We start from the raw sequence: 59,176 nt of genomic DNA, 5'->3' as shown, positions 1-59,176 counted from the left end.
AGAGGGAGGGGCGCTAGGGCTCTAGGCTATGTTAACGCAGACTCTTCAAAGATAGGAAGTTTTGATGAAGACTTTGTTTAATCATGTTAGGATCATTCATCGTGTGAGCCTCCTGGCTGAGAAAGAGAGGTTAAAAGGCAATAAAGTAAAGAAGAGAAAGAGGTAGTCTTAAAAAGAAAGCTAGCAAATTGTATTATGAAAATTTAGATTTCTAAAGGAAAAGAAAATATAAATAGACAATAAAAATAATAATAGAAGACTAGTCTATCCTTATATAGTAATAATTTATCATATACTAACATCCCCTTCAAACTTAAGATGCACCAACAGAAAACATTGAGAGTTTGTTAACCAAAAATTGAAACCATGAAATGGAATGCACTTTGGTGAGTAAGTCTTCAATTTGTATGGAAGATGAGACAAATGGTAAAGTGATGGTGCCATTCTAATAGTGATGACGAGTGAAATGACAATCAATCTCGATATGTTTAGTGTGCTTATGAAAGACAAAATTGTGAATAATTTGAATGGCACTAGAGTTGTCACAATGCATAGGGGTAGGGTGCAAGAGGAAAACACTCATATCAGCAAGTAGCCAACGTAATCAAATAATTTTAGTAGTAGTAGAGGTCATAGCATGATATTATGCTTCGGTAGAAGAATAAGAGACAATATCTTGCTTTACTCTTTCAAGAAATAAGAGAATCTCCCAAGAAAACACAATATCCCTGTGGTAGACTTACGATCTGTAGAATCACCACCCCAATCTGCATTTGAATATGCCCACAACACTAAGGTAGAAGTAGAAGAATAAAGAATACTATGAAACTGGATACCTCGAAGATATTGAAGGATGCGAAGCATAGCTCCCTAATGTACTAAAGTGGGAGAAGCAACAAACTGACTGACAATATGTACAGCATAAGCAATGTCAGGTCTAGTAATGGTGAGATACAATGTCAGGTCTAGTAATGGTGAGATATACTAGACTAACAACTAGAGTACGATATAAAGATAGATCTGGCAAGGGAACACCATCAGTAGAAGAGTACCGAGCATTAACCTCAAGAGGAGTATCAACAATGCGTGTCGGATAGATGAGCTTGCTCTAGAATATCACCAATATATTTGGATTGTGAGAGAAGATAGTCATGAGGAGAATAAGCTACTTCAAGTCCCAAAAAATAACGCAAAGGACCCAAATCTTTCATATCAAACTCACGAGCCAAATGTAATTTCAACTCTTCTATTCCACTTAAATCATCCCTTGTAATAATCATGTCATCAACATAAAGAAAGAGTAATGTGGGACCTGACAAAGTACAATGAACAAAAAGAGCAGAGTCATGCTGGCTAGGAAGAAAGCCAAGAGATCAAATCACAATGGAGAACTTGTCAAACCAAGCTCAAGGAGTTTGTTTAAGGCTATAAAGAACCTTCTTTAGTCTGCAAACTTTACCAGGGTTATGAGTGACACTTGGTGAAGGCACCATGTAGACTTCTTCTTGAAGATTTCTATTTAAAAAGGTATTTTTAACATCCATCTAGAAAATAGACTGCTAACAAACTGATGCAACTACAATGAGAGTATGGATAGTAATAAGCTTGGAAATTGGAGCAAAGATTTCCTCATAATCCATACTATATTATTGGAAAAATCCTTTAGTAACCAAACGAACTTTATACTGCTTAACTGACCCATCAGATTTAGTTTTGATCTTATACACCCATCGAGAACCAATCGCACGCTTCCCTAAAGGAAGAGAAACAAGATCCCAAGTATTTGTTTGATACAAAGTAAAAAAGTTCTTCCGCCATAGCCTAGGGGCTCAGACAATTGGTGAATAGAAGCCAAAAAAAAAAAAAAAATCAGAATATGTAGAATACACAAAATCAGATAATTGAGTAGACTTACGAGATCGTTGAGGATAACGAGAAGGAGGATCCACTATCATAGGAGTATCATGGGAAGCAGTAGGAGAAGAGGGATTATCGGGGAGCTGAAGACCATAATCTGCATGAGTGTTAGTCTTATAATTAACATCATTAAAAGAAGAGGTGTTAGGATGGTATAATTGTGGGGATCAATACGAGTGAGATCAGATTTTTGAAAATTAGGAGTCTCAGAGGGAATGGAATAGAATGGGATGTGCTCAAGAAAAATAATATGACGTGAGACATAGAGTTTTTGACTAACTGGATCATAATATGTATATCCCTTTTGACTCTCACTGTAGCCAAGAAAAACATAAAGAGTGGACTGAGAACTAAGCTTACTACGTTCAGCATGAGGACGAAGGACAAAACATGTGGATCCAAAAACTCTTAAGAAAAATAATTAGAAACATAACCATATAGTTTTTCAAAAGGAGACAAACCAGATGTAATAGAAGATGAAATTCTATTGATAGAATGGACTGCAGTAAGAATAGCTTTGCCCCAGAACTCACTAGAAACATATGCAGATAATAGGAGAGAACATGAAATTTCAACAATATGTTTATGTTTTCTTTTAGCAACACTGTTTTATTCAGGAGTGTCAGTACAAGAACTTTGACGAAGTGTACCATCTAAGGCAAGTAGTTCAGAAAAAAGATTGGATATATATTCACCACCTAAATCACATCGAAAGCATTTAATAACAACATTATATTGAGTTTTCACCATAGCAGAAAATATTTGATAGATACCAAGGAAATCATAACGATGTTTTATAAGATAAACCCAAGTGTAACGAGTATAATCATCAATAAAGGAAACATAGTAACGGGATCTATCAAATGTACGAACAGGAGATGGACCTCACACATCAGAATGAATTAACTCAAATGGTGCAAGAGAAATAGAGATATTTCTATAAAAAGGTAAAGCAGAAAATTTTACCAATTTATAGTCACAACAATCTGAAATATCATGAGTTTGTAATTTTCCTAAATTTCCATTAGAAGCTAAGTATTTCAAATGACAAGAAGAAATATGTCTAAGACAAGAATGTCACAAATAAAAATCAAAAGAAGTAGAGCTTAATCGAAAGAATGACAAATCAACACTAGAAGCTGCAACATCTGGAACTTTCAGCTCTTCTAATACATATAGTCCCCCTGCCTACAACCTATCCTAATTAACTTCTGGGATGACAGATCCTGCACATAACAAGAAGATGAACTAAAAGAAACTAAGAAACCAGAGTCACATAATTAACCAACCGAGACAAGATTCAAAGTAAGAATAAGAATATGATATACATTAGACATATATAAATTAGACATACAAATAGAGCCAACACCAACTAATAACATGGGAGAACCATTAGCGGTCATGACCGACACAGAGGGTGATGAATTTATAGATATAAAAGAATTGGCATTAGGTGACATATGATGTGAAGCTTCAGAATCAAGGATCCAGATAGGGGAATGTATACATGAGGTACCACTAGAGGGCAAACCTATGTGAGAAGAGACAGACATGGCATGTGCCTAAGATGCAAGGAACTTCTGAAACTGTTTGGTAAGAGTAGCACCAAAATAATCACCATAACCACCTCCAAAAGCACCACCCCTGCCACCATAGCCACCACTACCATAGCTACCTCCATCATAACCACCACCACCACCACCACGAAATTCATACATTCGATCAGTAGCATAATTAACTCTAACCATCCGGCCATAAACATCCTTTCCATCCATGCCACTAATGGCAGTAGAGACTTCTTCGCTAGAAGTAAATGTCACAAATCCAAACCCCTTGGACCGTCCAGTTTCCCTATCCATGATAAGAACCACTTCACCGAAACTAATAAATACTTCTCTCAGACTTTGATCATTTGTGTCATATGAAAGTCCTCCAACAAAAACTTTTGAGGATGGCATCCACCTTGTTGTTTGAAATAATGGATTGGAAGTTACAGATTTCTTTAAGATATTACCAATTCTATTTACAAAAGTCATTCTTACGCCGAGGATTCATAGAGGTCGACAGCTCTCCGCAGCCACGACTCAACAGTCATATTTTTTGGTCATCAAGTAGACTTAAATAATTCAAAATCTGATCCCCACCATTCAAAATGTAGCCCTGGATGTGAGGAACATTCTCTCAAAGTTTTAAGGTGATCCAACAATTGAAACTCAAGAAAATACAATTCATCTACAACCGCCTCAAAGAATTCTGAAAATAAAACTATTCCACGATTCACTAATAGAGGAGATGAGGAGATGGATTGGCTTTGATACCATGAGAACCAAGCAAAGAATGCATATAGAGTGTAAAAGGCAACAAAGCGAAGGAGAGAAAGAGGTAGCCGTAAAAAGGAGGCTAGCAAATTGTATTGCGAAAACTAAGATTTACAAAGGAAAAGGAAATATAAATAGACAATAAAAATAATAATAAAAGACTAGTCTACCCTTATATAATAATAATTTATCATATACTAACACTGGCAATGTGTTATGGCAGGGTATGCACCCATTTTTGAGTTGTACAAGCCCAAACCATGTACTTATAGGAGCATGCCTTGTTATGACCTACTATCAAGGTCATACTTACAGGGGACTAGGGTCTATAGTCCTTAGGGGATTAGACTTATCATGTAGAGGTAGATAAAGATCCACGTTATTTTGAGGGGTGATCTGAATGTGCTAAGCTCGGACGTAGAGTAGATCGAATCATTTTAATGCCTAAAGGTGTCGAGGTGAGACACTTTGCCATCTAAAATATATTAGTGCCATGAAAGGTTGAGAGGGAGATCACTGAAATCTCAAGTAGTATGTACTATGATTTTGATGTGTTATCAAATAGGTTTAAGTTAGGTTTTGTTGTATATATATATATATATATATATATAAGTGTTTAGAGACTTATAAAAATATATAGGTATACCTGATGGCTCAGGATCTAATGGAGTACAATGAAGGATGGTATGAGATATCCGAGGGATCAGAAAGGACGAGGAGTATTGGAAACATCTAAACTTGAAGTAGAAGATGTAAGCATATAAGAGGATGACACGGGGCGATGCATCCAAGAAATAAGAGACTTGGCAGAAGAGTAATATAGTGGAGCAGTAAGGATGCACAAAGAGTGAACCAAGATACTCGGTACATCTGAGAGACGAGAAGTTGAAAGGAAGAATACTTAGGTGAACTAGTGAGTTGAGTTGATTAAATTGTACTCAAGACGAGAGTAGAAGCTCAACTTAGGTGAACTTAGTCATAGTTGACTTATGTCAAAGTTCCGAGCAATGAAAAATGAATCCAGTTGATCTATGCACTATGTACTTATATGTTGAATAGGTCTAAGATTCGAGTAGTTTGGGTGGTTCGGGCAACTGGAGAGACCTCCAAACAACTAGAAGCACATGTGAAGCACATATCTAGATGAGTCAGTCAGAGATCTATATTGACCGAGTGTTTGGGCGACTGGAGATAATCCCAATGATTGAAAGTGTGTCAAGTTAGCTAAATAAAATAAAGGGTGACTTATTCATGGATGAGGTCAAGGCACATCTGGGCAACCTAAGATGGTTCAAGCGACCTGAAGGGTGCCAAGTCATCGAGATCAAATGGTGGCTTATTCGTGAATAAGAGAATGACAACTGACTCATAAGATCCAAGCAACTAGAGCTTCTGGGCCACCTGAGTAGTGCCATGCCAGCAAGTTGACAATTGGAAACCAAAGGCTATAATAAAAGTCTTAAGGCTTGAAGAACATATATCACACTTTGAATACTTCTGTTATAAGCCTCTTTCTTTTATCCTATTGTACCAAATTGTGTATAAGAAGTTTCTCCACCTTTGACATTTTACCATAGAGGAGAAAGTTAGTTGATGACATCATGCATAGGCCTTAGAGTAGCAAATCCTCAGGAGTTGTTAACCAAATAAAAAACTGTCTCCTCTTTCTGCTTTATGTATTATCCTTACTAAATGATTAGTAAGAGAAAGATAGAATATTTTATATGCAGGTTTTCTATTCACCCCTCCCCTTCTATCAATCTAAAGTGTCCACTGCACTATCAATTAGTATCAAAATAGGTTCTCTCTAAAGGACTAATCACCGACTGAGCATTAGTTCGAGAGGATCGAGTAGTATTTGAAGAAGATGTTCAAATTGTGTATTCAACCACCTAAATTTGAAGGTAAATTTGTGCCATAGAAAAGGAGAATAGAAGTGTGGTTCAAGACTGATTTTGATGTTTTTTAGCAATTGCATACGGATGGAAAATTTTAAAAGATGGGAAGGGAAGAACCCTATAAAAGAAGAAATGGACAAAACAATAATAGAAATTAGGAAATGTAACAAGAAAGGTATATAATTTACTATTTAAATTTTACCTAATAATATTTTGAGTCATATAGGTGATTATAAATATGCCTAGGAATTATGGCATAAAGTTATCAAGTTTCATGAAAAAAAAAAGACGAAGAACTAGAAGTTCCACAAGAATAAGAAGAAAAGGAAGCACCATAATCATTTAAAGAGGATGCGAGATCATATTCAATAGATGAGTCATGTGAAAAACCTTTTGTTTCTCCAAGATGTGAAGAGGAACAAATTTCAATAACGGAGGAGATCTCAAAAACTCAAACATAAATTTCTTCGATTAACGTCAAGAACAAAGATCATATTGTGTGCTTCAGATGTGGACATAGAGGTCATTGCAAAAATCGATGTGAAATCAAGTAGAAAAAGGAAAATCATAAGGTAGCCTCTAAACCTAGTGATTTACAATTTTTCCATAATCAAAATTGTAGAGAAATGAAGCAAAATGGTACAAAGATCACATAAGTTGTTTCACATACACAGAAAGGGATCACTATCACACTAAGTGTCCAAATGGAAAGGTTGTAATGAAAAAATTAAATACCGAAAAAAGGGGGAGTTCTAACAGTAAAGAAGAAGGTATCATCACCCTATCTATGCTTAAAAACGAAATTTATTTCTTCCAAGCATGGTTCATATGAGTCCGTGTTTATTGTTGGTGCATTTGACACCATGCATTTGACACTAATGATCAAACCTGAGTTTTGATTAATGACAAATAGATTCAAGTTAGATGTGTTGTTGATCTAACATTCTTACTAAGTGTGCAAGGTTGACTAATTTGATGGGTCAAGAGAACCTGACAATAGGTAGGAAGTCCAAATGTGGGATTCTGGCAAGAGGTCGAGATCCTTGATTCTTGATGGGAGGAAGTCTAGATGTGTGATTCCGGTAGGAGATCGGGATGTTCGATTCCGGTTGGCAAAGTCTGAATGTGAGATTTCAGCAGGAAGGCCTAGTGGGTCAGATTGGACATCTAGGAGCTAACTCGACATTTGGTAAGTGAAGGTAAGTCACTGGAGAAGAGTGACTAAGTAGGACCCGTCCCGGTTGAGGGGACAGTAGATGTCGGTCCAATTTAGGTCCATTTAAAAAATCTAAATTGAGACCTTGATTAAATCTTAGTATGGAGGACATGGTCTAAGTCATAAATTAATTAAAATTATTATTGTGTTAATCTTGTTTTGCAGGTTAAATATCTTTGGATTGGACTAACACTTGTTACAGGGAAAAGGGAGCATAAAAAGCCTTAGGTGAACAGTACTCGAAACGTCTTCCAAGCGACGAAAGGCGTCTTTAGTATTGTTCATGGAAGGCGCCTTCGGGAGCTTGGAAGGCGCCTTCCAACAGATAAAATCAGACTTCATTGATGATAAGGAGTAACTCTTTGCTAGATAAGATTTTACCTATAAAAGGCACCTTCAGGGCTATGGAAGGTGTCTTCCACACTCTATAAAATAGATGCTCAACCAAGGCTTTCAAATCATCAATTCTACAAGCTTCTACGCGTTCGATTGGGGTTCCGACTTCTCTGGCTTCCTGCTGTTACCTTGCTATAAATTTGTTAAGCCCAACTGAGGAGCCCTCCAACACTGAGCTCGAGCCAACTATCTACAAAAGAGTGTTGGGTAATGAAGTTTAAATTCTATACTTAATTATTGTAAAAGGGAAATTATAGTGTGTTGCACTTGTTCTTATTCTTTTGTACTCGATCTTCTCTTCTGACGGTTCTAGGAGAGGTTATTAGTGGATTACCCATCGATAGGTCTGCAGGACCTGAGTCTTAGAGTAGGAGTCGTCAAATGCTCTGAACCAAGTAAAATCGAACAATTGTCCTTTTACTTGCCTTTTGATTTCATGTTTTTCTGTTGTGTACTTTAATTTTAAAACAAAAAGAAAATATTTTTCAAAATCACGTGATTCACTTCCCCTCTCACATGCATCTCGATCCAACAAGTGGTATCAAAGTCCTGTTAACTCTAAATTGGTGCAACCAACAATCAAGTTAGGGGAATTATTTTTTTTGGATTTCAGTTTTTCATATTTTATTTGAATTGATAACATTTACCTTTTCAAATAAATCTTTCTCATTCGGTTTTAACTCAAAGTTGGTGCAACACCACTTATGTTCTCGATATTTATTTTCACCTCAAACTCTACTAATCCAAGACCTAGTCTTGCGATATTTTTTTTTTATTTTTTTGCAAGATATTTCAAATGTCCCAACTTGAGGGATATAGCACATCTCATCCTCCTCTCTTCAATGGAAATGACTTCCTGTATTGGAAGAAGAGAATGGAGGTCTACTTGAAGACGGGCATCGAGCAATGGTTTACCATCTGACGAGGGTACCAGACGCCTGTAGATGAAGTAACTAAAGTACCACTCGATCCAGAAAGATAGAACCCAGATGATAAAAAGAAGACCCGGATCAACTCAAAGGCATTGAACACGATCTAGTGCAGACTCACAAAAAAAAGAACTCAACCGAGTCAGCCCGTAAGAAAACACAAAGGAGCTATGGGACAAGCTCATTGAATTACACGAAGGAACCAATGATGCCAAGGTAACTAAACGAGACCTCCTTCTAAATGCTTTATTTAATATTAAAATGCAAGACGGAGAACCAGCAAGAGAACTACACACAAGGATCAATGATATTCTCAATGGCTTGCACATGATCGAACATCAACTTGAGAGTCGTGACGTTATAAGGTACACTTTGTACTTGTTTCTCGAACCTCACTATAGCCATCAATCGTAGATGCCTATAAAGTTTTAAGGAATCTATTAAAGTTAAAATTAGATGAACTAATTTGTGAATTAGAGTTGCACGAACAAACTAACTCCACAATGGTCAAGAAAGGAATTACACTTCTTACAGCTATTTCAAAGGGAGCTAAACCCGAAATGGAAACTGAGTCCAACTCAGAATCAGATGAAGAAGAGCAGCTAGTGAACATGGTAAGGAAGATGTTCACTAAACGCAAGAAAAACTTCACCAAATGTGACATGAAGAAGATGTCCAAGTCTGCATCCAACAACTCAAAGGTGAACATCATATGCTATGACTGCAACAAGAAGGGGCACTTCAAACATGAATGCCCAAACGAAGACAAGATCAAGAAGACAAAGTAAGAGAAAGCACTTAAGGCGACTTGGAATGAGTCTTCCTCGGATGGATCGGAAGCTGACAAACCAAAGCAAACTAGCTACCTTATGCTGATGACAATCAGAGGCAAATCGAATTAAGAAGAAGAGTCTGAATACGAGTCGAGCAACGGATCTGTATCCTATTTAGATGAACCAACTTGGGGAATATTTAATTATACCATAAATTTTTTTAAAAATTATTTCTTGCTTAAATAAAAAATTAAAAAAACTGAGGAATATGCTAAACTCCTCCTTAAAGAAAATAACTGTTGGTTGCTACTCGGAAAGCCTAGAGGTTCCACTGTACAAAAATTTTGTACAAAGGTCTGAACCTTTTCCTAGCTACCATGTGTTCTTTTAAATTAAATTTTGGATCGCCTACGGAACTTAACACGTTTGATCCAAAATTTAATCTATTTGTTCTTTTAGGTTTTGACTTGGGTCTCCTGCGGAACTTAACACGTTCGACCCAAATCACCTTAAGTTATTAATTCCATTAAATATTAATTTCCATAATCGGTTCCCAGTACTGACGTGGCGAGGCACATGGCCTTCTTGGATATGGGAGCAACCACCACCGACTAGACAAAACCTTTTATAGAAAGCTAATATTTAATTTCCTAAAATAACTTTAGGTTAACCGAAAAGAACAATCAAATCACAAGGAAAAGAAAAACAAAAGAACACAACATCGAAAAAATATATTCGAAATTCTAGAATCGTAAGCCTCTTGTATTTGGTATTATTTCCATAAATAATTAGTATGATGCGGAAAGAAAAATTACTAGTTATACCTTGTAGAAAAACCTCTTGATCTTCTACTGTATTCCTCTTCTAATCTCGGACGTTGTGTGGGCAACGATCTTCCAAGATGAGAAACCACCAACCACCTTCTTCTCCTCCTAGCTAGGTTCGGCCACAAAAAATAAAGCTTCACCAAGGAAGAAGAAAAAACACCAACCAAGCTCCAAGAGATGCAAGCTTTCTCTCCTTCTTCTTCTTCTTCTCCAAGTAGTATCCGGCCTCCACAAGAGCTCCAAGCAATAGAGAATTTCGGCCACCACAAAGAGGAAGAAAGGGAGAAGATGTTGGCCGACCACACCAAAGAATAGGAGAGGGAGAATAATAGAGATCGTTCACCATGAAGTCTTCTCTACCCCCTCTTTTATAATCCTTGGTCTTGGCAAATAAGGAAATTTAATTAAAAACTTCCTTAATTCTTTTGCCATGAAAAGGAAAAATTTATTTAATTAAAATAATTTTCCTTTTCTTAATTTACATGGCCGGCCACCCCAAAGCTACAAACAAGGAGAGTTTTAATTAATTAAAACTTCCTAATTTGTCTCCAGAAATTTATAAAATTTCTTCAATAATTTAATACCTTCATGATTGGTTTATAAAAAGGAAATTTAATAAATTAAAATTTTTCTTTTAAACATGTGGATAAAAAGAAAGTTATCTCTAAAAATTAAAATCTCTTTTAATCTACAAATAAGGAAAGATATCAAATCTTTTCTCAATCTTTTATAGAAACTAATAAAAGAGAATTATTAATTTTTAAACTTTCTTTTAAATCATGAACATGGTTAAAAAGGAAAGTTTTCTTAAAATTTAAAATCCTCCTTTAACCAACAAATAAGGAAAGATTTCAAATTTTAAACTCTCTTTTAAACATGTAGATGATTTACAAATAAGGAAAGTTTTTACCAAAAATTAAAACCATCCTTTTAATCTACAAATAAGGAAAGAGATTAATCTCTTCTCTTAATCTTTTGTAGAAAGTTATAAAAGGAAATTTTTAATTTTTAAACTCTCTTTTAAAATCATGATATCCACATAAGAAATAATTTTAATAAAAATCCTTTTAATATTCTAGTGGCCGGCCACCTAAGCTTGGGACCCAAGCTTTGGCCGGCCACCTACTTGACTCATCCACTTGGTCTTGGCCGGCCCTAGCTTGGGTTCCAAGCTAGCTTGGCCGGCCCCATTGGATGGGTAAGAAGGTGGGTATGCGGTGGATATAAATCTCTATATATTAGAGGCTACGATAGGGACCGAGAGGAGGAATTGGTTTTTGTCTCCCGATGAAATTAAGCATCCCGTGTTCGCCCCGAACACACAACTTAATTTCATCAATAATAATTCATTCCACTAAAGAACTATTATTGAACTACCGCACCAATCCCAAATTACATTTTGGGCTCCTTCTTATTATGAGTGTGTTAGTCTCCCTGTGTTTAAGATAACAAATGTCCACTAATTAAGTGAGTTACTGACAACTCATTTAATTAATATCTTAGTCCAAGAGTAGTACCACTCAACCTTATCATTATGTCGGACTAGGTCCACCTGCAGGGTTTAACATGACAATCCTTATGAGCTCCTCTTGAGGACATTATCAACCTAGTATCTCTAGGACACAGTTTCCTTCTATAATCAACAACACACACTATAAGTGATATCATTTCCCAACTTATCGGGTTTATTGATTCATCGAACTAAATCTCACCCATTGATAAATTAAAGAAATAAATATCAAATATATGTGTTTGTTATTATATTAGGATTAAGAGCACACACTTCCATAATACCGAGGTCTTTGTTTCTTTATAAAATCAGTATAAAAGAAACGACCTCAAATGGTCCTACTCAATACACTCTAAATGTACTAGTGTAATTATACAGTCAAGATAAACTGATACCTAATTACACTACGACCTTCTAATGGTTTGTTCCTTTCCATTTTGGTCGTGAGCTACTGTTTATAATTTATAAGGTACTGATAACATGATCCTCTGTGTGTGACACCACACACCATGTTATCTACAATATAAATTAATTGAACAACTACATTTATCATAAATGTAGACATTTGACCAATGTGATTCTTATTACTAGATAAATGTTTATACCAAAAGCTAGGCTTTTAGTATACACCCTAATAATCTCCCACTTATACTAAAAGACTAAGCTTCCATATCTGCTGCCATACATCTGATTCCTAACCCTTCAACATGTCCATCAAAAGCTCTTGCCTTAAGGACCTCGGTGGAAGGATCTATAGGTCATCACCTGATGCAATCTAGGCAGTAACAACTTCTCCTCATTTATACGTTTTCTCGTATTGGGTGGTACTTGCGCTCTATTGTGTTTACTTGCCTTTATAGACTTATGGTTTCTTCGAGTTTGCTACTGCACCAACATTATTACAATAAATTGTAATAATCTTTGGACAAACCAGAAATCATATCTAAGTCTATCTTGAGATTATTGAGTCATTCAGCTTTTATAGCTACCTCAGAGGCTTGCCATATACTAAGCTTCTATGGTGGAGTCCAGAAAAACACCTATGCTTATCACTCTTCCATAGTTATGACTTTACCTCCTAAAGTAAACACAAAACCCCGAGGTTGACTTATTATTGTCCCTATCCGATTGGAAGTCAAAATCCATGCAACCCACAAGGACCAAAATAACTGTCTTGTAAGCTAGCATATAATCTCTAGTGCCTCTAAGGTACTACAATATATGCTTTACTGCAGTCCACTGTCCTTGTCCAGGGTTACTTTGATATCTGCTAACTATGCCTTTGGCAAAACAGATTTCTGATCTCGTACATAGCATACATTAGGCTTCTAATAGCCGAAAGAACCGCTTTATTTCCTTTATCTCCTTTGATGTCTACAGAGACATATCTTTAGATAAAGTTACTCCATCCTTAAAAAGTAAGAAACCTTTCGAGGAGTTTTGCATGCTTAAACGAGCAAGGATTTTCCGATGTATCAAGCTTGGGATAAGTAAAATATATTTTTCTTTCGATCCCTTATTATTTTGATCTCAAAAATATATACATTCTCCCAAGTCCTTTATATCGAATTATTTGGACAACCATACCCTTACTTCTGACAACATTTTGATATTGTTTCCAACTACCAAAAATGTTATCTACGTATAGTACAAGAAATACCACCACGCTTCCATCACACCTTTTGTATACACAAGACTTATCCAGTTACTAAATAAATCCATAGATCTGGATTACTTTGATAAACCGGATGTTCCAAGACCTTGAAGCTTTGCCTCAGTCCATAGACTGATTGAGCTTACACAAGATGCTCTTAGCCCTTTGCAATGAACCCTTCTGGTTGCTTTATATGGATGCTTTCTTCAAAACTTCCATTAAGGAATGCTGTCTTGACATCCTCTTGCCAAATAGATAAAAGAATCCGGATAAACTTAAGCATGACTACCAGTGAAAAAGTTTCCTTTTTCATCAAGCCTTGCTTTGAAAGTTACTACCTTCCTGTCTATCCCTCTTTTCCTATTATAGACCTTTTTATACCCAACGGCTTTTACACCATTTGGTGATTCTACAAGCTTCCAGATTTTATTAGAATACATATATTCTAATTCTTTTATTCATTACTCTTTGCCAAGATGCTGCATCTTTATCTTGGAGTGCTTCATCATATGACCGGAGATCAGGTTCATGCCCTCCAGGGATCGAGTCCAAAAAACTCTCCCAAAACATGAACCTATTTAGGTTGCATAACAACCCTCCCACTACAATAAGACACTTTCTATAATTATGTATCAATTTGTGATACGTGTTGCAGTTTTCTTGTGGTATCTCATCTTGTACAGTTGGTACTAGGTTAGACATGTCCTTTATTATTTCCTTAAGAACAAATTTACTTATGAGCACGTGGTTCATTATATAGTCCTTTTCTAAAAATCAGTCATTGATGCTAACAATGACCTTCTGATTTTTAAGACTATAAACTTACTTTTGTTTATCTAGGATAACTTACAAACAAGTGAACTCCTATCCAACTTATCATTGTCTCTCTTTAACATATGTGCTGGATTACCCGAATCCGAATATGCTTCAAAATAGGTTTTCACCTATTCAGTAATTCTATATGAGTAGAGAGTTCTAACTTGGAAGGTACTATGTTCACTTTCGTTATCAGAGTTTATCCTTAAAACAAATTTGGTAATTTTCTAAATAACTCATCATCTATCTAATTATTTCATAAGAGTCCTTTACCTTCTTTCTACTACACCATTCTGTTGGGGTGTTAGTTGGGATTGAATCCCTACTTTTGATAAGTGACTCCTAAATTCTCCCAAGAGGTACTTGCCACTACGATCTTACCATAGTGACATTTACTTTAACATTTCTCCGCATCAGCCTTGTACTCTTTGAACTAATCAAAGTACTTAGTCTTGCAGTACATTAAGTAAATTTATTTGTATCTTGAATAGTTGTCTATAAAATAGATGAAATATTCAATACTACCTCTTGTCTGGATAGTCATAGGATCACACAAATCAGAATGAACCGATTTCAACATATCTTTGACTCCATACCCCTTGGACTTAAAAGCTTCTTGGTTATTTTCCTTCCAAGTAAGACTCGCAGGTTGGAAAGATTTCCACTACTAATGAACCCAAAAGTTCATCAGCTTCCAATGAATCCTACTTAAGTTAATATAACCTAGCCTTAGATGTCAAAGATATAATTGGTTCATTTTCGAAGGTTGCTTTCTCTTAAGTTAGAAGATGTGTTATTAATTTCCATTTGTTGCATCATGGGAGTTATTGGATTATAAATTGTCAACCAATCATACCAGAATAGATAACTTGCCTATTTTTCTTGATAACAACTTTGTTATCAAAATAGACACAATATCTATTCTATAATAGTTTAGAAACTGAAATCAGGTTCTTTCTAAACTTAGTATGTAAAGACAATTCCTAATAATCCAAATTTTATTCCTATTAGAGAATAAACCTCTCCCACTGCAACAGCTGCTACTTTTGCAATAGTGCCCATGTGGACTGTGTTTTTTATTTTCATTTAGTTGACGGGTATCCTGGAACCCTGCAATGAATTGCAGACATGATCAGTGGCTCCCATATCTACACACCAGGTACCGGTAGATAACTCCTCTAAACATGTATCAACTAATGAATAAAATACACCTATATTGTTCTTAGTTCTAAGAGGACAGTCTACCTTAATGTCCAAATTCTATTTCCAATCAATTATAATTGGGATCACTAAGTCTATCCTAAAGTATATCAGCTAGGGATTGACCATCTTCCTAAGAATCACAAAAATATTTGGTTAAGACCAACTCCTTAAAAATCCCCATGAATTTTGTATGCCACGTTAGTGTGGACGTATACAAATTCAAAGAGAAAATTTTATTTAATTTTATTATCTCGTCAACCTTACTTTATGACGAATAAAATTAATAGTTGGTCTATCTTTAATCAAATATTTGGTCAAGACTCTAAATTTAAAATAATATTGATTCCTCTAACAATACTATTTAAATTTACCAACACCTCAAAACACCGTGAATTTTGCATGCCACGTTAGTGTGGACGTATACAAAATCAACATTTGTAAGAGGAGGGTTTTACCCATTAACTATCTTGTCAACGTAACTTTATGACAAATAAAATTATCTCAACACCGTTAATTTTGTATGCCACGTTAGTGTGGACGATACAAAATCAATCATTTGTAAGAGGGTTTTAACCCTTTAATTTTATTATCTTGTCAACCTAGTTTTATGACAAATTAATAGTTGGTTTCATTTGGTCACACAAATAATAGTAGTGACTCGATGGGAGGATACTATTAGATGTGTCTAAGTGTATACCATTACTTGACACTAAGTCCATTAATAAGATTATGCCCTTCCGTTGGGGAAGATCACACGCCTTAATTAACTTCCTATAGTTATCCAAAATGGAAGTCTGCTCTAGTGATCCGAACAAGCTCATCCGTTATGGAGGAAGGCACTCGAGCCAACGCCAAGCTTGTTTACATCACTTACAAACCAAGAATGGAGACCATGGGATTTACTTAAAAATCCCTCTCCCACTTAGTTATTTATAAATGAGGAATTTTAACTATGCTAGCCTACTAAATATGTAAACCAACATGCACACACAGCACAATATAAAAGCAATAAATAGAAAATCTAATTTTCAACTATTATGGTTTTTATCTCTAGTTGTCCTCCGTGTGTTGTCATCCCAAGCTGCTGCCATATTTGGCCACCGGGTCTAGCTGTCGCATCCATCTTGCTCCTAGTTCCGCTGCGCCTCTGGTCCTTAAAAGGTTCCACGCTTTGCAAGATTCGATCCGCGACATAAATAGAATTTTACATTTTTGATCCTATATTCCATAAAAGGAATGCACATGTATCTAGATCAAAAATAAAATCCTAATCAAACTAAATACAGCTCCTGCTGTATTTTATAATACAATCATGCACACACATATAAATGCCCTTGACATGTCCAAGGGTCCAATCACACACATAATAATTAAAAGCCATAATAGTTGGATCCTGCATCCACAAAGTTAGCACATCCTACTATTAACCTGCCTAAATTATGTATGACATGTGCATAATTAAACTAATACTAAATACACAGAGGCAAAACCCTAGCTCTGATACCAATTGTTGGTTGCTACTCGGAAAGCCTAGAGGTTCCACTGTACAAAAATTTTGTACAAAGGTCTGAACCTTTTCCTAGCTACCATGTGTTCTTTTAAATTAAATTTTGGATCGCCTGCGGAACTTAACACGTTTGATCCAAAACTTAATCTATTTGTTCTTTTAGGTTTTGACTTGGGTCTCCTGCGGAACTTAACACGTTCGACCCAAATCACCTTAAGTTATTAATTCCATTAAATATTAATTTCCATAATCGGTTCCCAGTACTGACGTGGCAAGGCACATGACCTTCTTGGATATGGGAGAAACCACCACCGACTAGACAAAACCTTTTATAGAAAGCTAATATTTAATTTCCTAAAATAACTTTAGGTTAACCGAAAAGAACAATCAAATCACAAGGAAAGAAAAACAAAAGAACACAACATCGAAAAAATATATTCGAAATTCTAGAATCGTAAGCCTCTTGTATTTGGTATTATTTCCATAAATAACTAGTATGATGCGGAAAGAAAAATTACTAGTTATACCTTGTAGAAAAACCTCTTGATCTTCTACCGTATTCCTCTTCTAATCTCGGACGTTGTGTGGGCAACGATCTTCCAAGATGAGAAACCACCAACCACCTTCTTCTCCTCCTAGCTAGGTTCGGCCACAAAAAATAAAGCTTCACCAAGGAAGAAGAAAAAACACCAACCAAGCTCCAAGAGATGCAAGCTTTCTCTCCTCCTTCTTCTTCTTCTCCAAGTAGTATCCGGCCTCCACAAGAGCTCCAAGCAATAGAGAATTTCGGTCACCACAAAGAGGAAGAAAGGGAGAAGATGTTGGTCGGCCACACCAAAGAATAGGAGAGGGAGAATAATAGAGATTGTTCACCATGAAGTCTTCTCTACCCCCTCTTTTATAATCCTTGGTCTTGGCAAATAAGGAAATTTAATTAAAAACTTCCTTAATTCTTTTGCCATGAAAAGGAAAAATTTATTTAATTAAAATAATTTTCCTTTTCTTAATTTACATGGCCGGCCACCCCAAAGCTACAAACAAGGAGAGTTTTAATTAATTAAAACTTCCTAATTTGTCTCCAGAAATTTATAAAATTTCTTCAATAATTTAATCCCTTCATGATTGGTTTATAAAAAGGAAATTTAATAAATTAAAATCTTTCTTTTAAACATGTGGATAAAAAGAAAGTTATCTCTAAAAATTAAAATCTCTTTTAATCTACAAATAAGGAAAGATATCAAATCTTTTCTCAATCTTTTGTAGAAACTAATAAAAGAGAATTATTAATTTTAAACTTTCTTTAAATCATGAACATGGTTAAAAGGAAAGTTTTCTTAAAATTTAAAATCCTCCTTTAATCAACAAATAAGGAAAGATTTCAAATTTTAAACTCTCTTTTAAACATGTAGATGATTTACAAATAAGGAAAGTTTTTACAAAAAATTAAAACCATCCTTTAATCTACAAATAAGGAAAGAGATTAATCTCTTCTCTTAATCTTTTGTAGAAAGTTATAAAAGGAAATTTTTAATTTTTAAACTCTCTTTTAAAATCATGATATCCACATAAGAAATAATTTTAATAAAAATCCTTTTAATATTCTAGTGGTCGGCCACCTAAGCTTGGGACCCAAGCTTTGGCCGGCCACCTACATGGCTCATCCACTTGGTCTTGGCCGGCCCTAGCTTGGGTTCCAAGCTAGCTTGGCCGGCCCCATTGGATGGGTAAGAAGGTGGGTATGCGGTGGGTATAAATCTCTATATACTAGAGGCTACGATAGGGACCGAGAGGAGGAATTGGTTTTGGTCTCCCGATGAAATTAAGCATCCCGTGTTCGCCCCGAACACACAACTTAATTTCATCAATAATAATTCATTCCACTAAAGAACTATTATTGAACTACCGCACCAATCCCAAATTACATTTTGGGCTCCTTCTTATTATGAGTGTGTTAGTCTCCCTGTGTTTAAGATAACAAATGTCCACTAATTAAGTGAGTTACTGACAACTCATTTAATTAATATCTTAGTCCAAGAGTAGTACCACTCAACCTTATCATCATGTCGGACTAGGTCCACTGCAGGTTTAACATGACAATCCTTATGAGCTCCTCTTGAGGACATTATCAACCTAGTATCTCTAGGACACGCTTCCTTCTATAATCAACAACACACACTATAAGTGATACCATTTCCCAACTTATCGGGCTTATTGATTCATCGAACTAAATCTCACCCATTGATAAATTAAAGAAATAAATATCAAATATATGTGTTTGTTATTATATTAGGATTAAGAGCACACACTTCCATATTAACCGAGGTCTTTGTTTCTTTATAAAATCAGTATAAAAGAAACGACCTCAAATGGTCCTACTCAATACACTCTAAGTGTACTAGTGTAATTATACAGTCAAGATAAACTGATACCTAATTACACTACGACCTTCTAATGGTTTGTTCCTTTCCATTTTGGTCATGAGCTACTGTTTATAATTTATAAGGTACTGATAACATGATCCTCTGTGTGTGACACCACACACCATGTTATCTACAATATAAATTAATTGAACAACTACATTTATCATAAATGTAGACATTTGACCAATGTGATTCTTATTACTAGATAAATGTTTATACCAAAAGCTAGGCTTTTAGTATACACCCTAACAATAACATCCTTAAGGAACAACTGAGCTTGATCTCCTTAACTGAGCAAGTTCAAGATAGAAATTTAACTCAAGCTGTAAATCTTGAGGAAAATAATTCTGTCTTGAAAAGTTAATTAAGTTAAAGAGTTAAAAGAATAATTAAAAAGTTTACCTTAGGATCCAATTATCTAAACATTATGCTTAGATTCCAAAGAGTTGTGTACAATAAATCCGGATTTGGATACAAGTCTAAATATACCTTTAAATTATTTTTAACTCTAACTCAAAATAAAAAACTAACTAAAGCTTGGGTTCCAAATGTCACGCCCCAGAGGAGTCCCCGCCAGATAAAAATCCGGCAGCATCTCCCCTGTACGGTGACAATTGAAGCAATACATACATACATCACAACATATAAACATAAACATCTATATAACCATCAGCCCACACGGCTGGAATATATACACAAAATAGAAACAACATAACACGCAATTTATATTACACAGCCTACTCAGCTAGACATAAATTAATAAAACAACCACGCAGTATAATAAGCCCACAAGTCTAAAAGTAAATACACAACCACACAGTATGATAATAACCTACACAGCTGAACGTAAACGCAGCGGAAAATCATAAAATAATACGAATGTAAAACCAACAAAGTCACTAACCAAAAATACTTGCGACTACCACACTAGACTCCAAAATCCACATCGACTTATTGAAAAGCAAAATGCGCAAAGTCACTATGTAACCAAATAGCAATAAAATCAAAAAGTAACTGTCCTCGAGTGTGATGTGGGACTGGCAGCCGGGACTCTCCAAGCAACTTCTCAACCATCTGCCTGTTACCTGGTGAAGGCAAACCAATTTACGAGGTGGTGAATATTGGAACTCAGCGGGTAAAGATAAGATAGTGCATGAACAAAATGAACCAATAGAGAATGCCAAAAGGAATACAGTCTCATAAGAAGAATAGTAGATACTAAAATAGAATCATAATAAATACTCATACCTGAAATCATATCCTAGGTTAGTAAAAGAAGGTCAGAAGTAGTACTAATCTGCTACAGTACTGCTCATAACTACAGAGGTAATAAGCAAGGTATATATAAATTTCCAATGAATAAACCAATGTCTAAACATCTACAATGAGAGTATATCTCAACATAAGTAAGCATATCAGCATAAGTGAACAACAGCAGTAAGTAAGCAATAACAACATATGTAAACAGCAGCAGCCAAAGCAAGTATAACAACAAACAGCGTATGCACTGTAACACCCACGAAATTTTAAGATAAGTATATGGATAGTATTTTCTTTAGAGCATGAAAGTAAGAGGAATCAAAAAGAAATAATAGAAATAAAAAGAGGTGAGGTCAAAGATTGAACCTTGAACCTCCCACAAATAATGAAGATAAATTGATGTATGATAACCACTAGGATAATGAATAATACATGGATAGGAAGGAATGGAAAATTTATTTAAAGGAGAGGAGAAAATAAAAGAAAACTAAGAAAAGAGCAAGAGAAAACCAAGTGAATTACCTCCTCTTCCTCTTGGTTAAGAGAAGAAGCAAGCAAAAGGTGAATTGCCTTCCTCTCCTCTCTCCCTTCTCATTTTCGTGGGAATTAAAGTGAAGTAAAGGGGGGGAATGAATGGGGACAAGAATCCTTCCCATGTTGAATAAAAGGGATTTGAGGAGAAAAGAGAAAGAGAAATTCTAAAATTTTCTTCTTCCTCATCCTCCTTCCTTTCTCCACCGAGAACTAGAGCCCTCCTCCCTCATCTCTCCAAAAGCCAAGTTTAGGTTTTCTCTCTAAGGGAAAACAAATACTAGCAAGGAGTCTCAAGGTCTACCTCATACAAGAAGAAGAAAAACAAAAAGGGAGATAAGGAAGAGAAACTTCTCCTCCCTCCTCACAAGGGTACCACTTCCTTAAGGATCAACAAGCGAAAACTAGGTAAGCTTCCCTCACCTGTGGTACAATAGCTCATGTGGTTTTCATGAAGATAGATTGCTTAAAAACCTAGGGTTGCTTCATGGAGATTTCGGCCAAGACAAAAAGAAGGATCTAAGGAATTTTTAAGACCTAACTAGATATCCTCATCATATTTCTTGTGACATGTATCTTATGGTAGGAGGTTAACCTAATGTTTCTATGCTAGAATGTTTAGTTAGAACTTAAATTCATGATCCTAGACTTTCGGCCAAACATGAACAAAAGAACTAGGTAAGCTTAAGACTCAAACTAAACATGTTCCCCTTTGTTCTTATGATATGTACCCTATGTTAATGGTGTTGTTAACATTTTCTCCTACTTGTATGTTGATTAGAACTTATTTTCATGCTCATGAACATTCGGCCATGGTAGATCTACGGGCCTAAAAGAGTTTTAAACCTAAAACTAAGCATGTCATGATTTCCCTAAGATAGGATATGAAGCTAATATGATATGCCCATGTTTATATGTTGATTTGAACTCTATTCCATGCTTATGAAGATTCGGCCATGTTAAGATTTGAGGCCTAGGAAAGTTTAAAACAAGTCTAAGATGCTCATGACCTTCTTGATGAAATGATATGGAACTAACTTGATGTTCTTATGCTTGTTGGTTGCATAGAAATTTGGTTACATGCTCTATAACTTTCGGCCACACAAGGTTTTAAGACCTAGGATGCTTAGAACTTAAACTAAGTTTGCTCATGTTGTTCCTTGTAATAAATTCCATGCAATTTGTGTAGGGTTTCCATGCTTTTTATGTCACATGAAAACTAGTCTATGTCTTACATGTTTCGGCCACCATTAGTTTAAGGGCTTAGAGAACTTAGAACCCAACTTAGATATGCTCATGATGGTTCTTGTAATAAATGCTATGAAAGTTGTTGATGGTTTCCATGCTCTTATGCCACTAGAAACCTAGTTTCCATGCTTAACAAGTTTCGGCCACCTTAGATTTAAGGGCTTAGGAAGTTTGGAACTTAAACTAAATGTGCTTATGATATTCCTCATGATATGTGTTATGATATTGATTTAAGGTTCAACACTTTCATGCTACTTGTAACCTAGAATCATGCTTGCTAGGGTTCGGCCATGATAAGGTTAAAAGCTTAGAGAACTTAGAACCCAAACTAAACATGCTTAAATTGTTCCTTATGATATATGATATGACATTAGTTTAGGGTTTACATGTTTGCATGTTGCTTATAACCTAATTTGATGCTTGATGAGTTTCGGCCATGACATAAGTAAAAGACCTAGGAAGCTTAGAACCCAAACTAAACATGCTCAAGGTGTTCCTTATGATATTTGATAAGATAATGGTTTAGGGTTCACATGCTTTTATGTTGCTTGCTAACCTATGCTACAACTACATGTTTCGGCCACTACATGATATTAGGGTTAGAGACCTAATTATGATTTCCCATGTGCCTCTCATGCAATGTTTTATGATATGATAAGAATATGCCATGCTGTTATACTCATTTATGTATGCTTATGACCTATGCATGATGATGTGCTATGTGCCCAAATTTATGATATGCTATGTGCCCAAATTTATGATATGCTATATGCCCAATTTATGATATGCTATGTGCCCAAATTTATGATATGCTATGTGCCCAAGTTTATGATATGCTATGTGCCCAAGTTCATGATGTGCTGTGTGCCCAATTATGCATGTGATCATGATGTGCTGTGTGCCCAAATTCATGATGTGCTGTGTGCCCAATTACACATGCTTTATGTTATGCCTAAGAGTTGCTTCCCTATCAGTTGGGACTAGGAGCACTCTTCATGATATGAATATGACATGAATGATAGGTTAAGAATTATGATATGTATGACATGCTACTTTACTTTTAAGGCTTGTACCAAGAGTGGGCTCCATAAGCGCCCCGGGGTCGATGGACTAAGAAACGTTCCTCGTTAGGGATGGGCTCCTAAGTGCCCCTAGGTCGATGGACTAAGAAAAGGGCCTAGTGTTGGGTTTCTCGGGCCGCGAAAACCGCCTTTTCGCGTCGCGGAAACCCCGAAACCCCCTAGCCGTTGGATCCGTGCGAAGAAAAATTTCGGAAAGTACGAGTACGTGTTTCAAACTTCAATCTATAGTAGATCTACAAAGGAAAAACATTTTTATACCTTCAATGCGTGCCCTTCGCAATCCCGCAAGTCCAAGGTACGCCGGATCTCGAAGTTGTCAACGTAGACAACTCTCTAGTGATATCCACACGAACAAGAAGTGTTCTCTAACACTCAAGGATGGAGAAGAGAGCACCCCAAGTGTGCTAGCACTTTCTAGGGCTCTCGGGTAGGATTTGAAAAGAAGAAAAAGAGAGGATGCAAAAAAAATCTCATACACTCAAGAAGTAGTATCCTCCTTTGTGACCTTCAACCTTCCTTATTCTTTTGGACTCACTCAACCACCTTCTCCTTTGATGAAAGCTCACAGCAACCATAGCAAGGAGGAAGAAAGGCCAAGGAAGAAGATGATAGAATGAATGCACACATCAATACACAAAAACAAAAACTTCAACTTCCACACTACATTAGTGTGGTCGGCCACACCATGTAACCTCCCTCATTAATGTGGCCGGCCACATTAAATGGCATGAGATGTGTAACCTCCATTAGGTGGCATACCTCATGAGGTGGAGATGATGTGGCAATGTTAGTCATGCCATGTAGGATGAGTCAACCTTCATGATGTGGCAATGCATCAAGTCAAACTTGATGTTTCAACTTCCATTTGGTCAAGTCAAAATTGACCAATTTTCTTCCTTATTGAGTTAAATCCAACCTTTGATTCAAGTCAATTTTAATTTAATGAATCTCAATTCATTAATATAAATTGACTCAATGAATCAAATTTAAATTAGACTCATTCAACAATTGAATCTAATTGAGTCTAACTCAATAAGTCTAATTTGAATCCAATCTTTGGTGCATCATATGAACCTAATCCAATTGGTTAATCATATGAACCCAATCTTTATCCACTTGTTCTTTGTGTGTGACCCAATAGGTTCTTGTAACGTTGGCAATATTTCTAAACTCCTTTAGAAAGATAAGCAATGAGCGGCATCTAACAATACATCATTGCTACCCAAGTTACAAGAAATGTTGAGATCCAACATCACCTTGTGACTACTAATTGTGACTCCTCACAATATATGACAAGTGTCCTTCTATCCTAGACATCTAGATTGATCAATATGAGGCATAGACCGTGTCATCCTCTAATCAATCTAAATCTTGAACTCCAAGTAGACACACTAAATCAAATGAGCTTAATATCCTATATTGACTCATTTGGGCATGGACATGCACTTCGTGGTCTCACTCTATCAAAAATACCGATGTCACTCCCGTCATATAGGAGGGATAGATCCCATCTACATCACTCACATCCCTCCGCATAATTCGTTATATACCCAGTAATCGCCTTTATAGTCCACCCAGTTACGGGTGACGTTTGACGAAACTAAAGTACATAACTCCTTATGTAGGGAACCATGGTGACTTCAGGTCTAAGGACTAGTAGTTATACTAATAGCCACATGAGAAAGTATATGACACTCATATAACGATCCATGATACTTTCTCATGGCGGGTCATTCAGTATACATTCTCTAATGCATACCCATGTGTCAACTTGATATCTCTATATCCATGACATGTGAGATCAAGTCATCGAGTTGGCCTACATGCTAGTCTTATTACATTAACATTGTCCCTGAATGTTAATACTCGACTAGGAATAATTTAGAGTAGTGTTCCCTATATCATCTCACTATCGATTCAACCAATCGATTGATATAGGTAAGAACTTTCTACTCTAGGACGTTATTATACTTAGTTTATTTGGCACCAATACAAGTAAGTATAATAACAAAAAAACCAAATACCTTTATTTATATAGAATATGATACAACAAGTCCAAAATACAATCATCAAATGATTGGCTCTAGGGCTCTAGCTAACAATCTCCCACTAGCACTAGTGCCAATCAGTGCAGGCTCTAAGCTCCAATGACCTAGTGTGACCATCATGCTTCCTCTGTGCCAAAGCCTTGGTCAAGGGATCTGCGATGTTAGCCTCTGTAGGTACTCTGCAAATCTTCACATCTCCTCTCTCGATAATCTCTCGAATGAGATGGAAGCGCCGTAGTATGTGTTTGGTCCGCTGGTGTGAGCGAGGTTCCCGTGCTATAGCTCCATTGTTGTCACAATAGAGCTCAATGGGTCAGAATGCTAGGAACCACCCCAAGTTCGGTGTGCGGATCCAAACGCCTCCTTTGCCTCCGATGCAAGAATGTACTCGGTTTTTTGTAGAATCACCATCGTGTCTCGTCAACTCTTCCACTCACACCACCATTAATGCAAAACACGAACCCCGATCGCGATCTATAGTCATCCCGGTTTGCCCGAAGCTAGCATCAACCCTTTACGCCTAGCTCATCATTGCCTCCATATATCAAGAAATATTCTTTAGTCCTTCTTAAGTACTTAAGAATATTCTTGACCGCTATCCATGACTTTCACCGATCGACTGGTATCTGCTCGTCATGCTCAAAGCATACGAGACATCAGGTCGAGTACATAGCATGGCGTACATGATCGATCCTATGGCTGAGGCATAAGGGATCTGATCCATGCGGTCTCTCTCCTCTTTAGAAGAGGGACCTTGAGCTTTCGAAAGACTCATGCCATGTGACATCGGCAGAAATCCCTTCTTGGAGTTCTGCATGGCAAACCGAAGGAGTACTTTGACTTAGGCTAAGCAATCTCTTAGATCTATCTCTATAGATCTGTATCCCTAGAATACGGGATGTCTCACCTAAGTCCTTTATTGAGAAGCAACTCCCTAGCCATGTCTTGACAGACTGAAGCATAGGGATGTCCTTCCCAATGAGCAGTATGTCATCCACATACAATATGAGGAAGACAACTATGTCCCCTACAACCTTCTTGTAGACACAAGGTTCATCTTCATTCTTGATGAAACCAAACTGTTTGATTGCATCATCGAATCGAAGATTCCAGCTCCGAGAAGCTTGCTTTAGTCCATAAATGGACCTATGCAACTTGCATACTCTGCTAGTATGCTGTGGATCTACAAAACCCTCAGGTTGTGTCATGTACACATCCTTAAGTAGGTTTCCATTCAAAAACGTGGTTTTGACATCCATCTGCCATATCTCATAGTCATGGTAGGCTGCAATAGCAAGCATGATCCGAATGGACTTAAACATCTCTACTGGAGAAAAGGTTTCATCATAGTCAATACCATGAATCTGCTTGAAACCTTTAGCTACCAAGCGACCCTTATAGATAAGTCCATCCATGTCAGTCTTTCTCTTAAAGACCCACTTACACCCAATGAGTTTTACCCCTTCAGGTGGATCAACCAAAGTCCATACTTGGTTGGTGTACATGGATTCCATCTCGGATCTCATGGCTTCTAGCCATTTCTCGGAATCTGGTCTCATCACAGCTTCCTGATAGGTGGTAGGCTCATCCTCTATGAGCATAACGTCATCATGGTCAGACAAGAGAAATGAGTATCTCTCAGGATGACGACGTACCCTATCAGACCTGCGAGGAGGTATGTCTACTTGAACTGGTTGTTGTTCCTCAACTCTTTGTGGAACAACATCATCCACAACACTTTGTGGTTCTAGTTCAACTTCCATCGAGGCATCAGTGCTATTATTCGCATCTTGAACTTCTTCAAGATCGAACGCGCTCCCACTAGTCTTTCTAGAAACAAAGTCCCTTTTCCACAACTACCTTGTGCTGACTGGGAATGTAGAAGTAATATCCCTTAGTTTCCTTGGGATATCCAATAAAATAGCACTTATCGGATTCGGGTCCTAACTTGTCTGAGACTTGACGTCGAACGTAAGCCTCACAACCCCAAATCCTCATGAAAGACACCTGGCTCCCATATCCTATATGGTGTCTTTATCACGGCCTTGGATGGAACTCGGTTGAGTATAAAAGCTGCCGTGTCTAGAGCATAGCCCCAAAGGTATGTCGGAAGATCTGTGTGACTCATCATAGATCGTACCATATCTAATAGGGTACGATTCCTCCTTTCGGATATACCATTCCACAGTGGTGTTCTAGGAGGAGTGAGTTGGGATAGAATCCCACACTCAGCTAGATAGTCACGGAACTCATGGCTAAGATATTCTCCACCTCGATCGGATCGAAGTATCTTAATACTCTTGCCAAGTCGGTTTCATGCTTCATTCTTGAATTCTTTGAACTTTTCAAAGGATTCTGACTTATGTGTCATCAAGTACACATAACCATATCTACTGAAGTCATCAGTAAATGTGATGAAGTACCTATAACCGCCTCTAGCAGCGACATTGAAAGGGCCACATACATCACTATGTATGAGTCCTAACAAATCAGTCACTCTTTCACTGTGCCCACTAAAGGGAGTCTTGGTCATCTTGCCTCGTAGGCATGACTCGCATATCTCATATGATTCTAAATCAAATGAGTCCAGCAAACCATCATTATGGTGTCATTTATATGACCTAAGCGACAGTGCCAGAGGTAGGTTTGGTTCATGTCATTTGACTTGAACCTCTTGGTATTTATGTTATAGATAGGGCTCTCAAGGTCTAGAATATAGAGTCCGTTTATCAGAGGTGCACTATAATAGAACATATCGTTTAAATAGACGGAACAACATTTGCTCTTTATTATAAACGAAAATCCTTTCTTGTCCAAACAAGAAACTGATATAATGTTCTTAGTTAAAGCAGACACATAACAACAATCATCTAATTCTAGTACAAGCCCAGAGGGCAGAGATAGATGGTAGCAATAGTAGCAACCGTGCTCCATTGCCTACTCGTTCTATCTCACCTTCGTCAATGCCCTGCTATTTCTTGTACATTAGTACAAATGTGCAAAGCACATCCGGTATCTAATACCCACGATGAAGAAATAGAGGTTGACTTCTATAACATGTATACCAAGTAGAAATCTTATTTTTCTTCTTCGTAAGATTTTCAGTATTCTTTGGAGTTCCTCTTCCAATGGCCTTGCTTGTCCTTGATATAGGTGACAAAGATGTTCAACCATATCGTAGCGCCCATCAACTCATGTTGCTCCAGCTCAGAGTTCATGGTCGCGAGCATAAGACAGAACACATCTAATCGTCATCTTGATGCTTCTTGTAAGCATCTCTTTCCGCTCTAGTGGCAGAGAACGTACAGTTTACGTTCTTGGGTGAGAACTATTCTCGTGTTCCTGTATCAGTCCAGAAATTTGCTCCATTGAGCTTGTCCTTCTTGAGGACAGATTTAATTAGGACGTCATGGAAATTCTACAACAAAAATAAATGCAGAAATAAGTATCATATTCTTAATCATTTAATTAGGTCTTTAACTAAATGATGCTCCCACTGAATTCTATAATTCATGTGGGACAAAATCCACATCATACTAACCCTTGAGTTAGCTTTGGCTAATACGCCCAAGACTTAGTATGATCGGTAGGTAACGATTACCAATTACATCTCTATGCAACTTTTGTTTATAGGATCAATATCCGCATTTATATTAAAACTCGAGTTAGCTTTGGCTAATACGCCCGAGAGTTAATATATATGTGATTTTGACCTATCTTTCCAATTGTTGGAAGAATGCCTATAGTTATACTCGATCCAACCGAGTTAACTAGGAATACTCAATCTAATTGAGTTGTACTCACCCATTCGTTGATAGGCGGGACCAAGATTGTCTCTCCGTACCCTACCAAGATAGTATGTGTTGCTCTGCTTTGGCAGATTCAACAACTACATGCGATCGAGGTAGTGGTAGGTATCACGGCATGATAGACATTACGAGTTGACGTGATTTAGATCTAATCTAAATGATGATGCGTATCATATACTCGATAGATCTAATCTAATCGAAGAGTGCATCATGTGCACGACTTAGATCTAATCTAATCGTAAGGCACTAATTAATTACTTAATTAACTAGCATGCATCACATACACACAAAACAATTAACTAAATAATTAATCAAATATTTTTGTGATTTTGTCATGGCCCTACTACGATCTTCTCAAGCCAATGAGAAGATCGGATGGTCAACCTAAGGTCAACAGCTTCTCAAGCTTCTTCGTTTGACCACCTTGTGTTGCTCGCACCCTCCTCGTAACTCTGTCTCGAGTAGACCTTCCACAGCTCCAATTTTGTACATTATAATTTTGAAACTCGAGTTACATTCGAGTCTAAATCTAATTTACAACCAGAATATAAGAGAAAGGCATAATGCGTAGGTCGCGAATAAAATAAAAATAAAAAGATACAGCACGCACATCATATAACGGCATGCAGGCCGTATTATGAATTACAACACATTTCCAAATCCAATTTAGGTCGTTTGGGCCATGACTATCACAAAATTAATATATAATTCAAAATTATATATTTCTATAATTTTTTTTTTATAATTTTACAGATTTTATGAGTAAATTTTTCCCGGCGGTCCCGATTATCGATTTCGGGCGCAATCGCGGAGCAAATCCCCTTGCGGAGTTAGGGGCAGTAGCCCTACCCGCGATCTAACCATCGCGAGTTGCTCCTAAGCAATCCAAGAGCGCCTTAGCCCGTTGTCCCAAAAGATTTTGGGTCGAAACATTACCGTTTTGGAAAATTCTTCTCGATAGTCGAAGCCTACAAGTGCCAGAACACTTGTGCTTCGCTTCTACGAGAAAAATACTCATAAAATCATAAAAATTAGGAAATTCACAGAATGTTACAGTATGCAGTACCCCTACCCGCGATCTAACTATCACGAGTTGCTCCTAAGCGATCCAAGAGCGCCTTAGCCCGCTGTCCCAAAAGATTTTGGGTCGAAACATTACCGTTTTGGAAAATTCTTCTCGGTAGTCGAAGCCTACAAGTGCCGGAACACTTGTGCTTCGCTTCTACGAGAAAAATACTCATAAAATCATAAAAATTAGGAAATTCACAGAATGTTATAGTATACATATTTTTCATAAAAATACGAATCTAAACTCGTACTCGCTTAGCACGTGGCTCTGATACCACTGTTGAGTTTTTCGGGCCGCGAAAATCGCTTTTTCACGTCGCGGAAACCCCGAAACCCCCTAGCCGTTGGATCCGTGCGAAGAAAAATTTCAGAAAGTACGAGTACATGTTTCAAACTTCGATCTACAGTAGATCTACAAAGGAAAAACATTTTTATACCTTCGATGCGTGCCCTTCGCAATCCCGCAAGTCCAAGGTACGCCGGATCTCGAAGTTGTCAACGTAGACAACTCTCTAGTGATATCCACACGAACAAGAAGTGTTCTCTAGCACTCAAGGATGGAGAAGAGAGCACCCCAAGTGTGCTAGCACTTTCTAGGGCTCTCGGGTAGGATTTGAAAGAAAGAAAAAGAGAGGATGCAAAAAAAATCTCATACACTCAAGAAGTAGTATCCTCCTTTGTGACCTTCACCCTTCCTTATTCTTTTGGACTCACTCAACCACCTTCTCCTTTGATGAAAGCTCACAGCAACCACAGCAAGGAGGAAGAAAGGCCAAGGAAGAAGATGATAGAATGAATGCACACATCAATACACAAAAACAAAAACTTCCACACTACATTAGTGTGGCCGGCCACACCATGTAACCTCCCTCATTAATGTGGTCGGCCACATTAAATGGCATGAGATGTGTAACCTCCATTAGGTGGCATACCTCATGAGGTGGAGATGATGTGGCAATGTTAGTCATACCATGTAGGATGAGTCAACCTTCATGATGTGGCAATGCATCAAGTCAAACTTGATGTTTCAACTTCCATTTGGTCAAGTCAAAATTGACCAATTTTCTTCCTTGTTGAGTTAAATCCAACCTTTAATTCAAGTCAATTTTAATTTAATGAATCTCAATTCATTAATATAAATTGACTCAATGAATCAAATTTAAATTAGACTCATTCAACAATTGAATCTAATTGAGTCTAACTCAATAAGTCTAATTTGAATCCAATCTTTGGTGCATCATATGAACCTAATCCAATTGGTTCATCATATGAACCCAATCTTTATCCACTTGTTCTTTGTGTGTGACCCAATAGGTTCTTGTAACGTTGGCAATGTTTCTAAACTCCTTTAGAAACATAAGCAATGAGCGGCATCTAGCAATACATCATTGCTAACCAAGTTACAAGAAATGTTGAGATCCAACATCACCTTGTGACTACTAATTGTGACTCCTCACAATATATGACAAGTGTCCTTCTATCCTAGACATCTAGATTGATCAATATGAGGCATAGACCGTGTCATCCTCTAATCAATCTAAATCTTAAATTCCAAGTAGACACACTAAATCAAATGAGCTCAATATCCTATATTGACTTATTTGGGCATGGTCATGCACTTCGTGGTCTCACTCTATCAAGAATACCGATGTCACTCCCGTCATATAGGAGGGATAGATCCCATCTACATCACTCACATCCCTCCGCATAATTCATTACATACCCAGTAATCACCTTTATAGTCCACCCAGTTACGGGTGACGTTTGACGAAACTAAAGTACATAACTCCTTATGTAGGGAACCATGGTGACTTCAAGTCTAAAGACTAGTAGTCATACTAATAGCCACATGAGAAAGTATATGACACTCATATAATGATCCATGATACTTTCTCATGGCGGGTCATTCAGTATACATTCTCTAATGCATACCCATGTGTCAATTTGATATCTCTATATCCATGACTTGTGAGATCAAGTCATCCAGTTGACCTACATGCTAGTCTTATTGCATTAACATTGTCCCTGAATGTTAATATTCGACTATGAATGATTTAGAGTAGTGTTCCCTATATCATCTCACTATCGATTCAACCAATCGATTGATATAGGTAAGAACCTTCTACTCTAGGACGTTATTATACTTAGTTTATTTGGCACCAATACAAGTAAGTATAATAACCAAAAAACCAAATGCCTTTATTTATATAGAATATGATACAACAAGTCCAAAATACAATCATCAAATGATTGGCTCTAGGGCTCTAGCTAACACCTAGTATGTATGCCTTGTAGGGTTCAAGACTTGCTACCTTGGACCTACATAGGACGCGCGCATTTATGTATGTGGTACAAGCCGGGGCCCCCCTTATGTTGAGATTATGTTTAAGTATGTATATTATAAGTTTTCAAAAGACATGTTGCATATGTTTTCATGATACATGTTTAGAAATTTACCTTGCATATACCTTATAATTGTGCCATGATATTTATGATGATGATATGATATGTCAGGGTGTATTTGATGATCATGTTATGTTATGTCATGATACTTTACGATTATGTTACGATATGCCATGATATGCTGCATGATATGATGAATTTGCCTCCATGCGTTATGTCTTGTAATTTTGATATGCTATACGGTTTCTGTGAGTAGGAAAGGAACTTACTGAGCCATGAGTGCTCACAGCTTACTTTCTTGTACCACAGATAAAGGCAAGGAATGGATGGACTAGGGGAGCAGCAGGAGGGGCTAGAAGGATGTGTGTGGTAGTGGCTTGGCTAAAGGAGAAAGACCTGCTTTTAGTTTGATAAGAACCATGCCTAGTTTATGTTACTGCTTTATGACTCCATGACATTTAAATTATGTGTTTGGGTATTATGACTTAAAAATCATGTTAGGTATGCTATGTGGTTTTATATGTCCAGGTGATTAGTCATGGTGATTTTAAAGAAAAGAAAAGTTTTAAATTTCTATAAATAAGACTTCCGCTGTAGTAAGTAGTTATGTATGTTAAAGTAACCCCCGTCGCCTTAGCAGGAGGGGCGGGGCGTTACATGCACAGATGGTCACTCCCGCCCACCTCTCTGCACTATGACCCCTTATGGTCGAGAGGTCGGGTTAGTGACAGACTGTACACCACTCCAGCTACCACTCTCTCAAGTGGCCGAGGGGACAGTTGCATAGTAGCTAACTAGCTACATCTGCGACGGGGTCCCTGCTACTCGTAACTCCAGCTACCACTCTCCATGAGTGGCCGAGTGCGGCACGATAGGACAAGCGGTATCAACTCCAGCTACCATTTTCTCGAGTGGCCGAGGATGCGGCCCTGGTCAACGACTCTCTCGACCACAAGGGAGAATTGGTCGTTGACATGCATGCCATGACATGATGTGTCAAATGCAACAATCATCATACAAATATAAGTAAAAATTAGGTATGCTACATGAAGCCAGCATGCTCAATATAGTACATAAATTAAACAATATTCAAAGCATACAAACATGGTATCTAGTATCTGCTACTGATCATGGATAACAACAAGAGACTGTATAGATATGGAAACGGGTTTCTCAAAGATCATGTGGAAGTATCAAGCGTAGGAAAATAAGAGTGGAGTCAAGGTAAAAACAGTTTCTTATCCAAAATAGTTCATGCACCAAGGTCAAAGTACTAAAAGAAACAAAGCATAAAGTACCCACCTTCAATATGAAATCTGAACCGGACCACACCTTGTCACGTCAACTGTCTCAATCAATGTCCTGCACCAGCGCACACAAATTAACTATCTTCATTTGAATCAAATAGCTAATACTAATTCTCAGTCCATATCTAACCCAATCCTAGAACAAGTGGCAATCTACCCAATCGGTTGCTAGAAAGTCAAAAGAAAAATTACAAGGGAGAAGTGCTTCATCAGGAATCAATCGAGTCTCCTTAGAACTCGCTGCAGGAACCAATGCCAACACTACAAGAAAATTGAGATTTTACAACACTTAAAAGACAACACTTTTTATAAAAAAGTGTTGTCTATTGTTTTTTTTTACAACGCTTTTCACTAAAAGTGTTGTCTTTGAACAGTTTGTTTTAACTAAAGACAACATTTTATAAAAAATTGTTGTCTATGAGTAGTTTTTTTAGGGCTACAACAATACTTTTTTGAAAAGTGTTGTCTTTGAACCTTTTTGTCAAAATAACATGGTTTTTTTCCCTTAGACACATTTTTTCCTCTTTGTTAGGTTTTTCGGGACGCAAAAACCGCTTTTTGCGTTGCGGAAACCCAGAAACCCCGCCACCGGATCCGTGCGAAGAAATAAAATTTCATAAACACTTTCACGTACGAGTTTTCTAAGCCTAGATCTACTTTAGATCTACAAGATAAGAATTTACCCTTGATGCGAAGCCCTTCGCTTAATCCCGCTCATCCAAGGTTCGCCGGATTTCGAGAGTATCAAAGTAGATACTCCTCTATGTGTATCCACACAAGCAAGAGATGGAGAAACCAAACAAAAAGGTGTGCTAGCACCTTTGAATGGTTCGGCCAAAGAGGAGGAGAGGGAGAGAAGAAAGAGCTTGAGGAAGAAGATGAGAGTTACACAAAAGAAAATGAAACTCACCAATGAATTAGTGCGGCCGACCACATTAAGAGGGAGTTTTACCTCCATGGGATACCAAGAATCACAACTCTTGGTAACTCCCATGAGGTGGCATCCCACTTAAGCAATCATGATGATGTGGAGCATCATCATTGGCCCACTCTTTGCCAACTCACCAATGAGGTGGCAAATGGTCAAGTCAAACTTGACCCTTCATCTTCCTCTCAAGTCAAGTCAAACTTGACCACTTCTCTCCCATGGTTGATCTAATCTAACCATTGGTTCAAGTCAATTTTAATTTAATGAATCTCTATTCATTGAATTAAATTAATTAAATGAGTCTAAGTCCAAATTAGACTCACTTAACACATAAACCAAATTGAGTCCAACTCAATTAGCTTAATTTGGATTACTCTTAATCCAATTTGGTTCATCACATGAACCTAATCCTTTAGGTTCATCAAATGAACCTAATCTCCATCTAATTGCCCTTTGTGTGTGACCCTATAGGTTCTTGTAACGTTGACAATGCTCCTAAACTCATTTAGAAACATAAGTAATGAGCGGTATCTAGCAACACATCATTACTACCCAAGTTACAAGAATGTTGAGATCCAACATCACCTTGTGACTACTAATTGTGACTCCTCACAATATATGACAAGTGTCCCTTCTATCCTTGACATCCAGATTGATCAATGTGAGGCATAGATCGTGTCATCGTCTAATCAATCTAAATCTTGAATCCCAAGTAGACTCACTCAATCAAATGAGCTCAACATCTCATATTGACTCATTTGGGCATGGCTATGCGCTTAGTGGTCTCACTCTATCAAGAATATCGATGTCTCTCCCGTAATATAGGAGGGATAGATCACATCTACATCACTCACATCCCTCCGTATAATTTGTTACATATCCAGTAATCACCTTTATAGTCCACCCAGTTACAGGTGACGTTTGACAAAGCTAAAGTATGCAACTCCTTATGTAGGGAATCATGGTGACTTCAGGTCCAAGGACTAATAGTCATACTAATAGTCACATGAGAAAGTATATGACACTCATATAATGATCCATGATACTTTCTCATGGCGGGTCATTCAGTATACATTCTCCAATGCATACCCATGTGTCAACTTGATATCTCCATATCCATGACTTGTGAGATCCAGTCATCAAGTTTACCTACATGCTAGTCTCGTCGCATTAACATTGTCCTTGAATGCTAATACTTGACTAGGAATGATTAAGAGTAGTGTTCCCTATATCATCTCACTATCGATTCAACTAACTGATTGATATAGGTAAGAACCTTTCTACTCAAGGACGCTATTATACTTAGTTATTTGGCACCAATACAAGTAATCATAATAACCAAAAAACAAATGCCTTTATATATATAAGAATATGATACAATGAGTCCATACAACAATCATCAAATGATTGGCTCTAGGGCTTTAACTAACAATCTCCCACTAGCACTAGTGCCAATCAGTATAGGCTCTAAGGCCCAATGACCTAGTGTGACCATCATGCTTTCTCTATGCCAAAGCCTTGGTCAAGGGATCTGTGATGTTAGCCTCAGTGGGTACTATGCAAATCTTCACATCTCCTCTATCTATAATCTCTTGAATGAGATGGAAGCGCCGTAGTATGTGTTTGGTCCGTTGGTATGAGCGAGGTTCCTTGGCCTGCGCTATTGCTCCATTGTTGTCACAATAGAGCTCTATGGGATCAACTATGCTAGGAACTACCCCAAGCTCAGTAATGAACTTGCGGATCCAAACTGCCTCCTTTGCTGCTTCTGATGCAGCAATATACTCGGCCTCTGTCGTAGAATCAGCTACTGTGTACTGCTTTGAACTCTTCCAGCTCACAGTACCACCATTTATGCAAAACACGAACCCTGACTGCGATCGATAATCATCCTGATCAGTTTGGAAGCTAGCATCACTGTAACCCTTTATAGCTAGCTCATCATCACCTCCATATATCAAGAAATATTCTTTAGTCCTTCTCAAATACTTAAGAATATTCTTGACCGCTATCCAGTGACTTTCACCTGGATCTGACTGTATTTGCTCGTCATCCTCAAAGCATACGAGACATCAGGACGAGTACATAGCATGGCGTACATGATAGATCCTATGGCTGAAGCATAAGGGATCTGATCCATGCAGTCTCTCTCCTCTCTAGAAGAGGGACCTTGAGTCTTCGAAAGACTCACACCATGTGACATCGGTAGAAATCCCTTCTTGGAGTTCTGCATGGCAAACCGAAGTAATACCTTGTCAATGTATGTACTCTGACTTAGGTCAAGCAATCTCTTAGATCTATCTCTATAGATCTGTATGCCTAGAATGCGGGATGCTTCACCTAAGCCCTTCATTGAGAAACAAGTCCCTAGCAAAGTCTTGACAGACTGCAGCAAAGGGATGTCTTTCCCAATAAGTAGTATGTCATCCACATACAATATACGGAAGACAACTGTGTTCCCTACAACCTTCTTGTAGACACAAGGTTCATCTTCATTCTTGATGAAACTAAAATGTTTGATTGCATCATCGAATCGAAGATTCCAGCTCCGAGAAGCTTGCTTTAGTCCATAAATGGACCTATGCAGCTTGCATACTCTGCCAATATGCTGTGGATCTACAAAACCCTCAGGTTGTGTCATGTACACATCCTCGAGCAGGTTTCCATTCAGAAACGTAGTTTTGACATCCATCTGTCAGATCTCATAATCGTGGTACGCTGTAATAACAAGCATGATCCGAATGGATTTAAACATCGCTACTGGAGAAAATGTTTCATCATAGTCAATACCATGAATATGCTTGAAACCTTTAGCTACCAAGCGACCCTTATAAATAAGTTCATCCATGTCAGTCTTTCTCTTAAAGACCCAGTTACACCCAATGGGTTTGACCCCTTCAGGTGGATCAACCAAAGTCCATACTTGGTTAGTGTACATGGATTCCATCTCGGATCTCATGGCCTCTAGCCATTTCTCGGAATCTGGTCTCATCACAGCTTCCTGATAGGAGGTAGGCTCATCCTCAATGAGCACAACGTCATCATGGTCAGACAAGAGAAATGAGTATCTCTCAGGCTGACGACGTACCCTATCAGATATGCGAAGAGGTAGGTTTACTTAAACTGGTTGTGGTTCCTCAACTCCTTGTGGAACAACATCATCAACACTTTGTGGTTCCAGTTCAACTTCCATCGAGACTTTAGTACTATGGTCCACATCTTGAACTTCTTCAAGATCGAACGTACTCCCACTAGTCTTTCTAGAAACAAAGTCTCTTTCTAGAAATACCCCAGTCTTAGCCACAACAATCTTGTGTTGACTAGGAATGTAGAAGTAATATCCCTTCGTTTCTTTGGGATATCTAATAAAATAGCACTTATCGGATTTGGGTCCCAATTTGTCTGAGACTTGATGTCGAACGTAAGCCTCACAACCCCAAATCCTCATAAAAGACACCTGGACATCTCTCACAGTCCATATCCTATATGGTGTCTTTATTACAGCCTTAGATGGAACTCGGTTGAGAATGAAGACTACTGTGTCTAGAGCATAGCCCCAAAGATACATGGGAAAATCTGTGTGACTCATCATAGATCGTATCATATCTAATAAGGTACGATTCCTCCTTTCAAATACACCATTCCACTGTAGTGTTCCAGGAGGAGTGAGTTGAGATAGGATCCCACACTCAGCTAGATAGTCACGAAACTCATGCCTAAGGTATTCACTACCTTGATCTGATCGAAGTATCTTAATACTCTTGCCAAGTTGATTTTGTACTTCATTCTTGAATTCTTTGAACTTTTCAAAGGATTCTGACTTATGTGTCATCAAGTACACATAACCATATCTACTGAAGTCATCAGTAAATGTAATGAAGTACCTATAACCACCTCTGGCAGCGACATTGAAAGGGCCACATACATCACTATGTATAAGTCCTAACAAGTCAGTCGCTCTCTCGCTGTGTCCACTTAAGGGAGTCTTGGTCATCTTGCCCAGTAGGCATGACTCGCATGTCTCATAAGATTCAAGATCAAATGAGTCCAGCAAACCATCCTTATGGAGCTGGGATAAGCATTTGTCATTTATATGACCTAAGCGACAATGTCAGATATAGGTTTGGTTCATGTCATTTGACTTGAACCTCTTGGTACTTATGTTATAGATAGGGTTTTCAAGGTCTAGAATGTAGAGTCCATTCATCAGAGGTGCACTACAATAGAACATATCATTTGAATAAACTGAACAACATTTGTTCTTTATTATAAATGAAAAACCTTTGTTGTCCAAACAAGAAACTGAAATTATGTTCTTAGTTAAAGCAGGCACATAACAACATTCATCTAATTCTAATACAAGCCCAGAAGACAGAGATAGATGATAAGTTCCTACAGCAACAACAGCAACCCGTGCTCCATTACCTACGCGTAGGTCCACCTCGCCCTTCGTCAATGCCCTACTATTTCTCAGCGCCTGCACATTAGTACAAATGTGAGAAGCACATCCGGTATCTATTACTCATGATCAAGAAATAGATAGATTGACTTCTATAACATAGATACTTGAAGTGGAAGTCTCACTTCTCTTCTTCTTAAGATCTTCCAGGTACACTTTGCAGTTCCTCTTCCAGTGCCCGGTCCGACCGTAGTGGAAGCAGGTAGCATCCTTGGCGACCCCTCCTTTAGGTTTCAGTGCCTTGCCTTTGCCCTTGTCTTGGGACTTTCCCTTGCCTTTGGGCTTACCCTTGCCCTTGTGTTTCTGAACCATCATAATAGAGTTGGGCTTAACCTTCTTAAGGTTGAGCTCAGCAGTTCTTAACATGCTAAGCAGCTCGGGCAGTGGCTTGTCAATTTCGTTCATGTTGTATTTTAGAACAAATTGACTATAGCTATCTGGGGAATCCCAACCTCTGTAGGTTTTCTATGTACCCAATCATCTTGAGTACATATGGGCCTACGGGAGTCCCATCTTGCATCTTACACTGAAACAGTGCCTTAGAGATCTCGAATCTCTCGTGCCTCGCTTGTCCTTGATATAGTTGACGTAGATGTTCAACCATATCATAAGCAGCCATCAACTTATGTTGCTTCTGAAGCTCAGAGTTCATGGTCACGAGCATAAGACATGACACATCTAATGCGTTATCTTAATGCTTTTTGTAAGCATCACGGTCAGCTCGTGTGGTAGTGGCAGGAGGTGCCTCTGGAATGGGCTGCTCCAGAACGTACAGTTTACGTTCTTGTATGAGAACTATTCTCAGGTTCCTGTACTAGTCTAGGAAATTAGCTCCGTTGAGCTTGTCCTTCTCAAGGACAGAACGCAGGTAGAAAGAGTTCGTATTTGAAGTCATGGTTATCTACAACAAAAAATGCAGAAAAATAAATATCATATTCTATTAATCATCTAATTAGGCCTTTAATTAAATGATACTTCCATTGAATTCTATAATTCATGTGGGACAAGATCTACATCATACTATGACCTGAGTTAGCTTTGGCTAAATCGCCCAAGACTTAGTATGATCGGTAGGTAACTAATTACCAATTACATCTCTATGCAACTCTTGTTTATAGGATCAAGATCCACATTTATATTAAAACTCGAGTTAGCTTTGGCTAATACACCCAAGAGTTAATATAAACGTGATTTTGACCTATCTACCAACCATTGGAAAAAGCCTATAGTTAAACTCGATCCAATTGAGTTAACTAGTTACTCAATCTAATTGAGTTGTACTCACCCATGCGTTGATAGGAGAGACTAAGATTGTCCCTCCGTACCCTACCAAGATAATATGTGTTGCTCTGCTTTGGCAGATTCAACAACAACATGTGATCGAGGTAGTGATAGGTATCACGACATGGTAGGCATTTTTTGTTAGAGTGTATACTGAAAGCCTAAGCTTTTGTAGACATTTATTTTGAATAAAGAATCACATTTGGTCAAATTATCTACATTTATTTGTAGTTGTTTAATTAATTTATATTGTAGATAACATAGTATGTGGTGTCACATACAGAAGATAATGTTATTAGTACCTTATAAATTATAAACAGTAGCTCACGACCAAGATGGAAAGGAACAAACCATTGGAAGGTCGTAGTGTAATTAGGAATTAGTTTATCTTAACTATATAATTACACTAGTACACTAAGAGTGTATTGAGTAGGACCATTAGAGGTCGTTTCTTTTATACTGACTTTATAAAGGAACAAAGACCTCAGTTATTATGGAAGTGTGTGCTCTTAATCATAATATAATAACAAGCACATATATTTGATATTTATTTCTTTAATTTATCAATGGGTGAGATTTAATTCGATAAATCAATAAGCCCGATAAGTTGGGAAATGATATCACTTATAGTGTGTATTATTGATTATAGAAGGAAACTGTGTCCTAGTGATCTAGGTTGATAATGTCCCCAAGAGGAGATCATAAGGATTGTCATGTTAAACCCTGCAGGTGGACTTAGTCCGACATGACGATAAGGTTGAGTGGTACTACTCTTGGACTAAGATATTAATTAAATGAGTTGTCAGTAACTCACATAATTAGTGGACATTCGACATCTTAAACACAGGGAGACTAACACACTCATAATAAGAAGGAGCCCAAAAATGTAATTTGAGATTGGTGCGGTAGTTCAATAATAGTTCTCTAGTTGAATGAATTATCATTGATAAAATTAAGTTGTGTGTTCGGGGCGAACACGGGATGCTTAATTTCCTCCTCTCGGTCCCTATCGTAGCCTCTTATTTATAGAGTACTATACCCACCTATACCCACCTTCATACCTATATTGTAGGGGCCGGCCAAGCTAGCTTGAGGACTAATCTAGGGTCGGCCAAGCCTTGATCCATGGGTGGCCGGCCCTAGCTTGAACCCAAGCTTAGGTGGTCGGCCCTATTAAATTAGAAAATAATTTTAATTTTAAAATTTTCTTATGTGGAAGATATAATTTATTGGAGAGATTAAAAATTAAAATATTTATTTTATAAGTTTCTACAAAAGATTAAGAAAAGAGATTAAATCTCTTTCCTTATTTGTAGATTGAAAGGATATTTTTATTTTTCTTCTTTATAAATTATTCACATGTTGAAAAATTAAAATTATAGAAATTTCTTTTTATCAACCATGAAGGGATTTTAAAGGGAAATTTTATTTTTTAAAAAATTCCTGGAGACAAATAAGGAATTTTAATTGGTTAATTGAAAATTGTCTTATTTGTTCTTCCATGAGGTGGCCGGCCATGACATGGGTAATTAGGAAATTTTATTTATTTTTTCTTAATTAATTCATGTCAAGGAAAGTTAAGAAAATTTTATTGTAATTAAATTTCCTTATTTGCCAAAGCTAAGAATTATAAAAGAGGGGGTTTTGGGTGCCTTCAAGGTGAACAACCTCTATTATTTTTCTCCCTCTTTTCTTCCTTGGTGTGGCCGGCTCTTCCTTTTCTCTTCTCTCCATCCTTGTGGCCGAAACTCTCTTCTCTCTTGGAGATCAAGTGGTGGCCGGATTTTAGCTTGGAGAAGAAGAAGAGAAAGCTTGCATTCCTTGGAGCTTGGTTGGTGGAAAAAGATCTTCATCCTTTGGAAGCTTTGTGCTTGGCCGAATCTTGAAGGAAGGAGAAGAAGGTGCTAGGTGGTCCTCGTCTCGGAAGATCGTTGCCCACACAACGTCCGAGATTAGAAGAGGAATACGGTAGAAGATCTAGAGGTCATTATTCACTAAGAAAGGTATAACTAATATTGTTTTCCGCATCATGTTAGTTTTATCTCCATGTAAAAATACCAAATACAAGAGACATGTGATTCTAGTTTTTTTTAATTAGTTTTCGAAATTGTGTTCTTTTATTTTTTTTTCTTTTCCTTGTGATTTGATTGTTCTTAGAGGTTAACCTAGGGTTACTATGGGAAGGCTAAATATTTAATTTCCTTAAAAGGCTTTGTCTAGTCGGTGGTGGTTGCTCTCATATCCAAGAATGTCATGTGCCTCGTCATGCAGTACTAGAAGCCGATTTTGGAAATAGATATTTAATTGTCTTCGTGACCTATGTGATTTGGATCGAGCGTGTTAAGTTCCGCAGGAGATCCAAGTCTAAACCTAAAAGAACAAATAAATTAAACTTAAGATCAAACGTGTTAAGTTTCGCAGGCGATCCAAGTTTAATTTAAAAGAACACATTGTAGCTAGGAAAATGTTCAGACCTTTGTACAAAATTTTTGTGCAGTGGAACCGTTAGGTTTTCCGAGTAGCAACCAACATTTTTGAGTTGACGCGATTGATATCTAATCTAATCGGCGATATATATCATATACTCGATTTAGATCTAATCTAATCGTGGAGGTGCATCATGTGCGCGACTTAGATCTAATCTAATCGTTAATGCACTAATTAATTACTAATCAAGCATGCATCACATATACACACACAAGCAATTAATTAAATATTTTGTGATTAGTCATGGCCCTACTACAATCTTCTCAAGCCAATGAGAAGATCGGATGGTCAACCTAAGGTCAACAGCTTCTCAAGCTCCTTCCTTTGACCACCTTGTGTTGCTCGCGCCCTCCTCGTAACTCCGTCTCGAGTGGACCTTCCACCGCTCCATTTTGTACATTACAAAAGTGAAACTCGAGTTACATTCGAGTCTAAACTATTTACAATAGGAATAAATAAATAGAAAGGCACGACGCGCAGGTCGCGTATCAAATATACAACACGCACAATCACATGACGGCACGCAGGCCGTATTATAAATTACAACACACAATATCAAATCAAATTGGGTCTTTTGGGCCATGACCATCACAAAATAATACATAATTCTAAATTATATAATTTCTATAAATTTCTGTAATTTTTCTTACAATTTTAATGAGTAAAAATTTCTAACGGTCCCGTTTAGCGATTTTCGGGCGCAATCGCAGAACGAAGCCCCTTGCGGGGTCAGGGGCAGCACCCCTACCCACGATATAACCATCGCAAGTGTTCCTAAGTGATCCTACAATGCCTTAGTCCGCTGTCCCAAAACTATTTGGGGCAAAACCTTGCCGCTTCGGAAATATTTTTTCGGTAGTCGAAGCCTACAAGTGTCTAAACACTTGTGCTTCGCTTCTACGAGAAAATTACCCATAAAATCTAAAAAAATCATAAAAACACAGAAACTTACAGATCTGTAGAATTTCATAAAATTTAAAATAAAACTCGTACACGCTTCGCACGTGTCTCTGATACCACTGTTGGATTTTTCGGGCCGCAAAAACCGCTTTTTGCGTTGCGGAAACCCCGAAACCCCGCCACCGGATCCGTGCGAAGAAATAAAATTTCATAAAAACTTTCACGTACGAGTTTTCTAAGCCTAGATCTACTTTAGATCTACAAGATAAGAATTTACCCTTGATGCGAAGCCCTTCGCTTAATCCCGCTCGTCCAAGGTTCGCCGGATCTCGAGAGTATCAAAGTAGATACTCCTCTATGTGTATCCACACAAGCAAGAGATGGAGAAACCAAACAAAAAGGTGTGCTAGCACCTTTGAATGGTTTAGCCAAAGAGGAGGAGAGGGAGAGAAGAAAGAGCTTGAGGAAGAAGATGAGAGTTACACAAAAGAAAATGAAACTCACCAATGAATTAGTGTGGCCGGTCACATTAAGAGGGAGTTTTATCTCCATGGGATACCAAGAGTCACAACTCTTGGTAACTCCCATGAGGTGGAATCCCACTTAAGCAATCATGATGATGTGGAGCATCATCATTGGCCCACTCTTTGCCAACTCACCAATGAGGTGGCAAAAGGTCAAGTCAAACTTGACCCTTCATCTTCCTCTCAAGTCAAGTCAAACTTGACCACTTCTCTCCCATGGTTGATCTAATCTAACCATTAGTTCAAGTCAATTTTAATTTAATGAATCTCTATTCATTGAATTAAATTAATTAAATGAGTCTAAGTCCAAATTAGACTCACTTAACACATGAACCAAATTGAGTCCAACTCAATTAGCTTAATTTGGATTACTCTTAATCCAATTTGGTTCATCACATGAACCTAATCCTTTAGGTTCATCAAATGAACCTAATCTCCATCTCATTGCCCTTTGTGTGTGACCCTATAAGTTCTTGTAACGTTGGCAATGCTCCTAAACCCATTTAGAATCATAAGTAATGAGCGGTATCTAGCAACACATCATTACTACCCAAGTTACAAGAATGTTGAAATCCAACATCACTTTGTGACTACTAATTGTGACTTCCCACAATATATGACAAGTGTCATTTTATCCTTGACATCTAGATTGATCAATGTGAGGCATAGACCGTGTCATCCTCTAATCAATCTAAATCTTGAATTCCAAGTAGACTCACTCAATCAAATGAGCTCAACATCTCATATTGACTCATTTGGGCATGGTCATGCACTTAGTGGTCTCACTCTATCAAGAATATCGATGTCTCTCCCGTCATATAGGTGGGATAGATCCCATCTACATCACTCACATCCCTCCGCATAATCTGTTATATACCCAGTAATCATCTTTATAGTCCACCCAGTTACGGGTGACGTTTGACGAAGCCAAAGTATGCAACTCCTTATGTAGGGAACCACGGTGACTTCAGGTCCAAGGACTAATAGTCATACTAATAGCCACATGAGAATGTATATGACACTCATATAATGATCCATGATACTTTCTCATGGCGGGTCATTCAGTATACATTCTCCAATGCATACCCATGTGTCAACTTGATATCTCCATATCCATGACTTGTGAGATCCAGTCATCAAGTTTACCTACATGCTAGTCTCATCGCATTAACATTGTCCTTGAATGCTAATACTTGACTAGGAATGATTAAGAGTAGTGTGTAGGTGCAGCGGAGGCCGGCAAGAGGGGGGTGAATTGCTCCTGAAAAATTAAAACTATACCCTCCTTGGAATTCAACTCAAAAATAAAAGCAGCAGTAAAATAATAGCAACTAAATTAAAGAGACAGAAAATAAATCAGAAACAGAATTTAACCTGGTTACAACTAAGAGGGTTGTTAATCCAGGCTGATGAAAAGCGCACTAACAAAAATCTCCTTCTCTGAAGGCGGAGAAGCCTTTTACACTTTTGGAAACTCACTAGTTGCTTAGTAATTGCTTACAGTATTGATTGCTTGAGTTGTTTTGAATTCCTAGCTCCAGGGACCTTTAAATAGCCTCTGGAAATCTGATCTCGAGGGTCCAAGGTGCCTCCAAGGGTTGAGCGGATAAAACTTTATCCGCAGCTCGTAACGGTCATTTTGACCAGTTGGAGGCGCCTCCAACAAGACTGGAGGCACCTCCAAGCCTGATGGAGGTGCCTCCAAGCTGCCTGGCTGCATTTCCAGCTTACTTGCTTCAGCTTCCGACGCTCCGTTCTTTTGGGTGCATGAGTACTCTTCGCATCTCTCTCGTCCTTGGACGCACCTATCCGTCATTTGCTTTTTGCCGTCCTTCTCGCTCATTGCGCTTTCGACTTCGCACTCCTAGCTTGCACTCAGACACAGGGATCAAACATAGCAGGACCTAACCAACTTGGTTGATCACATCAAAACACCCACGGGGACCAACAATCTCCCCCTTTTTGATGTGCATCAACCCAAGTTCAAGTTAGGGTAAAAATAGACAAAAAAAAGTAATTTTAAAAGAAAATTACTAAACTCACATATTAAGCATTAGTTTGCAATAAATAAAATTGCAACTACAAAAAGAATATTTTTAATTTTAAAAAATTCTCTCCCTCTAAATATGTACTTCTCTAAGCTTGTACCATTCTCTCCCCCTTTTATTACAGCAAAAACGGGGTAATAGAAAAAAAAATTTAGCATAAATTTTTTAGTTAGAAAATTTATAATTTTTAAGTAAAATTGCTAAGTAAAATTTCTAAGTGACAAAAGAATTCTAACTACAATGATTTGTTTTGATTTTTCAAAATAATTTCTAAGTGAAAAATTGATTTTTAGAAAAGAAATTCTAAGCAAAGCTTTCAAGAGACATTTTTCTAGAAAAAAATGAATTTCTAAGGAAATGTTTAAAAACTTTTCAAAGAATTATTTAATTCCAATTTTAATGCTTTTATCAGAAAGTTAATTAAACATTTTCATTTCGATATTTTGACTTCCAAGTCGTGGCGAGGCACTAGGCCTTCTTGGTTATTGGAGCAACAACCACTTCCTTAGACAAAGCTTCCATAAAGAAATTCAAAGTTTAATTTTCTTACTGTAAGTTTTTTAAATCAATTAATTTAGCACAGATTTTGGAACCCAATAGAGGTTCCTTCCTACAGGGTTATTCAAAAATTTCGGGGGTACATAGTTCTTAGGTATTCTTTTAAGTTGACCCTGATGATTTCTAATGTACCAATTCAATTTTTCATAAATTCTAACTTTTGATTTTGGAAATTTTAAACATGCATCATATTTCAATTTTTTAATTTCTAATTTTAATTTTTCATTTTCTGATTTTATACTATCGTACATCTCAAGTGGACATGCTCTTGCTAAATTCATTTTCAATTCTTTATTTTCTTTTTCTAATTCAAATAAATCTTTAGAAATAGATTTAATAAAGCGAAAAGACTGAGTCGGGGTTAGATTGCGTACCTGACTTACCTGACTCGGTGAGGCTCCCCCTTTACTGCAGCTTTCCTCTTTTGATGTTCCTCCCCCTTCATCGATACTCATCTCTGAGCTTGACTCTTCTTCTAGCTGATGGTTAGCTATTAAAGCTAACCCCGAGAATACTTCGATGTCTGATTTGGAGGATGAGTCAGACCAAGTGGCCTTCAGGTTCTTGTGTTTAGAGGATTCTGGTTTCTTGTACTTGGTCTTTGCCTTCTCTTTTTGCTTGCTCTTCAATTTCGGGCAGTCATCCTTGATGTGCCCTTCTTCGTTGCAGTTGTAGCAACGAGTCGTTCTCCTTTTTCTCTCATGCCTCTGCGATCTAAATTTGTTAGATTTAAAATATTTATTGAAGGATCTTACCAGTAGTGCCGCTTCTGATTCGTCGACCAAGGCTTCAAAGTCAGAAATGTTCATTTTTTCCTTTAAGGCAATGTTCTGACTGGTCTTCTCTACTTCATTAGGCTCTGAAACTCGAGATTCGTGAAGTTCAAAAGTGGAAAACAATTGTTCTAAAGTACTTACCTCGAGGTCCTTAGAGATGTAGTACGCATCTACTAAGGAGGCCCACTCTGGAGTTCTGGGGAAGGCATTGAGCGCGTACCGGATAGAGTCCCGGTTCATTACCTCTTCTCCAAGATTGGTTAGTTGCGTGATCAGCTCTTTGATCCTTGCTTGGAGTTGCGCTACCTTCTCGCCTTGGTTCATCCGGAGGTTCGTCAATTGGTTCCGGAGGATGTCGCGCCTCGCTAGCTTTGCTTCGGAGGTACCTTCGTGAAGCTCTACGAATTTTTCCCAGAGATCTTTCGCAGAGTCGTAGCTTCCGATCCGATTTACCTCCTGAGGTGGCAGAACGCTGAGCAGGTGGAACTCAGCCTTTCCGTTGGCGACGAAATCGGTTTGCTCCTTCTTGCTCCATGTGTTTTCTTCTTTATCTTTCGGCGCTGCAAAACCACATTTCATTGTAATAAGAATATCAAAATCTGTTTTAAAAAATACCTCCATTTTTCGCTTCCATGTGGTGAAATCTCCGTCGAACTTTGGAGGATGAATATTTGCTCCGGCCATTGTCTTGATCGTTGTGCTTCAGTCGACGATTAGTCCTTCTAAGGCGGTCTGGCTCTGATACCAATTATATGTGCAGCGAAGGCCGGCAAGAGGGGGGGTGAATTGCTCCTGAAAAATTAAAATTATACCCTCCTCGGAATTCAACTCAAAAATAAAAGCAGCAGTAAAATAATAGCAACTAAATTAAAGAGACAAAAAATAAATTAGAAACAGAATTTAACCTGGTTACAACCAAGAGGGTTGTTAATTCAGGCCGATGAAAAGTGCACTAACAAAAATCTCCTTCTCTGAAGGCGGAGAAGCCTTTTACACTTTGGAAGCTCACTAGTTGCTTAGGAATTTCTTATAGTATTGATTGCTTGAGTTGTTTTGAATTCCTAGCTCCAAGGGCCTTTAAATAGCTTCTGGAAATATGATCTCGAGGGTCCAAGGCTCCTCCAATAGAGGTTCAAGGCGCCTCCAAGGGGTGAGCGGATAAAACTTTATCCGCAGCTCGAAACGGTCATTTTGACCAGTTGGAGGCACCTCCAACAAGACTGGAGGCGCCTTCAAGCTAGAGGCGCCTCCAAGCCTGATGGAGGCGCCTCCAAGCTGCCTGGCTGCATTTCCAGCTTACTTGCTTCAACTTTCGATGCTCCGTTCTTTTGGATACTTTCGGCCAACCGAAATAGGGCTCACCCGAACCCAATTTCCGGCCTTCTCCTCGAGCAGGCTTCCGTCCGGCTTCTCGTCCCTCGAACGCCGTGCACGTTCTTCTCATCCATCGGAGTACTCTTCCGCAGCTCTCTCGTCCTTCGGACGCACCGAGCCCGTCGGCTCCTTTCCCGTGCCGTCCTTCTCGCTAGCTGCGTCTTCTGCTCGACTTCCTGCGCTTCTAAGCTCCTGCACACTCAGACACAGGGATCAAACAAAGCAGGACCTAACCAACTTGGTTGATCACATCAAAACACCCATGGGGACCAACATAGTGTTCCCTATATCATCTTACTATCGATTCAACTAACCGATTGATATAGGTAATAACCTTTCTACTCAAGGACGCTATTATACTTAGGGGCGTTTGGTTCTTTCCTAGGAATAGGAATCAGAATGGGAATCATTGTATTGTGGAATGGGAATGGGTATGAGCATAAATATCACTCTTAAAAGTAATGTTTGGTTAGTTACATATTTTCTATCGGAATAAATCAAAATTTCCCTTTTTACCCTTAAAGGAAAATAAGAGAAAAAATTAGATGTGAGAGAAAGATGAATGTGAGAGAAAAATATGATGAAAGAGAATGATGAGGGAGAAAGTCTGATGAGAGAGAAAGTGTGATGAGAGAAAATGAGAAGAGTGTGATAGGAGAGAGCATGATGAGAGAGAAAATATGATGGGAGAGAAAGTATGATGGGAGAGGATAAAGAGAGAAAATGTAATGAGAAAAAGGAAGAGAGAGCGTGATGAGAGAGATTGAGAAGAGAGAAAGTATGATAAGAGAGAAAGTGTGATGAGAAAAAAAGAGAACAGTGAGTGTGATGGAAGAGATTGAGGAGAGAGAAAGTATGATGAGAGAGTGTGTTGAGGAAAAAAAAGGAGTGTGACAATAGAGATTGAGGAGAGAGAGTGTGATGAGAGCGAAAGTGTGATAAGAAAAAAAGAGAAAAGATAGTGTGATGGGAGAGATTGAGGAGAGAGAAAGTATGATGAGAGATAAAGTATGATGAAAGAAAAAAAGGAAGAGAGTGCGATGGAAGAGATTTAGGAGAGAGAAAGTATGATGAGAGAGAAAGTGTAATGAGAAAAAAAGAGGAAAGAGAGTATGATAGGAGAGATTAAGGAGAGAGAAAGTGTGTGATAAAATGATGAGCGAGAAAATATGATGAGAGAGAACAAGGAGAGAGAAGTGATATGAAAGAAAAAATAAATAAATATATTTTGATATTTGGTATTAAGGGAGAAAATTTTAATTTTAGGTCAAGGGTATTTTTGGAATAAGGAAATATTTTGATTGATGAAAATAGGATAATGGCTCATTGAAGGGGAGGTACATGAGAATAAGTTATTACCCAATTTCAAGGATTCATTCCCTTATTTGCATTCCTATTCCTATAATCCAAACATTAACAATGATAATCAATGATTTTCATTCCCATTCCCCACTCCTATTCCCCTAAACCAAACGCCCCCTTAGTTATTTGACACCAATACAAGTAAGCATAATAACCAAAAAATAAATGTCTTTATATATATAAGAATATGATACATTGAGTCCATACAACAATCATCAAATGATTGACTCTAGGGCTCTAACTAACACTCTTCACCGTATTTTTCCCATCAGTGTTTTCTTTCCTTCGGCCTCGAAATTTTTATGCCAACCCTAAAAAGCCTTCCATTCCCGAACTCGTGTCCTTTGAACCCCTCTCCATCCAACCCCTCTCCGACAAACCCCTCTCCTCAAATCTCTCCTTCGAACTCCTCTCCGTCCAACCCCTCTATGACGAAACCCTCTCTATGAATCTCTCCTCTGAACACCTTCAAACAATAGCTTGTTTTTTAGGATCAGTCATGCCTTGCCTTGAAAGCCTTCGCTACCACCCAAAGCAAGCAGTGGTACCATGTCGATCTCAACCTCTACACAGAGATGGTCTCCACCTTGTCTAGGTGCGGATTGCTGCACGAGATCGATACCCTTGTCTAGGTATTCTTCTAGATTTGGTTCTATATGTTTCTACTTTAGATTTAAGCTTGTGCTTGCTTGTAAGTGAAACAAATATGCAATGCATAAGCATCTGATAGCTATAGGCATCTGTGCTTAAGCACTTTCCTAGAGCAACAGCTGCGTGATGCTTAGCCTATAAAGTTTTCTAAACCATGTAATGTACAGCTTGGGCACAAATTGTTGGAGCAAGTTTTTCTGATTCAAGCCATACCTTCTCGATTCCTTTTTTACTGAAAATTTGGTTCATCTCATACTTGGTTGCTTGCTATTTATCTTTGATAATCTTGTTGAACTAAACCAGCCCAGATCCTCTGGATCGCAAAAAGCGGTCCAGGGGATGGTCCCTTGATCTGGATTGGTGGGGATGAATGGTCTCCACCTATTTTATGAATGGGGACCATCTCTTGAGCCAATCCAAGTCAATAGACCATCCCCTGGACCGCTTTTTGTTGTCTAGAGGATCTGCCCTCGAACTAAACATAACTTATTATGTAATACTCTTTATCTGCTCTAGAAATTTGAAAACTCTTTCTACATGCAATACAATATGTTTCAAGATGGTTATGACTTTTGATAAGTTGTTGGAATTCATTTCAATGTCTCTTACTGGGAAAATGTGCTACTATATGCTATGGATTAAGCGGTCAATTTATTATTTTGTGCAGACCAACCTTGTAAGCATATGAATATTGGTCAATATTTGATGCAAATGTTTTGAGTTTGAAGGAATTCACTGATCCAATGCCTAAAGAAGGAACATCCATTTTGAAGGCAATATCTTCAGCTATGGTATTGCTCAAAGGTAAACAATCATCATGTGATGTTGCATTGTTAACTGATTCTAATTATGGGACATGAATCTAAACTCGAATTTAAGGCTCCCAAATTAAGAAGCACACCTTTCTAATTATCCATTGAAAAAATATAGCATAAAGAATTAATATTTCCAATTTATAGGAATAAATGCTCAATGCTAGTGGATATTATGTTCCTTAATTTTTATACATGTAACTGTAATAAAGTCATTACACATTTTTTGATATATTGTGGTCATGTGATCACTGTTTTCTTTAGACAAGATTTAGTTAATAGTCTTTGCCTTAGTTTTCTTAAAGGAGTTATTTATCCTTGGTAGTGAACCAAGATGAGGTATTTGTTAGATTTTATTTCAAATTAAATTGTCACTTTTTTTTTTATTAATCATCCTATCTAATTGTCATCATTTGAAATTATTAGAAGCCTCGAAGGAAGAAGTTTGAACAACCAAAAAAGAAACATACTTTGTCAACAAGTGTCCCAAGAGCATTACATATGTTATATTGTTATAGTAAGCGTGCTTTAGATGTTTGTTTGGCGTTGCATGCTGAGGCTGCCAAGCCTAATACACTGTGATTTAGACCTTCGTTGCTTATTATTTCACTGTCATTTACCTTTCTGCTTCCGATTTTGTTTGGATATCCTTTTTAACATTTCATGACATCATTTTGTTTGTTTCTGCAGGTTTGATGTTGTTATACACTTCGCTAGACTAAAAGCTATTGGTGAAAGTTCATTTAGGAATACTTTTATTTGTCTAAACCCCTACTACATTTTGCTGGACATAGTTTATAATTACTTTTTCTTTATCTTGCAGTGAGAGTCTTCACCAGCATTCAGGAAAATGCTCTAGTTAGTGGTATCCTTTTGACTTCCTAGTAAAATATATTTGATTTTTGAGCAATAGTTTCTCCAGCTTATTAATTTTCACTGCTGCTTATTAGTGGGTTCTTATCAACCCTAGTGGCTAGTTGCTTGGATGTAGATGCTCCAGTTCTAATCAACACAATGACACTCTAATATGGATAAGTTCTGTTTTGTACACAATCTAATTATCATTGGTGACTAGTCACTTAGGTGGAGATGCTCCAGTTCTTAAACTCTAGATTATTTTTTTTCCTACTTGACTGCAACCACATCAGCAGTAGTTAAAAAATTACAAGGGCAACAATTAAGCTGTAGCTCAGATACATTAGAGTACTTTCTTATCTTCAGTTTGTTGCCCTTAATTCATGCTAAGTCATTATGGGTTCGGTCATCGGCATTGTGATGAATGGCACAATATTAAGTCTATTCTGGAAGCTTTCTTTGCAAATATTCTGCAAGCTTTCTGCAAGATTTTTGCAAGCTTTATGCAAGATTTTGGCAAGCTTTAAGTCTATCAAGCATGTTAAACTAAAAATTCTACAAGCTTTCTTTAGGAAGTTGGCAATTTTCCACTATTAGTTAAACTCATATTCTAAACGTTTCATTTTAGCTTTCTTTCTGCAAATACTGTATGCATTTTAGAATGGAGAAATACTGTATGCATTTAGAATGGAGAAATTGCAAGCTTTCTCTGCATATTAGAAACTGAAGAATGCAGTTTAGAAACTGCATGCATTTTAGAATGCATATTAGAAACTGCATGCATTTTAGAATGCAGTTTGAAGAAACGTTGTCTTTCTTTCTACAAGCTTTATTTCTGCAGTTTGAAGAAACGTTGCATTTCTGCAACAATAGTACTTTTTGCAAGAAAGCATTTGCAGAGAAGAAAGCGTTTTATTTCTGTAAGCTTTCTTTCTGTAGTTTGAAGAAACGTTGCAATTCTGCAAGCTTTCTTTCTTTCTGCAAGCATTTCATTTCTGAGTAATGAGTTTTGGTTCATTTATAGAAACTAGTTAGTAGAAGTAATTTTTTCGTTCAAACTATTAACTGTAATTTTTTGTTTATATTTCAGGTCAACTGTTCAATCTGTTCAAAGCTCACAAAGATCCTAGACAAAATCTAATTGCTTATTCCTGTAATAGATTGAGAAAGACAAGCTACTTCTTCAGTTTGTGGTAGTAATTACTGTACTGTTTTGTCCCGTTCTCAAGCCGATAATAAATTTTTAGTGTAACTAGTAGAAGTAAACAGATTGTTGGCTTCGAGGTCAGCGAGTTATTTTGTGCTCTTTTATTTTATATGTGAATATCACTATCTACTTTGAAATAGAATTAGTATTAATTTTGATATTTACTAGCTTCTCATGTAATTAAATACTAATATTACTTCAATGTCAGAATTCTATTATTTTGGTATGAGTTTGAAATCATTAGTTGAGCTGATTATATATAAAGTTTGAATCTGGACATGGTAAAAGAAAAATAATAGTTTCGTAAATATAAAAATAATGATTTTTAAATAATTTTTTAAAAAAAAATTTCTTTAAAACAAAACGTTTTTAAAGCGTTGCAAAAAGTGTTGTCTTTATAAAAAAACAACAACGCTTTTAAAGCATTGCAAAAGCGTTGTCTTCGCTACAAACAACAACGCTTTAAAAGCGTTGTCATTGAGCAGACTTTTAACAACAGTGCCTTTAACAACGCTTTTTCAGGCACAAAGACAACGCTTTAAAAGCGTTGTCTATTAGCTTTTTTCTTGTAGTGCAAATACATGGACTTTATTGAAATCATTATGGAGAAGCCCAACATCATCAAAAACCAAATCACATACAAACTCCATATGAGGGGAACCGATCGAAACCCCTATTATACAATTCGATTTAAAATAGAAATGGAATAAGTACACTAGAACCATAAACTAAAGGTAATCCTGATGAAAACTAGTAACAATCAAACAACTCAAACTAAATTATCGAAGCAAAGTTACGAAGTCGTCCAGTTAACTCATTGCAGCTACGCTCAATCTCAAAGGAATAAAGATGGTATAATCAGGAAAACCACTAACCGAAACCAATCAGCAGCTCACACAACTAATCTCGCTCAAGCAGGGAAGAACCCTAATCAAGGAGGAACCCCGCAATCTAGTTCATGGAATCCCTACAAGAAGAAACATTCATCCATACTTACCAGGGGAATCCACTCACTGGATCGGGAGAATGTCTCAGTGCCGACGTTCCTGGGTTGCTTCCTCGCGAAGCTCCAATGGTAGAACTACGCTGGAGTTGCAGAAGGGAGGAAGACATCGGTGTTGGGTGGTAGCGTCCCGCGGCAAAGAGGGTGTCGTCTCCTCCGATCACGTGAGAAGAAGAGGTGAAGGAGAGGGTTGGGAGCCGAGGAGAAGGAATGGGAGTCAGGTAGGGGTAGAGGCCAGAGGGGCTCGGCGGTGTCGTGAGGTGATGGCTCGGTAGAGGCCGGCGGTGAGGATGGGGCGGCGTCGCGAGGTGCGGCTCGGGGAAGAGGAGATCGGCGGGTGAATGGGAGTTAGAGCACGGGAAGATGCCTTTATAACTTAGAAAAATTTAATTAAACCCTAGATTTGTTTCTCAATTAACTCTCACCTCTGGGTATTCCAAACAGGCTTTTTCTTGAGCCCATAAGTGCATCCCCTCTAAGTACGTCGTACGAGCTCCGATTAATTCCAGAAAAATCACTAAAAATTTCTAAAAATTCTAATAAGATTATTTCTCAATAATCCTATTATTTAGTGCTTGTTTGGGTACCGTACTTTACATTCTCCCCTACTAATAAAAATTTGATCCCCAAATTTATGACCTAAGTGTGTTGAACAACAAATGACATGTTGTCTAGCCATCCAATCTAAGCCTAGGATAATGTCAAATCCCACCATTTCCCACACATGTAGATCCATCACAAGTGTCTGACCATCAAAGTCCAAAGAACATCCTTTGACTTCTTGACTAATAATAAGTACCTCTTTAGATGGTACAGATACTACTAACTCATGTGTCCGACGTGTAGGTAACCCCCCGATCTTATCCAAAGATACCCGAGAGATGAACGAATGAGAGCTTCTAGTATCTATCAATAGGTCTACACTAATGTATAAAGTGAACTGATACCTCGAAAGTCCAATCCCTCAGCCCGCTGCGCCTCCTCCCGTGTGACGGCATAACCACGTCCCACCTCTGCACTCGATGGCAGTATCCCTGAAGTAGACTGACGTGGAATCATAGGAACTACACTAGACTGCTGCTGCTGGTATTGAGGCTGAGGCTGCGGTTGGAATGCCAGATAAGGCTGTGATGGAAGGGCAGGGTCCTACTGTATGGGATATGTCTGACAAGGGGATGCTGCAGTGGAGTACTGCGTGGTTGCTGGGACCACTGTATACTCCTAACTCTGGATATGATATACCTTCCCCTAGGGCCCCGGTAGTTGCGGATGATATGAAGCGTTCTAAGTCCTCTGAGGTCCTTTTTGCTGTCGTGGCTGGGTGGGTCGCCCTCTCTGAGTGGTATCTTTAGTCGTCTCCAACTGAGCCTTCAGAGTGCAATTCCGACTCTTGTGCCCTGGAAGTTTACAATAGAAGCATATAGCGTGATCCAACAGGCAATCATTTTTGGTGTGACTTTTGGAGCCGCACTGAAAACACATGATCCCTCCAAAGTCATTCTTTTGGTCTCGTTGAGAGGAACGAGAACCCCCATCCGAGGTTCGCCTTGCCTTCTGAGGTGGAGAGGACCCTCCTGAAGTAACCTATGAGCTTTGGCCTCTTTTCTCTTTCTTTTGTGTCACTTGTTTATTATTACTTTTTTCCAGATTCACTTGTTGCTGAGTCATCTCAATGAATAACGCCCGATCTAAAACCTCTCGATAAGAACTACCTGGAAATCCTGACATCTTGAGTCGTATGTATGTCGCAAGTCCCTGAGTAAACTAATGCATCCGATCATAATCCTGAGCCACCAGATGAGGACAAAACTCAGCCAATCTACTGAATTCTGCATTATACTCCATCACAGAACGATCGCCTTGCTTGAGATTCAGAAACTCCTGACGACGAGCTAGAAAAAATATAACCAGAAAATACTGTCTCTCAAATGCCTCACGATACATCGACCACGTGACGTGTTGTTACCCAAAGATTGTCTTCTGCATGTCCCACCAAGTGACGGCCTGATCCCGAAGATGATATGCAGCCAACTCCACCTTCTCTTCATCTGTACACTTCATGAACCCAAATGAGCTCTCCAAGTTCTTCAACCAGCTACGAGCCGCCCAAGGATCTGCACCCCCATGGAATAGAGTAGTTCGATCTTTTACAGACTTCGCCAACAAGGGTATTCGAGCTCTATCCACTACCCAACCAGTAGTGTCTGGAGGAGGTATAGAAGGTGGTACTCCCGGTGTCTGTAACTCACGCTCCCTAGTAGAGGTTGGAGGATTCTGATCACTACTGCCTGAATCAACTTCATTCGGGTTTCTTGTAAACTCCATCCCTTGGGCAACAGGTTCGGGACCCATTGACACCGTGGGTTGTTTTCGTGGTCGACCTTGCCCTTGATGACGTATAACAGTCGCCCCTCTTCATGCCATTCCTGTTAGTAATAAGTACATATAAGGAAAATGGTTTAGCAGTAGACAACTTACATCCTATAGCTCGGAGATATCCTGCCGCTGCCTGGTCTCAAAACTCGAGAGTCACATCGAGGGATCAACATACAAAGGGAAAACAAAATAATCAGAACACCAAAAGTCATAAATCGAACAAGATTGAAATCTGCAAAACACAAAGCCTCACATTTGACTCAAACTTGGTTCTGATACCACTAAATTAGTATCAGATTAACTCGAAAATGCAAAACACTAAAAATGAATTGCAAAATCTGAAACATAAAAATAGGCTTCGTAACCTGGCTCTGATACCAAAATTGGTATCAGGTCAACTCGAAATCCAGATAACGAAACCTAGCTCTAATACAAAAAATTGTCACGCCCCAGAGGAGTTCCCGCCAGATAAAAATCTGGCAGCATCTCCCCTGTACGGGTGACAATTGAAGCAATACATAAATACATCACAACATATAAACATAAACATCTATATAACCATCAGCCCACACGGCTGGAATATATACACAAAATAGAAACAACATAACACGCAATTTATATTACACAGCCTACCCAGCTGGACATAAATTAATAAAACAATCACACAGTATAATAAGTCCACACGGCTAAAAGTAAACACACAACCACACAGTATGATAATAGCCCACACGGCTGAACGTAAATGTAGCAGAAAATCATAAAATAATACGAATGTAAAACCAACAAAGTCACTAACTAAAAATACTTGTGACTACCACACTAGACTCCAAAATCCACATCGACTTATTGAAAAGCAAAATGCACAAAGTCACTATGCTACCAAATAGCAATAAGATCGAAAAGTAACTATCCTCGAGTGTGATGTGAGACTGGCAGCTGGGACTCTCCAAGCAACTTCTCAACCATCTACCTATTACCTGGTGAAGGAAAACCAATTTGCGAGGTGGTGAGTATTGGAACTCAGCGGGTAAAGATAAGATAGTGCATGAACAAAATGAACCAATAGAGAATGCCAAAAGGAATACAGTCTCATAAGAAGAATAGCAGATACTAAAACAGAATCATAATAAATGCTCATACCTAAAATCATATCCTAGGTTAGTAAAAGAAGGTCAGAAGTAGTACTAATCTGCTATAGTACTGCTTATAACTACAGAGGTAATAAGCAAGGTATATACAAATTTCCAATGAATAAACCAATGTCTAAACATCTACAATGAGAGTATATCTCAACATAAGTAAGCATATCATCATAAGTGAACAACAGCAGTAAGTAAGCAATAACAGCATATGTAAACAGCAGTATCCAAAGCAAGTATAACAACAAACAGCGTATGCACGGATGGTCACTCCCGCCCACCTCTCTGCACTATGA

The 59,176-nt window shown here is 37.9% G+C and overlaps 1 protein-coding gene and 1 long non-coding RNA gene across 2 annotated transcripts; both read right to left on the bottom strand.

The window, feature by feature from the left end:
* Positions 1–3,479: 3,479 nt before the first annotated feature.
* LOC121972327 (glycine-rich RNA-binding protein 3, mitochondrial-like) lies at positions 3,480–3,953 on the bottom strand. The gene has a single exon (XM_042524008.1). It carries the CDS (start codon positions 3,951–3,953, stop codon positions 3,480–3,482), a length of 474 nt encoding a protein of 157 aa, XP_042379942.1.
* Positions 3,954–20,167: 16,214 nt separating this feature from the next.
* Positions 20,168–55,698, bottom strand: LOC121973233. The gene is made up of 3 exons (XR_006109433.1): positions 55,360–55,698; positions 34,136–34,195; positions 20,168–20,469 (listed from the first exon to the last, which is right to left on the bottom strand). It is a non-coding gene; the product is annotated as an uncharacterized LOC121973233 (long non-coding RNA).
* Positions 55,699–59,176: the final 3,478 nt, after the last annotated feature.

The sequence above is a fragment of the Zingiber officinale genome, chromosome 4A (assembly GCF_018446385.1).
Source record: "Zingiber officinale cultivar Zhangliang chromosome 4A, Zo_v1.1, whole genome shotgun sequence".
NCBI classification, from domain to species: domain Eukaryota; kingdom Viridiplantae; phylum Streptophyta; class Magnoliopsida; order Zingiberales; family Zingiberaceae; genus Zingiber; species Zingiber officinale.
This window is presented reverse-complemented; position numbering and strand designations above follow the sequence as displayed.

Excerpts from the sequence above, each read along its gene's own strand:
- LOC121972327 (XM_042524008.1), bottom strand. The coding sequence starts at position 3,953 with ATGACTTTTGTAAATAGAATTGGTAATATCTTAAAGAAATCTGTAACT.